We start from the raw sequence: 72,089 nt of genomic DNA on the forward strand, positions 1-72,089 counted from the left end.
CCCCCTTCACATGAGCCCTGTGTAGTGAAGGGGTTTTCCCGATTGGAAGTTGCTCTAATTGATAGCTGATGAACAGGATCAGCTTGCGCTCTAGCATGTGCAGTAGGTGTGGTGCCTCTCCGTCATGAACAGAATGTGAAGAAAGAGGCCATGTCTTCATTTTGTCCCGCCAGTGCGTCAGTGTCGAAAGGAAGACTACTTGACAGCTTGAAAACAAGAGGCTTTCCTCACGTGCGTGTGAAACAGATAATGTTTCGAGAAGTGCCGAGGATAGTACATAAGGAGGTCTCACACCTTATACTCGCGTATCTAGGTGACGCTGAGCTCGTTAAGCTAACTAAACTTTGAGTTGAATGATTTCGACCGACTGACCGGCTGACCATGGAAATGGCGATTATTAACGTTATTTGCAAGCTTGTTCCTGCCTCTAACACTGAGACATGTCAGATGATTTCAACGGAAAATCCACCTCAGGCTGATATCATAGACCGATTTGTAATCTGCAAAGTAGTCTGACACGATGCTGGTTACTCTGCTTCTAGCGCGCAGACGACACGACAACGGGGATCTTTCGATGGAGTCGAGCGAGCGCGGTTAATGAGACCACAAGCGATTGTTTTCTTACGATTGCGCGGAAAATGATGTCTATCTCAAAGAAACAATGTGAAGTTGGCTAGAACCAATAGTAGCTCACATTGGCTTAAATAATAGACGATCCACCGAGAACAAAGGTTATACGAAAGTTACAAAATCGGCTGACTTCATATAACAGCGGCTAATGGCAAAGCAGCGTGAAAAGCATGGACAGGAAGCTGTCCACAGCCGCGAGCAAAAGTCTGGAGAACGCAGATGCAACGAACTTATTTTCTTATTTTCAGCCTATGCATACAACCTCAAATCAAGCCGTGCCGCCTATACGTGCACCTGCTCCGCAAATATTCAGACAATTCCACTTTGCATGGCAGTGCTGAAAGAAAAATAAGGTTACATTTCCTGTTATGTTTTGCTGGTGCTGTGGTTTCTAGACCATTCCTCCCAACCATGCACGCTATGGCACTTCAGGCACAATTCAGGCACCCTAATGCACACATACAAACTCCCTGACTAGAAATCCGTCGCAGTGGCTTAGCGGCTATGGTGTTGCGCTGCTAAGCACCAGGTTGCGAGATCAAATCTCGGCCGCAGCAGCCGCATTTCGATGGGGAAAAAATGCAAATACGCCCGTGTCCCGTACATTCGGGGCCCATTAAAAATTAATCAGGAGGCCCCTACTACGGCGCGCCCCACGATCAAATCCTGGTTTTGGAATGTAAAACCCTGTAATTCATTCACCCTGAGTAGAAGCTTCACTTTATTTCCATCATCACTGTCATCCTATTTTTATCTCCACTGCAGGACGAAAGCCACTCTCAGCGTTCTCCAATGACCCCTTTCTTGCCCTAGCTGATTCCAACTTGCACCTGCAAATTTTCTAATTTCATCATCCCACTTCCCTTCTTTTGGCACCCAGTCTATAACTCTAATGGTCCACCGGTTATACATCCTACGCATTACAAGGCCTGCCCAGCTGCATTTTTTTTCTCTCAATCTCAATTAGAATACCGGCTATACCCGTTCACTCTCTGATCCACACCGCTCTGTTCCTGTCTCTTAGCGTTACGCCTAGCATTTTTCATTCCATCGCTCTTTGCGCAGTCTTTAATATGTTCTTGAGCTTCTTTGTTTACTTCCAAGTTTCTGCCCCATATGTTAGCACCGGTAAAGTGCAATGGGTTTCAATTTTCACGGACAGTAGTGCAATAGCTAGCTTGCTAACCATAGCTAAGGGACAAAGCTGCATTAAGGAGGATTAGCAGTTATTTTTATTTCTTTTATTTATTATTACCCTCAGGGCCAAATGCATTAAAGACGGGAGTGAGTTACAGCGAAGGAGAAAAGGAAACAAATATAAGCACTCAGAACGTTTAAGTGCAAAGGCTGCTGATAATACAGTTTTAGCTCGGTTTTTTGCAACGCATTATAAATTGGCAGCAAACTAAGATAGTAAAGTGGTAAATACAAATGCACTTAGGGGACAGCCATACAGCAAGCAAAAAAAAATGCTTCCATTACACACTGTTAGCTAAAGCTGCTCGAGATCTTTGGTTATCGTAACTGAACAAGCCTTTACCAGGAAGATTGTTCCATTCCGTGGATGACCGACGGAAAAATGACTGCAAAAAAGTCTTAGTGTGGCATGATTCCACACCAACCTTATAACGGTGGTTTATGCGAGGCAATACGTATTGTGGCTGAAAAATGAGATCGTTGCGGAGTGTTGAGTGACGGTATAATTTATGACAAAGAATTAAACGTGCAATTTTAAGACGAGAAGAAAGTGGGGCAACTGCAAGGTTGGTTTTCATTGCAGACACACTTGCAGTTTTGTTTTAATTACGTAAGATGAAACGAACTGAATTATTTTGCACGAGTTCTAGTGAACTAATTAGTTTGTCAATGGAAGGATCCCAAACAGCGCATGCATATTCTAGTTTCGGACGTATAAGGGTAGTACAAAGTAGCATTTCTAGGGTTGAAAGGGAGGTTGAAAAGTTACTGCATAGGTAGCCAAGCATGTGGTTAGCATTGCGGATTACGTAGTCAGTATGAACACTTCAAGATCAATTAGCAGAGATGTGCACACCTAGCTTTTCGTAAAAGTGAATTAATTCCAAGGGAACATTATTTAGGTAATATGTAGGCATGCTGTTAGTTATTCGGGATACGTGCATCACTTTACATTTGCCAAGGTTTAGTTCCATTAGCCAATGTTCGCACAAGTCAGCTACACTAATTAGATCAGACTGAAGGTGGTTAGGATTTTCTGCATTAGTTATTTCATGAAAGATGACACAATCATCAGCAAATAAGTGAATGCTAGATGATAGTGAGGAAGGGAGGTAGTTACTATAAATGAGAAACAAAAGAGGCCCGAGCACTACAGCTTGTGGTACACCGGAAGTTACGCTTGGAAGTGGCACCGGCAGTGTCGACCTCTCGGCATGGTTGTCGGCATGGGGTGACGCAATTTCGGCAGTGCGCCATCATTCTGACATTTGTGACACTAGGTATGCTCACGCCACTGGTGTTGACCTCTGCACCGTTCTCGCTAAAAATTCTTGCTTCGAGGGCTGCATTGTTGCTTACGCCAAGAATCACGCTTACCGAGACGGAAACCAATCATTCGGTTGAAAGAAGGGATGCCAAGTAATTATCTGGGCCAACCGAGATCTTGGTCCTTTGTTGTGCAAACCTTGGACGTTGTGGCCGATAGTTGAGCCGTGTGTCTTCAGGACCGACAGTAAGCGCTCTACCTGGCTTACCCTGTCTTCCTGCCGCTGAAACTACCTCTCCAACAGACGTCACTGGTGTGGCACTAATCCCTCGGCATCTGAGCTCAGGGAACTGTTTCTCCTTCCATGCCGACTCAAAGCGTTAAGGCTTGGATATCTCAGAAACTGACAGGGACTACGCTTATGCTACAAGCGGCGCGGAATGTACCACTTTGTCCGTCAACGCTTACATTTCTTGCACGGAATGGCCAAAGCTGAAAGACTACGCCCCATCACACTGCCACTTTGCTGCAAACATTGCTACGGCAAACTGTACTGTTGCACAGCGACGGCGAACACTTGCCGACTTCGTCGTCTCGCGAATTACTCAGTGACGGCATCCTTTCTGCTTAAGAAACGCTGCATCGTCTACCACTCAATACTGTCCGCGGAAAAATGCGGTGGTGACCATTTTATTACATATTTTGTGAGATGCAGCCAAAATAGATCGCTTTTGATCATTGAATTAATTTTTTGATGCCAAGACTTGTTTGCTACCCTTCAGATATGGCGATATGACGACGACGACACGATGACAACACGACAACAAAGGGATGACTACGCTGGAATGACGGCAACGGTATTTTTTTTCTAGAACTCTAAAGGCCCGGAAGCTTTACATCTATAGACGAGCGGTATCTTTTTCAGTTTACATGCAGAATGTTTCAAACGTGGGCTTCTTGAAGTGTCAGTACGCTCTTAGCATGGAAGCGTTTAATAAAGGAACATATTTTCACAATTTTGTGTACCTTTATAGGTAAGCTGTAGAACAGGTAGAGGCACCCTCCTTCGGCTTAGAGGCTACCGTAGCCTTCGCGCGGCGTAACCATTCATACAGGCGTGCAGTATCGCACGTCTTCGCTCACGCGTCCTTCTGCGCATGCCCATGAATTTTGAACGTTGTCCCTTTGGCCTCAAGCCGAACTTCACCGTAATGAACTGGTGTAACTTAATGAGCATCTCTTTCAAAAAAATAAAATTTCAAAAACACAGCCGAATTTAAGCAATTTTGAGTTCGCAACGTGGAGAGGGCACTGTCGGCTGATACCATTCAGATTGACGGCACTTAGTTGCAACTTCTCTGCTGCGTTATAGCGGCGTTTGACCAAAATGCTGCTATAACGCAGCAAAGAAGTTACCCTGCTGCCCACTGAGTTACGTTAGAGCATTGCGGTGAAGTTTGACCGGTGGTCGAAAGGAGCAATTTCCAAATTTCTTTGGTATGCGCAGAAGGAGGTGGCTCGTGAAGACGTGCAAAACTGCATGCATATACAAGGAAGGTTCAGAGGCTTAAGGAAGGCTTAAGAGGCTATGCATATGGAGAATTCCTGCATATGGACAAGCGTCTAAAATGAAAGAAATTAAGGGTTTAATAGAAAGTGAGATATTGCTGCTGTCAAAGCTTCATAGCAGCAAAAGACATCATAATTTCGCTATAGTCATTAATGTAATTACTAACGAACATTTAGTAATTAGGTTCTTATTTATTGATTTAGGGGACAGTTCATTGCAGATTAAGGCAGCCACTACTCAAAGCATACCAATTTGCTATCAGCTGACAGAAACAGCTTTGTCAAAGTACTATGATTAGTTTATTTGCTTATAAAAACAATCTAATTCAAAATGATCACTTCACACATCTACAACACACAAAAAATATTCACAAGCAAAGATACATCTTGGCTTGCTCTGTTTGACTCTGCTAGCACGTTTTAATTCTTCATGGCCATTAAGCACTAGTAAAAAGGCCTCTGAGCACAGCTCTGCTTAGCGAAACAAATCCATACAGCAGCACCAGGAATGGTCCAAATGGATAAGAGTATTGAGGGTTCTGGTACAGTAGGTTAAAATACAAATGAATATTAGCTGTATACTATCATAAGACACGAAGATCCGATTCCTGCTGCGAGCACAATCATGTCTATTTCCTGTCAGTATGTCAGTTGCTAATTTTTGATCTCCTTGCTGGGAAGTGAAGCACCAAGGCAAGATAGAAATGCTACAATCTCTTAGTTACTTGTTAATGCCACAATGGAAGCAACAGCTTTTAACATGCAATCAGAGGCATAAATAAAACGCAGACAGATAAGAAATCTACCCCACTACGAATAATTAAACACGTAATATTTCAGTATGCTCTTCTGTTCACTAAATGTTGGCGACAATAAAAATTCAATAAAGAACGTTCATTATTGCCTAAGTCGGATCACACTCCTCTCCAGTACATAACACAGCACTCCAAGAAAGGGATAACTGAACAGTAAGAACACATAAAAGTTAATTGCTGCAATTAATTTTCTCTAAATGAAGATAGTTTACGATTTACTGGGTTCTCAGGTATTTTTGCTGTGAACGTTTCTTTCCTCTAAAGTGGATATAAATGCTGTTTAGCAGTTCATACTAGCATCCAACATCAGACATCTGTGTCTGGTCAGAAGCCTCCCCAATAGGCCTGGCCTGTCTGCAGTGAACGGTTTGAACACAAGGCCTTGACAAGGCGAGCGCTTCCCAGCTTATGCTGCCCACGTATCTTTCGAAGATCCCGGCTGGAAAGCTTGCAAAAGCAGGTGTGCCAATCCATTTTCTCTCTCCATAGTGGCACGATTCATGCTCGCTAAAAGAAAACACAAAAAAAATTCATATTTTATGGCGAAAAAACGATCTATTAGAACGTCACACATCATACTACCCGTGCTCAGTGGCGTAGCAACAGGGGGGGCCGGGGGGCCGGGGGGCCGGGGGCCCCGGGTGCAAGGGGCCAGTGGAGGGGGGGGTGTCATATACGTCCGAAGACACCCCTCTTTCCGCCGGCTACACGGGGGGGGGGGGGGTGACAGAAGACCTATGGGCCCCGGGTGCCAGACGACCTAGCTACGCCACTGCCCGTGCTGCACCAATGGGCACCTACTTTGCCCAATGGCTGGTATTCATGTCCCACTGAGTAAACTTTAAGCCATAGCGTATGGTTTCTTACTTGGTGTACTATCCTCAGCAGCCTCGTTTCGTTCGTTCTGAGGCCAGATCTAATGGAATCTATGATAGAGGTAAATATATATGGCGTACGAATTGTCGATTAACAACCGCATTCAGTTCCTTGATATTAATATATCTTATTCTTTGGATGAGCATGTATATGCTAGGCATATCATCCCAGATCTAAGAAAACCTTCTTGCCCTATGACAGCGCACATTAAAAATTGATTTAGAGGGGCATAGCGATCACATGCATTAAGGTACCACTGAGTAAGTCGGAACAGTACGAGTGTGAACGAAGTTTATTGGATCAGGCACCAGGTTTACAGGGCGCAGGTTTCCCTCGTTCTGTCGTCACTTCAATATGCGAAGCCATATTGCAGAAAGAAAAGAATAAGTTTGGAATCACCAAGCCAACAAAAGAACAAAGACAAGAGATCAATGCACATGGTGCCGTGCCTGCACAAGTTGTCGCACAATTTCAAGAAATGTTACTGTAGACATAATGTTAATTTACTTTTCGGCGCCCCGTGTAAGCTTTCCTCGGTATGTAATCGTATGAAAACACTCGAAAGGCCCAGAGCACCACCAATAATAAAACTCGTTTCACTGAGTGCACACGCAACGTCATCTATCAGATACTGCTGAACTGTGGTAAAACACATATAGAACAAACGGGGCAGTGTTTCAATGACAGAGCTCGTCAGCACTGCAGTAACGTAAAGAATGGATATGGAAGTGATTTAGCGGTACAGTGTAACAAGTGCCCATGCACTCCGATGTTTGAAAAGACAAAGTTCATAGAGAAAGGAAAAAGTAAGAAGGACAGGGAAATAATAGAGGTATATCACATTCGAAAGGAAAGTGATAAATGTGTAAGCGCACCCTCTCTTCCTTCGTTGGAAAAAGAAATAGATTTTTTGCACGAAAGATTATAATTTTGTTGATGTAGTTGTGACTGGTGTACGCGTGCCTATACTGGGAAAGATATAAAATGGCTGGTGAACTTTAAATAAACTTACACTTCGTAGTCAGCGCTTGTCTGTGGTATTTGTTTCTTCGTGTTCTTGTTTTATTCGCGCTGTACAACCTCAGTACCAATTAGAGCTTTCATAACAATCAACAGAGTGACTGATCGAGATATGAACATTCCGCTTTGTGACGTAATAGTTCTGCGGAAACCCGGAAGTGGAGAGAAGTAATTAATAAAGGAAAAATCAGACATCCACCCGTTCGTAGCAATTGCTACAAAGGATTGCTACAAATTCGTCCCGGACTAAGACGAATTTTTTTTTCAACTGTGAGGCATTTCTGTCGAGGAGCCCGCGTGGGTTTCCTTTGTAGCAATTGCTACGAACGGGTGTATGTCTGATTTTCTCTTTATTAATTCCGTTTTGTGAGTAGCTTTAGAAAAAATTGATCATCAATTGTCGTAGAAGTACTACACATACACGCATACCAGCAAATACATTATTGAACAAGGAGTGTTGCTTACCTACACTCGGGGACAACTTTCTGTGCCAGAGAAGCGACAGTTACGTAACCGAAGCCCACATTTATTTTCTCCCGACTGGAAGGTACGTAGCGTAAATCAAACCGCACCACTTAATATTTTATTTTTTTGTTGAAGGTTCATTTCATAACAAGTAAAAAGCTTGCTTAGGAAAATGATTTCCGTTCCTTGCTGCAACTAGATTTCTGGATTTTTGGTATCCATATCTAGTGTTCCTAGTCCTCTAAACCATATACTTTGCAAGAATAATTAATAGAGGGAACTCTGGCGTTGCGATTGCTCAACCATCATAGGAATGATGGGTAGTACATGGACTTGTCTGACCTTCGTGCTTGTGGCTTACAACTTTCTTGTGGCTTACTTTACTACGCTTCATCTGCATTCATTGTCGTAAATTCCAGAGCAATCAATACTTTTCTAAGACTTTGCGAACACACACAATGGCTACTAATTGCAGCGGTTCAGCCTTTCGAGGTGGACAAGTGGAAACGTGCCAAGTGTCTCAACGTGGTGGCTTGCCCGTGTGAAATTCGTATGGGCCTTCTATGCCGCTTGTCAGTGCATTCGTTCGTGGCGCAATGCTTTCAATGTCGCGCTTCTGTGCTAGAGGTCTTTTGTTCAAATCCCTCCATCGGGCAATTTTAATATAAATACTTATTACAGACTAATTTCTTGCAAAGCCGTTCGAAGCCAGCAGGACAAAGGCAAATCTATGCATTTGCGATAATTCTCATGGTGGCACAACCACTCCCATTGCAGCTCCCGTAGACACCAGCGCCAGAGTTCCATCTGGTAATTATCGCGACGCTGTAAACCGGCGACACAAGAGGATAACCAACACCAGAGTAGAAGCTCTGCACGTGCGAGCGCGTGCGCGTAGCTTTGGCTGCACTAGCACAGAAAGTTGTTGTCGGGTACAGGTCGCATTTATTGCTGTTTTCGGTATTTCTGACGATAATCGCAACACAACCGATGCTCGCCACTCTCAGGCAGGCGAAGTACTTGCACCGCTGGCCATCGGCAATGCCGCTCGCTGCAGAGGCCGCACACCAAGCTAGAGCACTGCACGGGCCCGATCTCAAAAGTGGCCCGTACCCAGCGCGAGCCTGGAAGATTGAGATCCGGCTCCTGACCCGGCGGGGTTCGATTCGACCGACTAGCCTTTGCGCCCATACGAAGCTAGGTAGAGTTTTCGCTTATCGTGAAGATACTGTCATGAAAGCGTTCTTTTGCCCTGTGTCCCCTATTTCTCGCTATAGTCTGCAAGTGTGAAAGAAAAAATTTGGAGGACGCTTAAGCTTCGCCTTCAAGAGTGGAACGCGATAGCGTTATCGCACCCCGTTCGCACCGCCTACTCAAACGCGCTACGCCAGCCAAACGTCGCGATCGGCACAGATAGCCGGGCCCCGACGCGCCATGAAGGCGGACGCGATCATGGGGCGAGTGGCGCCCCACGTGTTGGGGCAGCGCCGTACATTGCGAGGAGGGGGTCTTCTGTGTTTGCCGCAAGATGGCTCTGCGTGTGCGCAGAACGCAGAAGAAATGTAGCGGAAACGTACTTCGCTACTTGTGAAACTGCGACTTCTGTAAGTTACATGGTCATAATTACCGATATATACCGCAGTATAACTTTCTACGGCACGTTTCTAAGGCAACACCGCATTCACTGGAGGCGATTTTGTCCCGTTTTTAAAGAGCGAACTCGTCATTGAGTGGTAGCGTCTCCGTTTCACACTCCGGAGACCCTGGTTCGATTCCCACCAGCCCATCTTGCAATATGTTTTTTATTTATGAAGTGCCTTCTGGTATTTATTGCTCACGGCCAACGCCGCCGACACCGACGCCAACGACACCGGCTTTTCTGCGACACGAGCTCCTTACGCTGTCGCGTTGAAACAGTTCGTTTCATTACGACCGAACACGCAGATTCGTGCATTTGATATGAAAACATTCATATACAATAGACACAGAGGAAAATATGGAGGGACAAGGCTGGCAACTGCGACCGAGAGTGGCACAACTCCTCCTTATTCTTTATGGAAGAGGTTATAGGGGGAAAAAGTCGATGATTATTTGTAAGAGGCAGGTATCACTGCGTTAAATTTACGCTAAACTTGCTGCTAAAAAAAAAGATAGAAAAAGAAAGCACGTTCTTGATCGCGCTGCTCATGCTTTAAAGTGCGATACGAACGGCGGTACTACGCTTTCTAAATACTAGTGTGGCAATGTGCCATAGCGAAGGCATAGGTGAACACTCCGGTACACACCGCCAGCCATTTCAACTTACTTTTGAATCTCATATAATCATTGCCATGTACAATGATGGAAATCGAGTCAATAAATGTGGCGCGAAGAAACATTTAATTACGCCGGTCTACTGGCTTTCAGGAGTACCATAATACACGGCCACTACAAACCTTTCCATCAAATAGGAATTGGTGATCCGGGAGAATTACACTCATGTGCAATCATATCGCTGAGTAGACCATAAATATGATCGCTTGGCGCAAGCAAGGAACGACGGAAGGGAACAAGGGGAGCGCCAACTTTCAACTGTTTATTCTACATTGTATAACGTCCAATATATACACGAAAGCGAAGGCGCAACATACAGAAAAGCTTCAACAGCGCAACACCTTAATTACAGCCGGCTATCAAAAAACCTTCTTTCTGCATGCAAAAGTAAAACTGATATGTCACTAATACATCAGTTTTCACAGGGAACGTGCCATATTTATTGTTCTATTCGACTTCATTACAATGTTGTCACTCGTTCAGTGTGCAAAGTAGGCATCCTTGCGTCACAGTAGAAGTAAATTTGGATGCTGTCTACCTTGTTGCATCGCGTAGAGTGTTAAGCACAGTGCATGCACAGCATAGACGACGTAGTTGTTTTTTTCTTCGTCATATTGGGTTATAATATGCTTGCTTGTTCGCGTAATTTTGCAGGGAACCTAGAAAAAACACATACAAGAAGGTTATGAACCCGAAGGTTCGGCCACTTAGCATGTGACAATAACATTGAAAAGAAAAATGCACTGATAGAACAAAATTCTCTGCGTTCTGTTTTCTTTTTGACATCCCTCTTACAAATGTTGCAAAATTTTGCTGCATACGCGTAGACCTAAAGTATTTATTTAAAGACAATGGAGACTCCAAAGCCTAAATTTAACTAGTTGGACTAATTGAACGTGCGATAAATTATCGCAGAATAGTCAACTTGCTCGAACAAATAGGGAAGAAAAATAATGGAAAGCAGTAGCGTGTTCCACTATACCTTAAACACAAAGTAATTTGTGGCTGAATATTCCGGAATTTATTCGCTACCACTTCGTTTCAATACGCTAAGAACCTGTGTAAATTTTATTTAATTTTTGTTTTTCCAATAAAATCATCACGCACAAGGTAATACAAAGCCGCACATCATTGAATCCTGCTTAAAACCTACTTATTTTTGTGTAGCAACAAAAATAACAACATAGAAACAAGCGATTCTTTCTTTAGGCACGTCTTCTGCTCTTGAAGAATATAAGGAGCTGTACTGAAAATCTTTTCATTAATTGCTACCATGGCTGCTATACGAAATTTATTTTGGGCAAATGAAATCAGTCTAGGGGACTTTTCTGCAGCGAGCATCCCACTATTGAAATAGTTTCCGATTTCTTCAACGTCACTGTAATGCCAATAGCTATCTATTTTTTCGTGATTTTGATCCGACTCTGTGATGACTCGACGCTCTTGAAATTTGCCCTTCGCCGCCACTGCCAACCACCCTTTCCCTCGTTGACAAGAGGGGCAGCTGTACCTCCATGCAAACGTCGGGTCTTCCATCTCTCGCGTGAGCACAATCACCTCTAGGCTTCAATAATGTAGGAATAATGCTGACCACAGGTTTTCAGTGTCTGCCAGCACCCACCTTAGGATGACTTAGTCAGGAAGGGGGAGGGGGGGGGGTTGCTTTCCGCGGAGGTAGCTTTTCGCGCCGCCTTCAGCAAATTAGCGCCTCGCCTTTGAACGCGCGCGCGCCATTCCACCGGACGCAGTCGCGATGCCTGCTGGCCTCCGGGCCGCTGCTTACGCTGCGCAGCAGCACCAACCACGCGTGCTTGCCACCGCTGCCATTGCTTCGCCCTTCGAGCGAAACTGTCATTGATTAATTGATACATTCTGCGGTCGTACTTGCGAAAACCTCGGCATGATTATGACACGCGTCGTAGTGGGGGACTCCGGATTCATTTTGACTACCTGATTTTCTCTAACGTGCACCCAATGCACGTTGCGCGGGTGTTTACCCACTTGGCCCAAAATGGGGGCTCCCGCGCTTAGCAGCGCAGCACCAAACCACGACGCCACCGCGGCGGGTGTAATTGATAAAAGACTATGCACATTTATGGACTTTCATTTGCGAATATGTAACAAAGCTGTCACTTCTTCTTAGTGTACACGTTCCACTTTCGTGTTATGACCGATTCCTCTGAAAGGGGGACCAACCAAATTTTTATTGCTAACTGTGTGACGCCTCACAAGCGACCCACACACAGAACACGGTTGGGACGCGCACACCGTCACGTTGCAAAGCGTAAAAAAAATCGCGCAGAAACACCTCTGGCATTTGTCCTAGTATACGTAACCATTGTGCCACTTGCTAAATTTCACGCAGCCCGGTGTCATTATCTATGTTATGAAACTTGATCCGAGCAGTATAACACCTTATCGGTCGTTATCAACCTTATCGAACTAGATCCCATCGTTATCGACCCTTATCGGTTGTTGTCAACCTTATTGGACTCGATGCGATACTTATCGACTTCATCGCACTTCATCCGACTTTTAAAAGCCCTTTTTGGAGCTCATTAACCTCATCAAAATTGCTCTGACCATTATAAGCCCTTACCACCCTTTGGTACGTTATCATTACGCGTCGAACCATTATCAACCGTGCCAAGACCCGTATAACCCCTCGTCGCTCCTTATCACCTTTATAAACTCATTGACTACTTATCTGTATGTGTTGTGCGACGTGAAGCGCATGAGCCCTCATAGATCGGTGGCATTTCGGTCGCCGAAGCAACGGAAGGCGCATCCCGCGACCACCGAAATTAGTTTGGGATCTGGCGTGTTTGGCATTAAATTTTCCCAAAATTGCAATTTTCATCCTCGTCTTTCATCCCCTCCTGGCTGGCCTCCACCTGGCAGCTGACCTCCTTGCCGAGCACCCACCGCAGGTCCCCGTGGCCATCTTCTCAGACTCCCGCATGGCTCTCCCGGGACTATTCTCGAACCCGATCGAGCAGGAGTCACTCTCACCCTGCTGCATGGCTAACTCTCTGCAATCCAGAGGAGTGGCACCCCCCTCTCACTCCACTGGCTGCCCTCACATTAGGAATAGCCGGAAATGAAGATGCAGCAGCCAGAGCAGCCCACCATGCTCCGGCTGCTGTAACCACCGTGGTAGCCGCGTCCGACTATACGCGGCACCGGCTGCTCAAAATGCTGACCGCAGCCCACCCGGACGCGCGAGTGGCTAGCGGAAAGCCATTTCGTCCACTACCCGAGAAGGGACTCACGAGAGGAGAGCAGGTACTCCTACTGCGCCTCATCACAGGCAGCGTATGGCCTACTGCCCGGAAATTCAGCGTAAGGAGCATCGCATCACCTGCCGGTAGGAGATGCGGCTCCCCGAAAACCCTGGAACACATCCTGTGCCACTGTGCAGGGCTAGCTTTGCAACGACAGATGACGACAGCCACATACCACTGCCTCGGCCTTCCAGTCAACACCCTTGAAGATCTCTTCCCCCGCCTATCCCCAGTCGCAGCACTGCAAGCCTTCCTCGAGTTTGCTGCTGCGGCCGGGCTTGCCGCGTTGAAGCCGATGCTCTCGGCCACCTACTCATTGTGGTGTCCTGTCATGGCATGAGAAAGAAAGACGTACACCGACCATGTTAAATTTATTCAAAGACAAGACGCTTCGGCTTCCATACGGAAGCCTTGTTCACAATCACATGTTGCTGCAGCTGAGCCTTCCCCAACTTCTTTCCCCTCGTTACCTCTCTTTTCTCTCCCTCTCTGCCCCTTCCCCAGATGCTGAGCCATGCTCCCTCACGGGTAGCAGAAAATAGCATCATCTCTCCTTCTTCCGAATCACTATATATCTTCCACTGCGCGCCACATTCGCTTTCATCCTTCACTGTGATCGTTCGCTCGGTTACGACAAAGAACGCCGACGCTCACCGCAGGAACGGGCGCCTAAAGAGCTGGGCTGTAAAAAAAGCAGGTAAGGGATTGATACGACAGGATCTGATTCAAGCATAGGCAGCGGTGCAAGGTAGATAGAGAATTTTTGAAGTGAAAAAAAAAAAGATTAAGGGGACGTATACAAAAATGTTATAATGAAAAGCACGTTAGCATACGTTGTTAACTCAAGCAGGCTAGGTGAGTGGGTATTTGTCACCGCCCCGTCTCAGAGGGGATGCCAATCAATCATCATCATCCTGAATTGGAGGGGCCCAGTCAATACCTTCGCATTTCGATAGCAAAAATTATCAACAACAACAACAAAAAAAAAAAAAAAACGAAATGTCAAACTAGAAGTAAGACGCAGAAAAAAGATACGGGTACATTTGCGCCTAAAGGGGGGAGGGGGAGTTACACACAACTGATTAAGGGGTAAAGGCCCAGCGCGGGGTGTGTTCGCACATCTGTTTCAATATACTAATCTGCGATCGCGAGGAGATGGTTGATTCAGCATTGCGGTGTGACATGCGTATTTTCTATAAACTATGCATTTCAACTGTATAAAAAAGAACGAAAAACAAAAAAGAAAAGGAAGCATTAAAATGTCCATCATCTTCCCAGGCCGAAATCAAATAACATGTTCCATACGGATACAAAAGAATGTCTATGTTTAAAGGCATATGTAAGGCTTTTGATTTAGCTCGTGATTAGACTCTCTCAACACGTACACATGACATGCGCAATTTAAGTGTACTGAGAAAGACGAGGTGAAGCAGATGGACACTTTTACAGCCCCAACGTTCAAATTGTTAACCCCCTTGTTTTTTATACACCTAATTTAATCACCCGATTCATGGACAATCTCCTGCTGTGGGTATACTGTAAGTAGCACTTAGGAGAACAACAAGAACAACAAGAGGAAGCGAAGCGCATTCTGTCGTGAGCTTGCCGCATTCGAGCGTTCCTCGGACTCGTCTGTGGCTCCTGTTACTTGGCCAGGTTTTGGGTGGCATTGGGCTTTTCTAGGCTTATTGGTTGATGTCCTAATTATTCTTGCGTCAGCTTCATCCTAGGCTGATGTCCAAAAACTCGCCCGGGAGGGGTTTTTCCCCTTAAACAGCATCTACTATGACAGACAAATTACCTCTGAATTTGTTTACCCGCAGTGGCGTGAGCAGCATGGTGGCTCTGGTTCCTTCCAACGGAGGCTCTATACGGCTGACCAAACCCCAGGCTATCCAGAAATCTCTACCTCTGCATATCAGACCATCCCAGAAGTGAGACAGTTGCTTAAGGGTTCATCATTCTCGTCACTGCCAGTGAGTGCCTTCATCCCTGCTCACCTCGCCTGCACTAAGGGAATAGTCAGAGGTGTCGATGCTGATCTATCTCCATCAGAAACACTAGAGATTGTCTGGGACTGTAGTAATTGCTGTTTATCGCTGCAATTGAGTGGTAGACAATAAGAGGGTCCCAACAGAATATATGATTGCAACATTCGCAGGAACCTCCTGTCCATCAGAACTAAAGGTGTGGCCCCTTGTGTTCAGAGTTGAAGCTCTGGCATCGCGTCTGCTACAATCTCGTAATTGCTGGCGATACGGCCATAGTAGTGCAGGGTGCAAGTCAAGTCATCGTTGTTGCAAATGTGGGTGAGAGCACAATCAAAGTGATTGTAGTGCCCAGGATGAGCGATGCTGCCTCTGTGGTGGAAGTCATCCAGCCAATTATTCTAACTGCCTTGTTAAGGCTGAAGAATTGCAGGTGGTAGAAATAATTGACACACGACGTTGTTCTAGGAAGGAGGTGATAAGCATTGTGAAAAAAAGGGCACTTGGTTATGGTGGGTGCTACTGGGAGATAAACTCTTACCTCGGACGTATCGCTAACAGCAACTGTAGAGGCCGCTGTAGAAAGGGCAGTTATACAAAATCTATGGAACGGCTGGCAATGAGCCTCGGCAATGTATATCGCAGGCCATCTCAAGTCACTTATCTAATTTGATGCAAGCTACCTGTCTAAATCCTGCAACGACGCAACCAGTTGATCCCAAGCCACAAACTAGTGATAGAAGCTGAGGTACCCATTCTTCTATTGATGGTATCGAACCTTCGGCTTCCTCTTCCGTGGGGCCTGGTACTGGTAATCTGGTTAACACAGATTTGGAAATGGCAGATGTGGAATAAAACGCTCGAGTGTATAAAATACCAATGCCATCACTCTATGATTCCTCCTCCGCTCCTCACTCAAAAGCTAAGAGAAGTCAGCCCAGTGCTGCAGCAAAAGAAAGCATTCTACAGAAGCCAGTTTCGGCTGCGGCACTTTCTAAACCATAGGGCCGCTGAAAGTGCTTCAGTTGAACTGTCGCTCTTCATACTCTGCTTGTGTAGATTTACCTTGTCTAACTGCACAATTTAACCGTGATTTAATTCCTTTACAAAAAGCTTCGTTAAATTCCACAGAACATTTTCAAATAAAATTTTACAAACCGTTTTGTCTAGACCGTCCTACTAGGGGTGGCGGAATAATTAAATTTATTTCGTCTCAAATCTGCCATTAGGCCAAAATTTCATTTCAACCTTCTATTCTTGAGTGCGAAATCATAGCGATACAGCTTAATCTCCCTGGATGTTGCCCCTTTACCAATATAACTGCATATTTTCCTTTTGTCGTACAGGACACACGCACACTGGGTAGGGTTCTTAGTTCTTGTGGACGGGACATCCTACTGTCAGGTGACTTCAATTCTCACCTCATATCATCGGGATTAAGAACAGATTTGTGAGATTATGGAACAACTCATTGGATAATGGGCTAACGTGTGTAAAGTCAGGATCTATTATGTTCATGCGGGGTAGATCTTACTTCCAGTAGTTTTTGAAGTAGCAGGCCCTGTAACGCTTATGAATGATTAGGTGCGAATTTTCATCAATTACAATATTTAAAAAATATGCTTACGAAATGCTCTTTGATGTCTGTCTGATGCGTGCACTGAGCAAAAAACCATGATTATCTGTTCCGCTTTAAAAAGTTCTCCCAAGAAGTCTCAATTTGAGATTCGTCTCAATAACAGAAATTCATACAGCCCTTGGTGAAATTAAGAATGCGCTCGTGATTACAGAAACCGAAAAGCCGCTTGGAAAAAGTTGCTACATTACCACAGTCCTAAAAATTGGAGCGATTATAAATTGTTTCGAACGGTCTTTAAACATACAGATTCAAAAGCCAAAAAGCCAAAGAAGAAAAGAATACGACTGCAAGCATAGGCGGAGAGTTGTCATTTTTCCGGGGGGGGGTGGGGCGCTCCATGGGGCCCGACCAGCTTTCTGAACCCCATATATATGTATATTTCTTGCACTTGAAGAAACTTCATGTGACCTCGGAGAATTGATCCCTGAATTTACGGCGTTATATGAGTATATACAAGACCTCATAGTAGGAGACAGTTCAATTTCACAGCCTGATTCCTCTCGGTGGTGCAAACTTCCTTCGAGTAATTGTCGCATACTTGGCTATCACTAATACTGCTTCGCCTTTCCGGCGAAAATGCAGCCTGTCTCTCTCTCTCGCTCTTGGTGAGTCCGAGTATAAGCGCTGCTGCGCATGACTGCTGTTGATTCTGATTTCGGGTGAATCCGGCTGGGCCTCATTTCGTTTACTGAGGGAATTATACATTTCTCCCCAACTACCATGCACCAAGACTTAAAAAAAAAAGAGCAGTTGCATTACTCGAAGAAAACCTAGTGCATATTGTTTCCAGTACAATGGAGTAGCCGCCAGTAATTCTTGCTTTACTGAGATTTAATTCGGTAATTGCAATTAATTATCTAACTTGAGAAGTATTGTCCCAATTTTCAAAGTGTCAGTGAGGCATTTGTAGGCACCCCGAAATGACATCTAACTGCGGCGTTTTCAGCGACGTACTAATTGCGCACAATTTTTTCCGACTGGCAAAGAAACCTCACGAAGTATGAAAAACGACAGGTGAGTTCGCTCCCACCCACATCATAAAGCCGAGCCCTCAAATAAGCTGATTGAAAGCAACTGCAGCGCCTGTCACAAACCCGAAGAGACAACGCATGACCTTGATAATGGTACGGAAGGAACACCAACAGCAGGTTTCACGGCTTCGCAGTTATTCCTTTCTCTCATTTCTACGCCACACTTATTACCTGTCTCTCAAGGTCGACTGTTGACATCGATAACAAGAGCCCCTTGATAACGCGGCCGAAGCGCCGCTCTGACCCCGCACGAAATGAGAAAAGCAATGTAATAGGCATAGAATGTTTCAAAATACCGGCTTTGCTAGCACCACATCGAAAGAGCGTGCGCGAAGCTATATTTCGCGCCAGAAACTTGCTTCGGACCAAAGCCAAATTAAAGCGACAGTCTTATTTTTCATGAAATCTATACGTGCTGCAAAATCAGGCTCGTGTCAAAAAATAAAAGCGAAATAAACCGACCGGGAAACGACCAACGTGTAGAGAAAAGGCAAAACCAATGCTTTCAAGAAAATGAATATACCACTTCCAAATGAGCCGAATTGGCAATGGGGATGTCTGCACAGAAAAGAAAAATACATCAGATTTCAGTGTGCCCTTATTATCTATGAATGCGTAAGCCCCATTGAACACCAGCTGCTGCCTAGAGGACGTGTTCGAATAGGTCTCCTTTTGCAGCTAGGGCGTTGAGTCCGCTTTATCACATCTTCAGTGGCTTTTCTGATCACCAACGCCGGAATTCTACGGCAGACATCCGTTATCCTTGCCTTGAACTAATCTGACATGCGATTGGGACGAAACAAAACGCACCTTTATACCTTCGCACTGACGGTTTCAATTCGCTTTTGTGGTTACAAGTTTTTTGGCAACAAGAAGAAAAAAGCGTCCCTGCACTTTATCTACACTAAGACAGCAGCTATCACAGCTTGTTTCCAACTAACACCAAACGCGACGTGTTGCTTCGGCCGGGGCGCGGCAGATAAGCTCGATCACGATGTTTTTCTTTATTTCTTTTATTTCGACCTGGATAACTCAGAGGGAGCCTGTTCAAGGGCGCTGCTTAATGATCTGGGTGGGAGCGCAATCATGTGGTATTCTCCATATTTCGCGGGGTGTATAAACCGGAGAAAAAAAGTTGTGCGCAATTAGTACGTCGCTGAAAATACCGCACTTAGATGTGCCTTGGCTGTGCCTTCAAATGCCTCATTGACACTTTGATAATTAGGATAGTACGTCTCGAGTTACATAATTCATTACCGAATTAATCAATTACCTATACAAATACCAGTAACGAAACAATTACTGCCAGCTATTGCACTGCACTGTAAACATTATGCACTAGGTTTTCTTCGAGTAACGCATTGCTCTTCTTTTAAATCTTGCTGCGTGATACTTAATTTGGGCACCCTTTATATATTTATGACATTTGCATACAACTGACGATGTTTTCATCCCTAATATATGTTGTAAATTATTAGAAATGTTCTTTTTCATGAGTCGTTAGCATTGCTTACTGGAAAGACAAGCAATACTGAGACACATAACATTCACGTGCATTTCACACGCCATTAATAAAAGTCTCTTCCGAAGAGGTCATTGAAGTCTATAGGTTTTTTTCATGGTAAGAAAAGCACGTAAATCAATTTGAAGCGTGGTGAACATACATAAACATATTCATTCTCTAGGCGTAGGGTATCCATACCTTTAGGAATATATTTTTTAATTGGCTACCTCCATCTCTTTCAAAAATATAATAAACTTTGTCCTGTGTGTATATTTAACTATATTGTGTGTATGCATGGTATTTATAGTGGAAACTTAAAACAATTTTGAAGTGCGAAAATACGGATGGGGCAGCCACCGCTAACGCTTCTAATGTGCGTGTCCTCCTATTCTCAGGATTTGCAGAAATAAAGCGAAAGTACGAATTAAACGACGTGAGCGTCCGCGCCAACAATGATAAAGTAAGCCATTAGCCCCATTAAAATTTCAAGTAAAGAGGTACGAGGAAAGTCAAAAGAAACCTCAAATGATGTGGGTGACAGTGCTCTGGTAATTACACTATAGGTGTGTGTGTGGTGGGGGGGGGGGGGGGGGGGCTCTGGAGGGTGCTTTGGCCCCGGAGCCCCGCCGTAGTCGGCGCCTATGACTGCAAGCATTTTGGTCTCTTCTCAAACAATAAAATTAAACGGAGCTTGTTCAGTTTTCTCCGCAGTAGGAAAGTTCTTCCGTGTCCAAATAATATTGACTCTATAGTCTTCAGTAACAATGAAACGAACCAATCACTAGAAGAAATTGCGAAGGGATTAGAAATTAGATTTTCTTCAGTTTTACCGAAAAAAAATTATGGGGTTCTACGTGCCAAAACCACTTTCTGATTATGAGGCACGCCGTAGTGGAGGACTCCGGAAATTTCGGCCACCTGGGGTTCTTTAACGTGCACTTAAATCTAAGTACACGGGTGTTTTCGCATTTCGCCCCCATCGAAATGCGGCCGCCGTGGCCGGGATTCGATCCCGCGACCTCGTACTCAGCAGCCCAACACCATAGCCACTGAGCAACCGCGGCGGGTCCGTTTTACCGAATTGGGTGTTCTAGCTTACGAAGTGCATCGGATGAGTTTGTAGAAATAGCATGTTAGAATTGGTTCAAATCAAGGAGCAACTGTCAGATTTAGCTCCGGGCGCAGATGGGGTAACCGCTGCTATGATCAAAATTTTATTTAAGGAAGGTCATGATGACTTTTAGCTATAATAAATCACTCAGTCAGATTTTAATGGATTCCGCTCTGCATGGAAAATTGCTAAAATAATTCTAGTTCTTAAAAATCATGGGGAAGGATATACAATGGATAAAATTAGTCCAATCGCGCTAACCTCAACTTTGGTGAAATTAATCGAGAGAATACTATATGTCCGTATGCTTAAATTTGTAGAGAATAAAGACTTGCTTAATCCCTGGCAAATTGGATTCCGGCCATCTTGTTCAATCTCGCATGCTTACGTGGACTTAGAAGAATATAATTAGCGTAGCGCCAAAGGCAGATAGGGGCTATTGTGACGCTACACATCTCCAAAGCCTACGATAGTGTAGAATACGTAATTTTATTAGATACGTTACGAAATCTAGAGTTTAAAAATTATCTTGTAAACTGGATATGTGAATTTTTAAATGGAAAGAACTTCTACTGCTCTCTAAGGGGCTTTTATGCGAAAACACCCGTGTACTTAGATTTAGGTGCACGTTAAAGAACCCCTGGTGGTCGAAATTTCCGGAGTCCTCCACTACGGCGTGCCTCATAATCAGAAAGTGGCTTTGGCACGTAAAACCCCATAATGAAATTTTTTTTTCTAAGGGGCTTTTCTTCGTGCATACATAATCAATCACGAGGTGTTCCTCAAGGAGCTGTCACTTCTCCTTTATTATTTAACGTTCTGATGAGCTCTATTCCTCGGCATCCAGATGTACAAACATATGTATAAGCAGACGATATTGCTTTCTTTGCATCAGACAGTGATATTGGCTCCTTATATCATCGACTACAGAATTAACTCTATACCATAGAAACCTGCTGAAACAAGATTCGCCTTTCACTTAACGTTAGAAAGTGCTCGGTATTGGTTTTTTCCTTTTAATGGTCCCGTTAACATATTGCTAACCTACCGTAAGTGGAGTCGGTGCAGTACTTAGGTGTAGTCTACGACAGTTCCCTGAGTTGGCTTGGCCATATTCACCGCATAGTTTAAAAAGGAGTGCGAGCAGTTGGCATGCTACATAAGCTATGCAACAGTCGGTCAGGGATGCGGAGAGACCCGTTACTTATGATATACAGAGCGTCCCAGCTAACTTTAGCCATAGTTTAAAAATATGTGAATGCCACATAGCTGGACAGAACCAAGGTAATGTTGTTTGCCGTCGCGTGGAGATACTCAAATTATTTTTTTTTCATTACGCCTATCAACTTCTCAAATATTATAATTATATGAAATGGGCCAATGAGAAAATTGTAGAGCAACATGAACAACTCCCGATACAGCTTTTCTGTTGCTCAACACGTGCTACATAAAAGTGTTTTTCTGAGCGTGAAAGCAGCCCGCGGATGCACGCAAAATTGTCGCGCGACTGGAAGCTCGAGGCGCTTGGTTACTTTTGTGCTTCAATGAATAAGCAGCGATTTCGTTAAAGAAAGTTACTGGGACGCTAATTCATTTCGTCGGACACCCTGGAAATCGTTATCACGAAAAAGGTGCAGTCCAGAGAATTCGTTCCAAGTGGATACGTCTTGCGAATTCAGCGGCTATAATCTTTAGATTGAAATGGTGGCCGTAATGATAATAATTACAGAATTAATGAACGTTATTATGTTATTTATTAAATAAAGTATTTTGATTTCTCATAGAAGTAATGGCCACCTGATCGAGTAATTTAGATCAAGGATTAGAATTGTGCAATTTGCCACAGGCATCTTTTAAAAATTTGGTGCAGGTAAAAAGAAAAACACACTGTACACTGCATAAACGCTGAATGCATGCCCTAGCACAGCATAGTCAGGAACCTGCAGTACATGAAATAAATTTCAAACCTAATAATAACAGTGCACTGAAGTCATAGAGGAAGGCCGCAGACACAACGTAATAAGCACTGGCTTTTAACTGAACATGATTTTAGGAAAACAAGCAAACATGAACTTTTTACCACGCATGTGTCTGCAAGACTAAAACAAAAGAAAAAAATCAGCTAAAAGAAAAGAAAAAAAGCGAGACGAATATACAAGGGACACAGGAAATGTGAAAACAGCACAATGAAACTATAGTGTTGCAGGTCGGCCATGAAGTAAGTTGCCCAATCTCCTGTGCTCTTCAGTAAAATACATTTGTTGTCAAAAAGGAGTCACGAGCCGGTGCGCCGCCGAATGTGGAAAAAGTGTTGCGAAACAGACGTGTAAGCGCCGGTGTATGTGTTTTCGTCAGCAATGTGTGCCTGCCTTGTACGAGTCTAAAGAAAATCAAAGGCCTCATTCCAGCCTAGAACGGAGCCAGCGTAAAAACATACAAGGAGAACTTCAGGGACAAATTTATCTCAAGAGCACAAGCTAGGTCAACGATGAGACTTTTTGGATGCTAGCTAGGTGTGCGCTGAAAAAAGAAAGGCTAGACGTACCATCGGCGTTAGCTAACAAATCTTGGTAGTACATTTCACCCGCCGCGATGTAGCTACGGCGTTTCGCTGCTGAGCACTAGGTCGCTGGTTCAATTTCCAGTTGGCGCAGCTGCTTTCCCAAGGCGGCGCAATGCACAACCGATCGTGTGCATAGATTTGAGTGGCCGCTTACGAAACCCGATTCGTCAAAATTCATCCGAAGCCCTGCGCTGTGGCATTCCTCGGAAGCCACCGGGCAGTTTGGGGGCGCGAAACCCAGCAATCTAAATAAATTTTTGCTGAAGGAAGTTTATACACAACGGCTACGAGAAAACGCTAGACAGAAGTGAGGACAACCTTGTTTCAGTGGACGCAGGCTCGGCACAATGACGCTTTAGAACAGTTACACTGTAGCACATGCGAATCATTTTATGAACTATCGAAGCAACTGTAACATAGCTTACAAATATCAACTAGAAGACACGGTAAACTCGGATCAAATGCCTTCGGTACATCAATCTCAAGTTGTGCCAAGTGGCGGTAGTGTAATGAACAGTACTGGAGAGCTGCGCGAAAAATGCGGAAATTAACTTTTATTGAATGCTCTTCAAAGCCACACATTTGCTGAGGTCCAATGAGAAAGAAATGACTCTATTGAGCAAGAGATTGGTACAACTTTTTTGAATTCACGTCTAACATATTTCGATGATGATCCATTGCCACCAACACTTCATGAATTTTCACATGATTAGAGTCATTGCCAACAGCTCTACACTGACGATTACCTGGCACATTTCACCTTCTTGTAAATGCATTACGAAAGGAACATTGTTTTGTGATGATCGGTTATGTTACCCATGCAGAAGTATAACTTGCCGTTCATCATAAAGCGTATTGAAGATCACCAGGCTAGTTTGCTCAAACGTCCCTGAGAAATATATTTTTTAATAGGTACAAATCGCCGAGTTCCTTAAAGAACTCGCGAGCGCTTCCCCAACTTGATCGCGCTCAGCGTGCTCCGCTTTTGTGGCAAAAGGAAGATTTTCAGTCGTGTACAGGGCGCGCTACCGTGTAACATGTTCCCTTTCTTGAACAGCTTGACTTGGCGGGCTTAGAGGTCAACATAGGCTTCGGTTCAAGTTGGCGAACCGAAAGCCGCTGAAGCACGGATCGCCGCGCCTTGTTGCACGTCTGCGACGTGTCACCCTCTGCTTTCCACGCGTTTTCGATCCGTAGGCGCGAAAGTTGGTCAGGTGCTGCCAGTGTGCCACGTGACCTAAGCGTGTTATGCACGCGCGCCGCTACTCGCCGGGCTCGTGCGTCGCGTGCGGAGTTTGCGGGTGACGCGCGGCGAGGAAGCGTGAGGGGCAGCGTCCTCGGGGGGCAAGCGAGGGGGCCCTGCGCTCGAGGGCGGGCCTGGGGCCCGCGTCGCCCCGGGAAGGAGCGACGGGAGGCTTGATTTGTGAGCGAGGAGTTGGCAGGCCCGCGGCTGCGCCCCCGGAGCCAATAAAAAGCGCCGAGAGGCGGAGTTGGCGCCACTGAGCTTGGCTCCACCCTTGGTGTGCACTTTGGTGCGCGCTTCTTCTTTTTCCTCCTCGCGGCTGCTTCTTGGACGGTTCGTCGAACCGCCGCTGTTGCTGTTCATCACCGGGTGCGGCAATTTCCATTGCCGCCGCTGACATTATTCATTATCAGGCCTACTGCACTCCCCCGCCACGCACGCACATACTGGCGAAAACTTTGCGCGGCGGGCAACCTGAATAAAAGATGTCCCGCGGGCGTCTCGGGAATCAATTGGGCACTTCTTTGTTTACGCGATGAGCTCTTTGACCTTCTAACCAGGATGGATTATGGCCGCCGCCGAGGAGACGTTGGGGACGAAGCGACATTCGCGCTATCCTTTTTCGAAGGGTGCGCTCGCCACCTCGCGTCCCATGTTTTCCTCGCCTGTCACGCGGCAGCAGAGGAGCGGCGCGTTTCGTCCTGCCCTATGCGCGGAACCAGTATGGATGGAGGCATCCATCGCAGATGCGCCCAAAGGAGCCTCTCTCTCCCGAGACGCAGTTGCCGCACACGCGCCTCCTGCCTTTCGCAGATTGTGCGCGCCAGAAGTGTGCGGCAGATCTTGGCTCCGGATTTGGCCCACACAGAGCTCGAGGATAAACGGCGCTGATCGGTGTGTTTCTCCGCATCTTTCGTGCCAATACCGCGAATGTATTGAAAGAGTAAAAGGAGTGAGACAGATGGGGAAACCGAGACTGTCTGCATGCTGAGCAGTAGCAAAGATCACCTAGAACTTAGCTACTTAAACTGCACTTGGAATTTGGGTTAACTTTTCAAGAATTGTGTGATGCGCCCTCTAGTACTCGCTGTCAAGTTGCCTCTGTTAGGTCGAAGGCGTGGCTCTATCGCATGTTGCTGATAACGACGTTGTCGGTTGAATGTCGGGCTTACTCGATCGTGCGAGAACCCGCAAACGGTACCGAATGTTGGAGCTCACCGACTTGGTGTTAAAAGAATTATCCAGTTTAATCCAAACGTATCTTTTTAGGTGCTCTGAACCAACGTTATGCGGGGCCTGTTCTATAAGTGTTATTTTCTTTTTGAGTTCTTAGAACGTGTAATAAATACAAAATTAGTATGTGATAGTCGTTGCAGCATCAAAAGTTACCACGGGGCTTAGGCTGGCCATCTGTATCGCACATAACTTGTGGTACCCCGGAGGAAGAATAATAAAAAAAAAAAACAACGTAGGAGAACGCTGGGATATATTAGTCCTGCATTGAGGATGCACATCACGTACGTATTATAAATGTCTCTTCCTTCGCACCGTGAGGACTCCTGAGGGAGCCCAGCTGCCGACAGCGGCCACCGAACTTGGCTTGCAAGCGACGCTGCATAGGCGGAGGGAACTTGAGACCCGCCACAGTAAATAGGCGTGCTGTAAAAAACCCGTAAAACCCTTGGCTCCAGCGAATGTAGGGGCACGTGCTGCCGTAATGCGGTACAAATTAGAAAGCCTTTGTTTTTGGCCGATTATGTGCTGAAGTATACCGGGTATTTCTACGAACATTTTAGGCAATAGTTAAAAGTAAGCATTTTGAGATAGAACGGGCAGCCATGCAATGCCCTGCGAAGCGAAGAGCACGGAGCCGCAACGCGCTAGCGCCCACTTGCTGGGACGCCTGCTCGAGGGGCTCGCGCTCGCTGCAGCCTTTCGCGCGCTCTGGTAGCCAGAATTCGTCGGGTCGAATTCGTCGGGTCACAGTTGCGCGGGTGATCGTATTTTTCCAGAGGCAAAAGTAGATATGGCTTATACGGAGAGCTCGCTTCAATCCACCTCTTATCACGGCCCGACGGCGCATGCACCCTGCCCTAGCGGGTTAGTGGCGAAACGTTTTGGAAGGGTGCGCAGGCCAATCTCGTAGAAAAGACCCCCCGACAAAGAAAAAAAAAAAGAAAGCAAGGAAAGCACTAGGACGCGCTCCTGCAGACACTCGTGCCGTGTACCGCGTTGAAACTCCACATGGTTGCTCGACGTCGGTGCGGCGCCGAAAAACGTGCGTATAGCGTAAGACTACAACTCTAATTTAAAACCGAAAGTGGCCCGGTCTTAGTCAGGACCACGGTCTGCACCGTGAGCCACGTAGTTGCAGCCTTTCATTGATAACTAGCAAATTTAACGAGAAGCCCGTGCTTTACACTCGGGCGAGACTTGAAAACATCACGTTGCTGACGAAGTATTCATACAGCGTCGGCCCTCACTTCCTGGTGGTGGCAGCGCGTGCCTGACTTCGCACGCTCTTTCAAGGCACAGTGACACGGGGTCTATACGAGACCGACAAGACACTCACGCCAACGATTGGCCGATTATTCAGCACAGGGCGTCGATGAGACCATTTTATCATACCAGGCCGACAACGACGCAAGCGACGAGCGCGAGTTGTCTTATACTGCGACGGGCCTTCTTGTCAACGGCACCGGTAAAGTTAACCTGCCGGCCATCCGTCGGCCGATACCTGCGTAATCGGCCGTCGAAGCAACAATTAACTTGATAGCAGCAGCGCCTTCGCTTCTATATAAAATTAATCGCGCTCAGAGTGAGTCAAAAACATGCCTACGTAGTTGAAATGGAGCAGCTTCAACCATCTCAAGCCATATACACATGAAGTTTGAGCCAAATGTTGACCCTGTTCAGCGAAGGTTAGGGCTACCCCGTGAGTTCGTGCACCCGCTGCCGGTGAACCTGAAGATTAAGCAAGTAAGGGCGAAGTGAACTGCTCTTATAGTTCAGTTCTGGCCTAAGCGAGTTGAAATCAACTCGCTTCGCGCGGCGCGCACCCAATAAGCGACAATAATATAAGCGGCGACAGAGCGCTGTGCCAACATCCGTGCACGTCACTGTTAATTCCCGTATACAGGCTGCCGGTCGCATTCGCTACGTAGATGGGCGAGTATGAACATGTCATGTTGACAATGCACTGTTTGCCTCTGCGTCTAACACGAAATAAGAGACGGTGCATTCGGTACAGCGGCATAAACTCGGTCAGTTACCAATGGTGTCATCGATGGCATCCGCGTTTTCACGAGAGAACACGGCATATAAATGAGCGCTAATGCGAGCACAGTTTTCTATAATGATGCTTTATCGCACGCGCAGAAAATATGTAAGATGAAGTTAAAGAAAAACGAGAATAAGTAATAAATTAACAGCCCGTAATATATGTATCTGGATCACAGTTGCCGTTGTTTAAGTGGTTCGGCCTCAAATATTGACTCGTCGCACGGTGCACCAACGCGACTCATAAGCGCAGATATGTGTGTTTCGCAACCTTTTGACATTATTTCGTATGTCACCTATGCGCCTTTCCCCCAATATTTGACGCTAACAACGCTCTGTGGCTGTAGATGTCGATGTAAACAAGTGCAGCGCTTTGATCAATCCGACGCGGTAGGCTGCACTCGAAGTCTTCTTGAATGTGCGAAAGGTCTAAACAAACTGTAAAAAGAATACAAAAAGCGCGGTACAACATAAGCGACAACAAACTCCAAGACAGCCACGTCGGCACCCAGAACTCAGCGTGCCTTTATCGGCCGCACTGTTAACACAGCAGCGCACTCAGGCCGGCTCACCCAGTAGTCAACGAGTGCTACATGGCTTCCAGGAACGGCATGCTGCCCGGGGTTAATTATTCGCAATTAACGAAACGCACAACCGTGGCGCACTCAACATGGGCACAGGTTCACAAATCGACGGCCGACAGCACTCGGCACCCTTTCAAAACTTTTCCAGCGGCGTACAGTCGAGGGCAACAGAGGAGATTGAAAAAGGCGAATTTTCCAATTGCTACAATGAGCCCACTGGAACTAAATGTTCAATAGTAAATTCAATTATTTTCGTTAATTAGCCACTAATTACTCAGTCAGTGGTGTATACGTAGTATACACCACTGACGTCTCTGAAGGGACCGTCCTTTTATTTCAAAACGGCTATTTTTAAGTATTACTTAAAATCTTGGTAGAAACACCCTGTATATATAAAGGCATTTGTTTTAAGTGCTGTCGCGTATAAAAAAAGTAGGACTCATGCTTTAAACGTATTCGTAGATCTGTAATGTATAGTATAGAAATGATCATAATATTAGCGTAGTTCCGCGATGCCTGCCTAATGTTTTCGAGAATTGTGAAGTTTGTGTGGGTTGCCGTCACCTGCAATGTGCGGCCCCAGCCGCGACCGTGGTTTCTGTGCCGAGCAGCGTGACTAACACTTGTTATATTCATGCCTCCGGTGTCGAAGCACCGCATTTGTGGATAAGCTGGCGGTGCGTTCTCCAGGCGCTGTTCTTTGCAGCAGCAACACTGGGGTGGCAGAACGGAGTCAGTGGGTCGGATTTGCTGGCATCGGGCGTTTATTTTTCTTTACAGACTTCTCGCAAAGCACTTTGGGAGACCTGCGAGAGTCGCCGGTGGACAAGAGAATTAGGCGAGTGAGTCCGTAGCAGATGTCGCTGTGATAATGACTGACTGACTCAATCAATCAATCAATCAATCAATCAATCAATCAATCAATCAATCAATCAATCAATCAATCAATCAATCAATCAATCAATCAATCAATCAATAAACGTGCCCAGGAAAGATCCTAAGGTCTGAGTGCTGGCACACGCATACAGTAATATAAAAAGAAGAACAACTATACGAGAATGTAAGTAAAAAAAAAAATCAGAGAGAACTTAAACAAAAAAGTTAGAACAACCGGGCATAATACGAGAGAAGAAGCGCAATAAATATAAAGACATAATTATGCAAGGAATAGTTTACATAAAACAAAAACGCAAGGTAAGTTCAATAGGAAAAGAAGAAACGACTTCAACAGCATTAGAATTCAAAACTGACCTATCTGGTAAACCTCCATCTTTCTGTTCCTGCAGCGCACACAAAAACGAGGAATAAGAGAATAAATGCTTAGTACATATGTTATATTGCGCGGCTTGTGTATATTGCCCACCATTTCCAGCATCTGCTGGTAAGTTATCACCAAAGCTGAAACGTGTCACGCGTGAGGCGTCTATTCAGCCGGCCTCCTTTCTCGAGCACCCTCATGGACACGCTGCGCCATCTAGCGCCGCCGCCACGATGTATGCACGGGGCGCGTACGTGAATATATATTTAGACAAGATTGTGTGATGTGTATGTGACGCAGGTTTGATTCCACCAAGCTCGGGATCAATTTAAAGCTCTTTCTTTTCTGTCATGGAAGAGCGTCAAATTCCCACTGTCACATGTCCAGTGATCCAAGTTTAAAAATTATGGGGTCTTACGTGCCAAAACCACGATCTGATTATGAGGCACGCCGTGGTGGTGGACTCCGGAAATTTGGAGGTTCTTTGAGGGGCACTTAAATCTAAGCACACGGATGTTTTCGCATTTCGCCCCCATATCCAGCTTTTCTGCACGCGAGGGTTTAGTTCACGTGAGTGCCACCACGTGGCGTACTGATCTTAAATTTTTCAAACTTCCCGCGCTGACGTGTGATGACGTCAACAAAAAAATAATAATTAAAAGCTATCCCTACGCATTGAACTTCGTCACACTGCTTGTGAACGCTGAATGAAACGCTGACGTCATCCTGAACAAGATCAACAAGCACCGCAGCGCTCGATCTCATGATGCCCCTATTCGCAAGCTTATTTTCGTTTTTTTTTTTGGGGGGGGGGGGTGTTATGTGCTCTTGTACCGCAGAAACATCCCTTGGACGTCTCTAATGTGCTCGTTCTTATTCTGAAACACCCAATGAAAACTGTCATCGCTGCAACTTCATGATGTCCTGGTGGCAGGCCACCATGGCGTGTCGCGCAAGTATGACCACGCTGATTCATTTTGGTTGGCATATACTATTTTGGTGCGTCATACTTCGCCACATTCACTTTTCAAACTATGCCAGAGCTCGAAAAGGGCGGCCAACTCACTAGGTCCCTTTCCTCTGTTCACTTCCGCAAAGAGTGTGTCTATCGGTGTGGTTACCAAATATGCCCAGTGGCATGCTCCTACTCAAGCTTTTCTGGCGACCTGAGCAAGTGAAGTCGCAGGCTTTCTTTAACCGGCGTCGACATTCAAATGGCTATCTTCAAGTACTTTTCGCGGACTTCGCTCGCCGCTTTCTCTCCAGTGTCATCTCTTACACTTCTGGCCTCCTGTTGGACACGACACAAACACGCAACGACCTTAATGAAGTATTAATTACACGCTAGTTGACATGCTGTCGATATACCGTTCCGCTGAGCACTGGGATTGGAGCGTGGTCCTGTCTATGGTGACATTATCGGTCTACAGCCTCGCTCAACAACACCGCTCGTTACTCACCACTTTTTTTGTTGACAGGAGCATATTTCCTCCGAATATATTTTCGGCTGTAGGTGTGACCTTGCACGCCCGCTTATTCTGTTACTTTGACGGCGACCGTAGTCGTCAGGATGCCGCCTCATTCTGAGCTTCGCCGTCACCAGACAGCACAGCAAGCTGCTTTCACAAACAAACCAACGGGATTCGAGCCCACGTATTCGCAGCATCCTCCATTTGGAAGCTGGGCTCGCTAACCATTACGCTACCACCTCCCCGCACCTCTTTCTGTTTATCTGCATTGCCACTTCTCGTTTTCGTCGCAGACGCAGGCAGAACGGACGCAGAAACGAAAAAAAAGTGAAGATTGCTTGAGCCGCCAGCTGAAACATGGTCTTAACTTTGGCAGGTCACTCCCATTGGAGCGCATGTTGTCAGGATTGGGGGCTCAATTCCATCGCTCGTAATCATTTGTCAAGATTGGAGTCGGGCATGAATTAGAATGTAGCTGGCCCATGCCGTCGCCCAACTTATCCACGCTGAGGACGTTGTTGAAGGGAAGGACTGCTTCTCATCGAGAACGAGGAATATGGGTTTATTTACAGTATCAACATCAGGACGTTGCAGTTCATCAGTCTAGCATGACTGCGAGAGAAAGTGCACTGAGCAGCCGCACAACAGCGGTTTATAAACACTCGGTCCTCCCTCGATCCCAAGGTGAGGGAAACGTTCGACCAGGAGACGAGCCACCTCTTTGTGCGAGAGATTACACACACAAACACACCCGCACAGGTTCACGGCACCCCCTCCCCCGAGGGGAGAGGGCCTTCGCAGAACTCGGAGCTGATCCCCGCAGCGCGGCCGCCGTGGTGTCCATTGTCTTGCGTCTTGCACGGCGCGTGGGAAGGGGCCTTCGTAGACGTTCCCGCGGCAACTCCCCCGCTCATAGCAGATCAGGTCTGCGGTGGGGGGTAAGTAACAATAGTTGGTCCGCCGATCGCGTTTAGTCACAACGGCGACGAGGCTAGAGCGTAACGGCGGTGTTCCAAGAAAAGTTGACGCCCGCTGTCGCAACTGGCCGGCAAAACTTGCACGTCAGCGGGCCGTTCTTAACAGCGCCTCCATGACCCAGAAAATCTCGACTGTCCAGCGCTGACAACCGCTGGGCAGGAAGAGTACGGCTTGTGGTCAGGGGGTGATGCCTTGGCTCGCAGCGACCACTTGTGTAATGATGTCACCGCCCCAAAACATCCAACCAGGACAGGCAACTGCAAAACGAACCACACAACACGGCTCTGCGCCGAGATGACGTGCCTTGGAACTCACTTTGTACCCGCTAGGCTTCAAGGAAGACATAAGTGCAGGAAAAAAAAATGCTGCATTTCGCTATGCCAATTTTTGAAGCAATTTCGTGCTGACAAATTCAGCAATCATGAAGGGAATCCTGCGAAATGAGAGAGGATCTTTTTGGCTTAACAAAATTAACAATAATAACTCCAAAATTTAGACGGGACCCTTAAACGCAGAATTCAAATTAGCCTGCTCAAACCATCCGTATTGCTATGCAACTTTCCCTTCTTATGTCTAACGGAGAAGTTGTACTCTTGGAGAGTGAGACTCCATCGGAGCAAGCGGCCATTTCTGTGTGACATTTGATTGAGCCACGTCAGAGGACAGTGGTCGGTCTCGAAGATGAACTTCGTTCCGTAGAAGTAATACGACAACTTATGGGCGGCCCAAACTAAACAAGCGCATTCCTTCTCTAAAGCGCTGTAGGCTTCCTCTCTTACAGTTAGTTTACGGCTGGCATAGAGGATAGGATGCTCCTCGTTATCGTCGCCGACATGACTAAGTACCACGCCTATACCTCTGTAGCTTGTGTCGCATTGAACTATGAATTCCTTTCTGCAGTCTGGCGCGCGAAGCACACGACGAGAAACCAATAGCGTTTTCAAACTTTGGAAAGCGTTCTCTTTGTCCTTATCCCAGTGTACGCTACTCGGTGCTCCCTTTCGGAGGGCGTCCGTTAATGGACTTGCCATTTGCGAGTAATTCGGAATGTACCGTTGATAGTACCCCACAAGTCCCAAAAATGAACGAAGGGCTGTTTTCGTGCGCGGCAGAGAAAATTCTCCAATCGTAGCTATTTTCAGCTCGGCCGGCAATCTCGTGCCCTGGCCGACAACATGGCCCAGATAAGTAACCTGCGAACAACCAAATCTACACTTTTCCGCTTTCATCGTTAAGCCGACTTTCCTCAACCGTAAGAACACCTGTTCGAGGTGCGATACGTGTTGTTCCCAGCTGTCCGAAAAAATTGCTACATCATCAAGATATGGCAAGCCGACCTCCTGCAAGTCTTTAGGACAATATCCATTAACTTAGAGAAGCTAAACGGCGCGTTCTTCAGCCCGAAGCTGAGTGCGAGAGGGCGAAAAGTGCCTACAGGTGAGATGAATGCGGCATAGCGGCTGGCACTTTCTGAAAGGGGAACTTGCCAGTACCCCCGCACGAGATCTATAGTTGAAATGTATTTAGCAGCGCTAACTCTTTCAATTCGTTCCTCAATGTTGGGTATCGAGTACAGCTGATCTCTAGTGATTGCATTTAACTTCCTGTAGTCAACACACGGACGAGGGTCCTTGTTAGGGGTTTCTACCAGTATTAGCGGTGACGTGTAGTCACTCTCAGCGGGCTCAATAACTCCCAACTCTAGCATACGCTGTATCTCTGCCTCCATAATCTCTCTCTGTCTTGGAGACACCCGGTAAGGCTTTGATCTTACGGGTTCGCTTGATGTCAGCTCTATTTCATGCGTTATTAGTTCGGTTCTATCTGGCCGATCGCTGAATCTGCCGAGATATTCCCCTTACACCCCTTTTAGATCATTTAGCTGCTCGGGTCTAAGAGCGCGCGAGCTTACCGAATGTTTTACTACTCCTAGGCCGATTTCAGACTTGGAGGTCGCCTTATACTCCTTAAACTTGGTACTAGTGTGTGTCATCCTGCTCTCTGATGATACAGTTAAGGACTCCGCTCCGCTCTACATACGGCTTCATCAACTTGCAGTGATATATCCTCACCTTCTTCCTGCGAAAGGGCATTTTCAGAGCATAGTTAGTATCTGAAAGTTTGTGCAACGCTTTAACGGGCCCGTCCCAATGAACTTCAAGCTTGTTCTTTCTTGAAGGTTTGAGGATCATTACCTGGTCTCCGGCGTTAAACTTACGAATCCTCGCATTCTTGTCGTAATAGAACTTGGCGTTCTTTTTAGCTACTCCCATGTTCTTTTCGACTAGTTCTTGGGTTGCGCTTAGCCGTTCCAGCAGATTTAGCACGTATTCAACCACTGTAGGACTCTCTCCTCTTTCCTCCCACATCTCTCTTAACATTCTTAGTGGAGAACGGAGTGTCCTCCCATACACTAATTCTGCTGGCGAGAACCCTGTCGCTTCATGTGGAACCGTTCGCAAAGCAAAAATAGTTGCCGGCAGACAATTCTCCCAGTCTTCCTTGTGCTCGTAACAGAGCGCACGCAAAAGTTGCTTAAGCACTGAATGCCACCTCTCTACACTGTTTGACTGAGGGTGATAGACGGAACTGCGCATTAACTTTACCCCGCACTTTTGCAAGAATGTGGAAGTCAGTGCGCTCGTGAATACTGACCCTCGATCCGCCTGAATTTCGGCTGGAAACCCAACTCGTGCAAACACTGTCAAAAGCGCGTCTACTACTTCGGTGGAGCTGACTCTTTCATAGGGATTCCTTCTGGAAACTTTGTAGCCGGACACAGCATGGTAAACAAGTACCTGTAACCCGATTTTGTTATTGGTAGAGGCCCTACCGTGTCTAGCACAAGTCGTCTGAAAGGTTCTGTTATTAAGGGCACTACCTTTAGTGGAGCTTTCCATGTCTCTCCTGGTTTACGCGAGCGCTGGCAGGCGTCGCATGATCTTACAAAATTTTCTACGTCTTTGAAACAGCCAGGCCAGTAGTATTCCATAAGCAATCTTTCCTCGGATTTGTTTTTTCCTGGGTGGCCGGACCACCCATTTCCATGACAGAGCTCAGAAGGTCCTCCCTGTACTTAGTAGGTACGAATAACTGATCTAAAATCCTACCCTTTCGATCTCTGTAGTGCCGATACAACAATCCGCCTCTCTCATGTATCGTCACGTTGCGCCTAGCAATGCCTTCTTTGGCTGTGTGATGTAATTTAGCTAAGCTCTCATCATTCTTTTGCTCGGCTGCCAATGACTCTCTACCCACCCGTAAGAGCTGTTCAATGTTCTTTGAGGCCGGTGGTAATAACGACCCTGTCTCGCTTGTGAGTGCGTCAGCTTGCTCTTCCTTCAGGCTTGAACTTGGACACTCTAGTGATACGCTCTCATTGAGCTGGTCAGCTAGCAGGCTCTCCTCAACTGTTTTTTTGTCCCTCGGGCCTAGCTCGGATTCGGGTATTGAAGTTATCCCTTTTTCTGCTTCCACTGGAGCAGCTTGTGCATTTTCAGCCGAAAGCGACGCGATTTTACGAGCTTGGCCTCGGGTCAATGCCAATACTACGCCCTCTCCCAGTTTAAGCCCTTTGTCACGCAGTAACTGATTCGAACGATTCGAAAAGATGTAAGGGTACTGCAGTGACAAAAATTTGGAAACTGCAGCCTCGTTCACTAGCTCCCCGAATGGTCCACTGATTTTGGCTTTGACCATGGGCGGACACACGCTGTGTTCTTCTACAACCTGTTTGATCCATGCTACTTCTCCGGTGAAATCATCTACCGTCACGTAGGAGGGATGGACAATGTGCATCGTGGCGGCACTGTCTTTTAGCACCCGGCATGGTTTGCCATTAACTTGCAGGTCGTGAAGATATGGGCTTAAAAGTTCCATAGTCTCGTCTTTTTCATCCACGTAGGAGAAAACTACGCTAGGCTTCCCGCAATTTATAGCTATATGTCCCAGTTTGTGGCATTTATAACAACGAATTGGTCTGAAAGATTCGAATTTTCTTTTCTGCTCTTTTGGTGGTACTGTTTCCTCGTTTGATTTCTCCTCGCTCTTTTCTGGGGGCTTTTCTTCCACGTCTACAGGCTCCGGTCGTCTATTCTGAGAACCCCTTTTGAAAGGAATTTGTTTCTGCGGTCCATTTCGACCGTCCCAATTTCCGTCCTCGGCGTTCAGCTTTCTACGCGTTGCGTACTCTTCGGCTAATTCCACCGCCCTTTCCACAGTGTTTACATTCCCTCTGTCTTGCACCCACAGTTTCACAGCTTGGGGGATGCTTTTGCAAAACTGCTCTAGACACATGCATTCAATGATCATGTCTCTGCTGTCGTACGCTTCCGCGCTTTTCCGCCACTCGACTAGGTTGGCCTTTAAGCCGTATGCAAACTCCGGATACCCCTCGCTATCTTTCTTCCCTGTGTTTTTAAACCTTTGCCGAAAAGCTTCGGCTGAAAGGCGATATTTCTTCAGAAGACTCGCCTTCACTTTCGCATAATCATATGGATCTTCCGCACTGAGTCTGGCGATTACTTCCGCCACCTCACACGGCAACATAGACAGCAACCGCTGTGGCCATGTACTCGGACCGAAGTTCATCTTCTCGCAAGTCCTTTCAAAATTGCATAGGAACAAACCTATGTCGGTCCTGACCTCGAATGGCTTTAATAGCCTGTCCATGCGGTATGATTCTGCCTCACTTGATCGTCCCAGAGCCCCTTCACTTCCTTGAGACAACTCCAAACGTTTGCTTTCAAGTTCAAGTTGCATTTTTCTTAACTCGCGTTCCCCTCTCTCTCTGTCCCGTTCTTCTCTCTCTCTGTCCCGTTTCTCTTTTTTTTCGGAAGTTCCAACCCCATTTCAATTTATTCCTCACTGGCCTGTTCGGAAATTAGCTGCAATAACTCCGATTTCAGCATTTCCTTGCGTACATCTAGGCCCAGTTCCTTACCAACAATCAACAATTCGTCTCTCAGAAGTCTCCTTAACTCCATGACTGCTGCTTTACTGCCTTTGTCCTGCTCGCTAAATCTACCTAGAAAAACACAACCTAGCTAACAATCAACAATCTAGCTTCCCTACAGTTCTAAACAGAACAACCACAAAATGAAGCCTAGAGAGTCAAAGCAAGAACCAAGCAAGAACCGGAGACACAGCACCACGTCGCAAAGTCCATCTCACCGCTGTCAGCCAGTTGTCAGGATTGGGGGCTCAATCCCACCGCTCGTAATCAGTTGTAAAGATTGGAGTCGGGCATGAATTAGAAGGTAGCTGGCCCATGTCGTCGTCCAACTTATCCACGCTGAGGACGTTTTGAAAGGGAAGGACTGCTTCTCATCGAGAACGAGGAATATAGGTTTATTTACAGTATCAACATCAGGACGTTGCAGTTCATCAGTCTAGCATGACTGCGAGAGAAAGTGCACTGAGCAGCCGCACAACAGCGGTTTATAAACACTCGGTCCTCCCTCGATCCCAAGGTGAGGGAAACGTTCGACCAGGAGACGAGCCGCCTCTTTGTGTGAGAGATTACACACACAAACACACCCGCACAGGTCCACGCACCCCCCCCCCCCCCCCCCCGAGGGGAGAGGGCCTTCGCAGAACTCGGAGCTGATCCCCGCAGCGCGGCCGCCGTGGTGTCCATTGTCTTGCGTCTTGCACGGCGCGTGGGAAGCGGCCTTCGTAGACGTTCCCGCTGCAACTCCCCCGCTCATAGCAGATCAGGTCTGTGGTGGCGGGTTCAGTAACAATAGTTGGTCCGCCGATCGCGTTTAGTCACAACGGCGGCGAGGCTAGAGCGTAACGGTGGCGTTCCAAGAAAAGTTGACGCCCGCTGTCGCAACTGGCTGGCAAAACTTGCACGTCCGCGGGCCGTTCTTAACAACGTGCTTGCGGCTAAGTGCAGATCGTGGGTCGCCTTAGCTTTACGTTAAATCTGCTTTCACCGGCTCCTTTCGGCCAGAAATGAAACGCCGGACAAAAATGAGACCTACCATTGTATTTTTTCTTGTTTTTTAGGCTCAAACCAAAAATGCTCATTCGCACAAATAGTGATTTTTTAAGAAATGGCATAAGGATGATATATTTCAAGGTCATGTCCATATCCAGCTTTTCTGGACACGTGCCAACTAGCGCCCCAAGCGGGCCCGGCACGAAGCTAGCGCGTTTTCAATGGAACGAGCGGATTTTTCGCGAATAACGAAAGCTGCAGGTTGATTATTGAAAAAGGCAGGTGACAGACGTGTTCTGGAAGACAATCCACACGAGTTAAATGCAGTGATCACGCTATGGCACGTAAGAATTTTGTTCCCACAGCGGTTGAAGATTTAGCAATGGAAGCCTATGGAAACGACGAAAATTTGTACTTGATTTTCGAGGCAAGAACGATGCCTGTGATAAAACAACGGCGTCTATTGTAATACCCAGTGCAGCGTATCAGTGCGGAGACTCAGCTTTGGAGTGATGCCTATCTTGACTCTCAACACATGGCGTAACACTGTTCCCAAAAGCGATTTTTGACACACGGTCGTGGAAGTTCACGTGGTATCTATAAATAACCGAGCGTATCACTGGAGGCAACGTCGGAAACCGTGGCCGAGTCCTTTAACCGCTAGCACCTGTCGTTCCCCCCGTCATGCTGGCAGCGGTTCGATGCCGTGATGCCAATTTTTTTGCGCCGCCTATGACTGAGTTCGGTAGTCTTCCACCAGATGGCCGAAACACAAGACTCACGATTTGGTTCCAGTTTTGGTTTCTTCAGGAGGGCTCTTCAAATACTACATTTTCTATTTTTACTTCCTAAAACGTGGGAATGCGTTGCGTATTTTTAAGTCATTGCTTTTATGCTCATATTTTATTCCTTGGACAACATAACAAGCATGCGCATGTCTTTGTGTTATGTTTAAAAAATATATACTATCGTGCACTGTAGCATGAACATACTCAGGAATTATGGACATTGCACCTTGACCATCATGTGTGCAATTCGCATGCGTAACTGAATAGGCAAAATTTTAAACAATTTAATTATAATAGCCGAGTATCAACAAGTTTCAACTGTCTGCTCCAAGAGGGTAGTCTTTTGTAACAACATATGCAGTTATGGCACTTAGTCGGAACATTGGGGGTTCGTTAAAGCAGTGTTTTGCTCGGGGATGGGCGGTTATGTCACACGACAGGAGCAAATGGTTTTGTACCCCATGGGCACAGGGCACATTGACTTGAAGTGCCAAATTTAAACCGTAAAGCCATTTATTACAGCTGAAGTTCGAACGGTGATTGCAGAACGAGTGCCATTCAGTCTACTTGCACGCGCATGTTTTTGCGAGGCAGCATGGAAGGAGAGAGAGTGTATATGCGTACACGCATTGATCGTGCGTGTTTGTGTCTCCGTATTTGAATCTGCGTGCGCACGAGTGCGTGTATGCGCGTGCGAGCATACGCGCGCTTGTGTTTGCGTGCAGTTTCGTTTGCCTGCGTGCGTACAGTTTTGTGCGTGTGTGCACGCGTGGACGCGTAATAATGTGAATACGGACAGATATGTGTCGTATCTGTCTCTTTGCGTGCGTGCGTGCGTGCGTGTGTGCGTGTGCGTGTGTGTGTGCGTGTGTGCGTGCGTGCGTGCGTGCGTGCGTGCGTGCGCGCGTGCGTGCGTGCGTGCGTGCGTGCGTGCGCGCGCGCGTGTGTGCGTGCGTGCGTGCGCGCGTGCGTGCTTGCGTGCGTGCGTGCGTGCGTGCGTGCGTGCGTGCGTGCGTGCGTGCGTGCGTGCGTGCGTGCGTGCGTGCGTGCGTGCGTGCGCGCGCGCGCACGCACGCACGCAGTGAATCAGTGAATTCGCTGAAGGGGCGAAGGGGCGAATTCACTGATTCACGCACGCACGCAGTGAATCAGTGAATTCGCCCCTCAAAAGGGAGTATGTGTGTAAAGTAAGCTACTTCGTTGCTGGTGCTGTTTGCCAAGAATTGGCAAGAAAACAGAATAACCAATTTAACTTGAAATAATAAACTATGCAAAGCATGCTGGTACAGTGGCGACAGCAGCATATGAGCATACAAACATTTTCTCGTGCAAACAAAACGAGGCTCATTGCCAATGATCTTGTCGTTTGTTCTAATAGCATTTGTTTATCTTGAACTTGAAGCGTCGTTTCTCGCAGGTCATGCATGTGACAGCAGCAGTTTACCAATGCCCAGCCTTGGTGCCCTCCATCAAGAGCGAACCACTTGCGTTTGCCTTCGGATAGATGGTTGATGTCTTGGACGCAGTTGTGAAGATAATATTGTAAGTAGATATAGGTGTGTAGTGTAATCTAATAAGTCTAGTTATAATTTAAAACTCTGAGGCTCCTTGGCGGCCAAAGCTTGAAATCATGTGCGGTTGTGTGTGGTTTTAAATATTACCGATGGTAAAGTGCATACTGCAGGTATGACTGGCTGATCCAAAGTACACGCTTGCATTTTATTGATGGCCTTTCATAAGGAGGATTTTCTTTATGCAAGAATATTCACGGAATGGGGACATTGCAGCATCATATTCTTCATTTTGCATTCAGTGCTAATTTCGCATAACCTTCCTGCTACCAATTTATTTGCAGAAATGGAATATTTGTTTACTGTCTGCAACGAGCTTGTTATTTGCTTATTGCATTACACTCTTCTACTTTTAATTTATTCCCATATAAATCTCAGAACCTTAAACGTTGAGCTGTTTTTATTTTGAATACGATATCAAAATCAAAATGCGCCGGATTGCTATAAAGAGTGTAAGGGATTTGAAAAAATTACAAGAAACCAGGACCTCTTGTGGGCGTTAAGAAGGTTTCAGCAGGCAATGCACCTATTTCTTGTGCTGAGCTAGCTGCTCATGAAAAGTGCAAGCGCATTTCATTTCACACAGTTTTGCAGTAAATAGCAGGCCTATCATTGTCTCTAAGCACAACCTTTCCTCATTTGCATCATGAAAATCTGTCTTGTGCTTAATTTGGTACAAGTCTTGAAAAATGAATGCTTCATAATTTTGAAACCACGAAGTATTGGTTGGCGCTAGACATTTTTCAGACAGCTTGACCATGTTGAACCTAGCCATTACTAGATGAGAAAAAAAAAAACATGCACAGGAGCACTCATTCAATAAAATGCAATGCTTCTGGTCATTTTCCACGTGGAAAATGTACTTTTAAGCGAGAGAGGGCGGGTAGCCAATTTACCACCATTGCGACTCACATGCATGTAGTGGCAACACAGGATGAGAAATGGTTGTGGCTCGGCGGTTTCATTGAATATGTGAACAGTAATATACGATCCCCCCCCCCCCCCCCCCCCCCCCCCTATGTGAAGGGTAGCTCTGGAATGTGTTTTGGGCGGAAAAGATGATTGTTTTAGGAGACAAGAAATTTCAGGCTATAATTGAGAGGCTACAGAAAGAAGGGCCATGTAAATAGTCTTAGACCAACATAAACTGCGTAGGAGGGACGTCGCAGGTTAGAGCGTGAAGTAGAAATTGGGACCATGGAGGATGGATTATAAGTTTAAATAAGGTAATACTACCTGTCAGCGTATTGCCGAGCTAACCCTTTGAAAGAAGGGGGGCATGCTCTAAGGAAAATAGTTGACAATACATGCTAAATTTTCCAGGAAGGTATGCCAAATTGCCAATTATTACTAAATTAGTAAATAGGACATACACAATAAATTTTAGGATACAGAAAGGGCCTAATAAACTGCATTGGAGATCGTTGGGCTGGATGCATGTATTGCATGGCAAATGAGAATGCCAGTGGGGGTTTCCTCATTTTCATTTTGTGTGCACTCTCTGTAAAACAGTACTCTTTGTCTCCTAGTGTAATAATGTTCTGTAAACATAATTATTTTTTCATGTCTTGTGTATCTCAGTCTCAATGCGCTATATCCCATAAGTTTGTCAGCTGCTGTGCTTATAAAGTGTAATGCACAGATATATTCTAGATTTCATAATGTCAATTTTTATACTAACGTCACATACACGCTCCTGGACAAATGTCTGCTGTGGAGAGATGTCGTTGGTAGTGTCTATAAATTTTATTCACTCTTATTTTCTATGGTGAAAAGGCTATGGTAAATTTATTTGCTTTTGCTGTTGTATGTGGCAGGTTGTATTCACAATGAAATAGTGGTTTAGTGTTCACGGCAACATGTAATTCATAAATTTGCAAAATAGAAATTTCCCCTACCTTTCACTTGTCTTGCTCAGTTACCTAAGTTGTGCAATGTGCCCGGTACCATAATTAAAATTGTTGCCTTATGAAAGTTTCCAAAGTGTACATGTGTAATTGCACAAACTGAACTCTCATGATTCCCTTCTTATTTTGCTAATGCAGGGTGCAAGATTGCAGCATAGCCATGTGCTGCATTTATTGGTCAAGATGCTCAAAGAATGGAGTCCCTGCACCTCGTGGTTAAACGTGAACAGCATTTTTTTTCTTCTTGAAAGCTAAATGCCACTTGTTGCATAAATTGCATTTTTGCAGCTGAAATGTGTACCATATCTTTTCTCATTTTCAATCAATGAATATACACTGTTCAGTATATTTATACTGTTTGATACAACCATTTCTTGCTGGCAAATGTTAACAGTGTGATATCTAACTTGAACTTATGCACGACTGCCTGTGCCTGTGTTTTTAGTAACCAGAGTATAGCTGATTTAATAAACCATATTGGCTCATTTGCATACTCATATCCTACAGCAAGCCCTAATCTTGCATCGCCACATCTAAGTGCAAATAATTTAGAAATTTACAATGTATTTTAAAACACTCCACCTTTTGTGCTCAGCAAAATAGTTTAATCAACAGTGGTTTGTTTTTATCAGACCTCCATTGATACTGCATTTTGCACCCAAACAGTAGTAAATGTGGCATATTCAGTCTTCGAGTACCTTCGGGTTACCAAACATAAATTGAAAGAAACCGGCTTTGTAATGAGAAATACTGCTACACAGCACTTTTAGCCCAGAGAACTCTCATTTCACTAAAGAAAGAAAACGATTTAGGCACTAAAATGTTCCACATATTTTTTGTGCTCAAGTAATCTTGTTGGAAAGAGAAAATGAGCAATAATGCTCTTGGCTTAAACCTTATTTAAAGCATGCCTATGCTTGGAAAATATTGTTTCACTCTGAAAAATGTTGGCCAGTTATGCCTTACATCGACTTTCCAAACTTTTCGTAATGCTTTGCCATGACATTGGTGTACAAAATAACAGGTGTGTTTCTTGTGTGTTTGCTCAGCATTTCATTCACTTCCCTAATTGACCTTTGCAATATCCTTTTTTAAGGCATCAAAACTTGAATTTTCGTTCATTGGAGCTTAATAGTGAAAATTTATGACTTTATGTGGACCAAAACACTGTGAGGTCAACTCAGGCTCTTTCAGGGCTTCTATGCATAGTTTCTTCTCTATAATAACAGATTTGATTCATACATATATTTTTAATTACGTTTGCGGGAAATGTACATGTTCTTGTACTTACCAATGTGTTTGGTGATTGAGCATGCTTAGATTTCATGTGATCTATGTATATCTTGTACTCTGTATTGTAGCATGCAATAAATACATTTATATTTTTCGTGAAAATGCAGCATGTCTTACAAGTCTGTGTTGCTATTATACGGATCTGGAAATCGTCATAACAGTTGGCGTTGATATACATGCTCAGAAGTGTCAAATTTGCTAGGCTGTATTTGTGTAGCGAAGACAGGTTCTGCAATATACACCCTGAATTACTATGTAATGTGATCCACACGTATAGGTGTTGTGTATGCCCCTCGAAGCTTCAAGGCCGGCTGTTGGACGGTGCGTTTGGTAGCCGAACTTGAACCTTCTGGCACACACGAGAGTTACGCGTGGATCGCAGTAAATAGTAATAATTGAAGGCATGTACTGCCGAACCTGCCTTTCATGCACACCAGGAATAAAAGGGTGTACACCCTTCCAACACCCACATAGATGGGTGGAAATGTGGGCTAGCACCCTTACACCCTAAATTTATTTTACTGGACACCGTTCCTCTAGGGTGCGATAATTGCACCCCAACTGTAGGGCGTAGACAACAGCACCCTAAGGGTGTTCATCATCATCATCACCATCAGCCTGGTTACGCCCACTGCAGGGCAAAGGCCTCTCCCATACTTCTCCAACTACTCCGGTCATGTACTAATTGTGGCCATGTTGACCCTCCAAACTTCCTAATCTGATCTGCCCACCTAACTTTCTGTCGCCCCCTGCTACGCTTCCCTTCCCTCGGAATCCAGTCCGTAACCCTTAATGACCATCGGTTATCTTCCCTCCTCATTACATGTCCTGCCCATGCCCATTTCCTTTTCTTGATTTCAACTAAGATGTCATTAACGCGCGTTTGTTCCCTCACCCAATCTGCTCTTTTCTTATCCCTTAACGTTACACCTATCATTCTTCTTACCATAGCTCGTTGCGTCGTCCTCAATTTATGTAGAACCCTTTTCGTAAGCCTCCAGGTTTCTGCCCCGTACGTGAGTACTGGTAAGACACAGCTGTTATACACTTTTCTCTTGAGGGATAATGGCAACCTGCTGTTCATGATCTGCGAATGCCTGCCAAACGCACCCCAGCCCATTCTTATTCTTCTGATTATTTCACTCTCATGATACGGATCAGCGGTCACTACCTGTCCTAAGTAGATGTATTCCCTTACCACTACCAGTGCCTCGCTACCTATCGTAAACTGCTGTTCCCTTCCGAGACTGCTAAACATTACTTTAGTTTTCTGCAGATTAATTTTCAGACCCACCCTTCTGCTCTGCCTCTCCAGGTCAGTGAGCATGCATTGCAGTTGGTCCCCTGAGTTACTAAGCAAGGCAATATCATCAGCGAAGCCCAAGTTACTAAGGTATTCTCCATTTACTCTTATCCCCAATTCTTCCAAATACAGGTCTCTGAATACCTCCTGTAAACGCGCTGTGAATAGCATTGGAGAGATCGTATCTCCCTGACTGACGCCTTTCTTTATAGGGATTTTGTTGCTTTCTTTATGGAGGACTACAGTGGCTCTGGAGCCGCTATAGATATCTTTCAGTATTTTTACATACGGCTCGTCTACACCCTGATTCCGCAATGCCTCCATGAGTGCTGAGGTTTCGACTGAATCAAACGCTTTCTCGAAATCAATGAAAGCAATATATAATGGTTGGTTATATTCCGCACATTTCTCTATCTCCTGATTGATAGTGTGAATATGATCTATTGTTGAGTAGCCTTTACGGAATCCTGCCTGGTCCTTTGGTTGACGGAAGTCTAAGGTGTTCCTGATTCTATTTGCAATTACCTTAGTAAATACTTTGGAGGCAACGGAGAGTAAGCTGATCGGTCTATAATTTTTCAAGTCTTTGGCGTCCGCTTTCTTATGAATTAGGATTATGTTAGCGTTCCTCCACGATTCCGGTACGCTCGAGGTCAGGAGACATTGTGAATACAGGGTGGCCAGTTTTTCTAGAACAATCTGCCCACCGTCCTTCAACAAATCTGGGTGTTCGTCTGGCGACAAACTGATTTACACCCTTAAGGGTGTTAAAATGTTTAGTGTGTACCTGCACTCTACGGGAAACTGACGGGTACAGCTTCGAGAGGTGACGCTGCTAGAACAACCGGGATTGCAATTGCTCTACTGGCCTTATCGACGGAAAGGAATTTGCTTGATGAGACGTAGATTGTGTCCCTGTCGCTGCTCTGCTTGTTACAGGCGCGCACATCTATGTGATGAGCGACCAGCTTCGTGGAAAGCTCACTTACGTTCTGACACCTGCGGCGTCCTGTCTTGTGCGAGTCGCTTGCGGAAGAACACTGGCCACAATAGGAATGTGTGGCGCTCGTGTTGGTGTCTCTGGGCGCCAAACATCTGTTTTGTTTCTGTTATTTAAGAGCGTCCCCATGACGTTATTCTAGGCCTTGATTTCCTATCCGATCACTCTGCCCTTATCTACTGGTCCACTGGACTTCTTCCGTTTGATTTACTTTGTCCTGACACTCCAGAGGAAGTTCTCAGCAGGCTCTGCTTCTCTGAGCACATTCCACTCGCCTCACCAGCCATGACCAGCGTCCTGCTTTATACAGCTCCGCCTGTGCCTGATGGTGACTGTTTTTTTTTATTGAGATGAAAATAAAAGAAAGAGACGTAGTCACCTTATAATGGTGATGGCTACTCCTTTTCTCATAGCAGAAACAACAATATAAAAAAATATGCAGGAAAATTTTAAAAATTTAAAAAGAATCACTTCATACGGTAAGAAAGCCACAGCACAGTCCTACACGCCTATGAACATAACAGTGTAAAATTCAAATGCAAGTTGCACCACAATGAGTTCGTAAACAAAGTCACGAACACACACAAACTGTCGTTATGTAGACTTCGATTAGCATATAAACATATGAGAAATTGCAGTGTTAAAATACCTCACGCACAAAAAAATGTATAGCACGTAATATAAAAGCACTAATAATTATAAATAATATAAGAATGTTTTAGTGACATCGTGTGATTATTCAATGAAATACCTACTATTTGTTGACGATGCCTGTGTATTCATAAAAATGTTCAGTTGCGTTCAATGCTTTTCGCTGTTCAATTTCCGATGGCCATGGGCCCAGAAATTTTGCGAGTGAGAAAGGCCGGTGAGGATCGATGGAGTGTAGCTCTTGTTCTAGCTGCTGGCTTTGTATCTCGTAAATGGGGCATTCGAGGTGTAGATAGCGAACATCCTCATCGTCGTGGCCACAGGACAGGAGCAAGCCGGGGAAGGATCCCGTATGATGCGATGCAGGAAATGTTTGGTGTATGCTGCCCAAGGCGCAGTCGGTGAATTAGTGTCTAGGTACTTTTAGAAAGTTGTACATCCAGCTGGTATTCGAGTTGAGGGTCTTCGCGCTGAGTATTGATTCCTTAGTGTTTTCATTAAACCATGTTGACATACACAAGTCTTTCTTTAGTACTGTCAATATCCGTTTTGTGTCCATTGGTGATAAAGGAATGAGTTCAATTTCTGCATCTTTATGGGCTGATTTTGCCAATGAGGCCGCTAGTTCGTTGCCTGCTATACCAGCATGGCCCGGGACCCACTGTAATATCACTTCATGTTTCCTTTCATTAGCCTGGGTTAAATTGTTCAGTATTGCGTATGTTATTCGTGCGTGTGGTTGGCTGTCATCAACATTTCCAAGACATGCTAAAGCCGATAAAGAGTCCGTGCAAATTACCCACTTTATTGATGTCTCATATCTTTTGATAAAATGAGTGGCTTGGAGAATTGCCACTAATTCCGCTATTGTTGGTGATGACGTGTCTCCTAGTCGACAAGCGTACCGCACCTTTAAGGATAGTATAACATAAGCTGCAGTCGCACTTTCTTTGACTACAGAACCGTCCGTGTAGACGTGAATAGATTCCTGGTACCTGTCAAATAGGTGATGTAACGCTAATTGTTTTGCTGCTATTGTGGAAACTTCGCTTTTATTTTTAAGTCCTTCGATTGACGTTTCTATTTTCGGTGCTTGCAGAAGCCATGGTGGGTAGCAGAGGTCGGAGTGCCAAAAAAGTGATCGTGGGAGTCGTGATTTATGCTCTTGAAACAAGGCGTGTATCTGTGCACCCGGACGGTTCTCTATCAGAGAGAGAAGGGGGGGGGGGGTGGGTTGCAGAATTCTGTGTTGTGCCTCCTCTCGCGGAAGTGCTCCTTGCTCATCACGTTGCTCTTCCGCAAACCATCGTCAGTATCACCAACTCTACCAGCCTTCAGCTCGTCAACTTCAGAATCGGTTACCACGTCCTACCACAAGGCATAACCTTATGTACGCTGTCTTCCTCCCAAGTTTGCCTGTTTTCAGCCTCGGCTGCTTATATTACGTCGTCTCCCGTTGACTGTTCTTCTTTGCCGGCTGTCCTTCCTCAGCTAACAAACATTATTGCTCCCGAACTTTCGCCTCACCCCGCCAACTAGCTGCTCTCCGTGTTCTGCGACATTTTTACCCTGGGCCACCCTTTAGGCCCGACCTCTCCCACGACACACCATACTGACATGGGCGACGCACACCCTATTCACAGGCGACCATGCCGTCGGTCCTTGCACGAAGGACAAGTCATTCAAACGGAGGTCGAGAAGATTCTCTCTCGGTGAGTCATTGAACCATCATCCAGTCCTTGGACGTTTCCTGTCATTCTAGTCAAAATGTACGCCAGCTGGTGCTTCTGCGTGCATTACCGGCACGTCAACAAGATCACCAATAAAGACGTTTATCCTCTACCACGCGTTGATGACGCCCTCGACTGCCTCCATGGTGCGAAGTACTTTTCTTCCATCGACCTTGGTTCCGGTTACTGGCAGACTGCGTCAACGACATGGACCGAGAGAAAACCATCTTTATAACACCCGATAGCATATACAAGTTCAAATTTATATAATTCGGCTAATGTAATGTGTCATCCTATTTTTGAATGCATGATGTACACACTCCTTCATAACCTCAAGTGGTTAATCTGTATTTCTTACTTAGATGACGCTGTCGTTATTGCTCCTACATTTGCCACGCACCCGGAGTGCCTCTCGCTCGTTCTTTCTGCTTTTCCCAATGCTGGCCTTCAACTTAATTCGTCTAAATGTCACTTCGTACGCCACTAAATTACTATCCTCGGTCATCTTGTTCATTCATCTGGTGTGCACCCAGACCCGGGAAAAGCTCGTGCGGTACAGAAGTCTCCCGTGCCAACATGTGCTGAAGATGTCCGGAGCTTTGTGGGCCTGTTCTCGTACTTCCGCCGCTTCATGCACAATTTTTCGGAGGCCACCTGTCCTCTGCTCTTCTGAAGGCAGATGCTTCATTTTCTTGGGGACCTGAACAAACAACGGCCTTCTCGAAGCTTATCTCTCTCCTTATATCTCCATTTCTTCTTGCACACTTCGACGAGACTGCTCCAAGAGAAGTCCGCACTGATGCCAGTGGTCATGGAATTGGTGCCATTTTTTTTCCAACGTCAACGACGCCACGACCGCGTCGTGAATTACTGTACATAATTACTGTACTTTGTGAATTACTGTAAATTACTGTACATTCTGTAAATTAAAAAAGAAAGTATGGGGTTTTACGTGCCAACCACGATCTGTTTATGAGGCACGGCGTAGTTGGATAATCTGGAAAATTTCGACCACCTGGGCATCTTTAACGTACACCTAAATTTAAGTATACGTGCGTCTTCGCATTTCGCCCCCATCGAACTACGGCCGCCATAATCTACATACGCTACCCGTCTTGCTTCTTCTTTCAGCAAAAATATTATTCTAAACGTAACTTAACGGGAAGCTTTAGCTCTTACATGGGAAATCAGCAATCATTTCTTCTTACAACCACTGCACCACAATTCATGAGTTATGTTGAACTTAAAAGTAACAGTTAAAATAAGATTTCAGATAGCGAATTTTCATTTAGCTTCCACTTTCTAAATTCTAAAGAAATTCGAAATTTCAAGAAACAATACTCGAAGTATACGTCTCTGTACCTCAGTAATTAGAAGCGATATCGGAATTCTGTAAGCTGCACCTAATATTTCATTTAATGCGGACAAAAATTATATATCATATGCCGCATTGAAATACACCACTAGCTCCTGAATATGGTATTCGCAATATCTTTACAGGCATTGTAACAACTTGACATAAGTTATAAATCCATACATCGAATTTGTCCGATTGAGATGGTCCAAGGGATGCAGTTTAGAGGGATGCGATATCAGTTTATATCTGAACTAACGAATTTGTAAACTTCGTACTTTTATGCTTTTTGCAGATTTGCCGATTTCCGATAATTCTTGTCAATAATGCCATGGCCTAAATCAAAATTATTATTGCAGCTATCACTGTGATCTAACGTTTTCTCTTGAATGCACCTATTCTCATTCAGATCGGTTGAGCGATTTTCTCATAAAATCATTTATGTGTTTTACATGTATTTGAGCAGCCGGCATCGAAGAAGGGCCCGAGCTAAAGCTTCCTCTTATTGAATCACACCGGTTCTTAGAAAACACAAGAAAAATAACGCTCACTATACGGAAGCCCGCGGCCGCAGTGGTGCACAAATATTAAGAAAAAACAATCAAGAAAGGAAACCCAACGGAAGCTTTGCGGGAGCCGTTATCTCGGCCAGACATCTTACCCGGAATACCGACGAGCTGTCTGGCAAGGTGTCTAGCAAAATCGTTGATTCATTGCAAGTCGAGCAAGTAGCAGGTTGTCTTCAAGATGAGGCTGATACATAAGCGCGCTCGTTTCCAAGTGCCTAGGTGAAGCAACGGTCTCAGGGTGTGCTTCTTTTTATTATGTTTTCTTTAGTTGCGCGTCATGGCATACGTCACGGCGCGAATTTCAATTCTTTAAGGTGGATACGCCACGTGGTGGCGAAAAAAGAAACTAAACGCATGTGCAGAATTCCTGGGTATGATTGATGGCGCGCACTCAGGTGAGATTTTAAGTTGTAGTGTTGTGCCACGAAACCCATAATGCTCTAACTTATCCAATAATATTGTATGGTTGACTCGATCGAAGGCTTTGGTAAAACCAAAGAGTATACCCAATGTCATTACCTTATTCTCAAAATTCTTTAATATCTCTTCCTTATGTGCTAGAAGTGCCGCCTCAGTGAAGCGTCCCTTTCTGAAACCAAATTGGTAATCTGTTAAGAGGTTATATTTTCTAGTCAATTTCTCAATACAAGAATTAATCACTTTCTCTAGTCCCTTAGAGAATACAGGCAAGATTGACACTGGGCGGTAATTATATAAACAATTTTTGTCACCATTCTTGTAGATTACTGAAACTCTTGCTACCTGCATGTTGTTTGGAAAAATCTCCGTCGAAAGAGAGACGTTATATATGTGTGTAAGCGCTGGCGCAATTAAATCTATAACGTATTTGATTGGTTTTATTTCTAGAACATCTACATCACGGCTACGGCTATCTTTAAGCTTCTGATACAATATTGTTACTGTAGGGATGGATTTTGGCAGTAAGTACATTGTGTGGAATAATCTCGGAATATGATTAGTAGCTTCATGACAGTATGTACTAGTGCAAATTTCAACAAAGAAATCGTTAAAAATGTTAGCTAGTTCGTTTCCACCAACCATTTTGTTATTTATAACTAGGTTGTCAATCGTGGCATCCTTAGTGCTCTTGTTTAATACCTCGTTAATTTTCCTCCACACTTTGCCGCTATCACGCAAGCAATTGTTTTCAATTACACGCTTGTACTATTCGTTTTCTGATCTTTTTATATCTTTATTCAACCTATTTCGAAACATTCTAAAATATTTAAATTTTTCCATGCTACGTGATTAAGAAAGTTGTCAAAAAGTTTGTTCTTATGCTTAATAAGCTTGATATGTTCATGTGTGATCTATGGTTTACGCAACCTTTTTTGTTTACGGTATGTGCGCAATGGGAAGGACTCAAAATAATGTTTCTTGAAGATTTTTCGAAATGAGTCATAGCACTTTTGCTGTTTTCAAAAGTAAATGTCTCCTTCCAGTCTGTCTGAGCGATCTTATCCCTAAAATTTTCTAACGTGATAGATGATATTTCCCGGTACGTGAGTTCAGGCCACTCTTGTTTCAACGCGCTGGTAGGCTGAAGCATACAAAAAGTAAGTAAGTAATCACTGATGTCCCTGTTTATAACACCAGAGAAAATGTTATTAGCATTTAAGTTAGTAATGAATAAATCTGGCACAGATGCAGTTTAAAGAGTAACGCGTGTTGGCGTTACTATAACATTCTGAAAACCATTACTGTGTAACACATACAAAAAAGTCATTCGCCCGGCTCGAGACCGTTTGAACATCAATATTCATATCACCGCCTATTGTCAGCAACCATCTGTTTTCATTGGCACAAGAAAGTAAAGAATCAAGGAAGTTTAAGAACGTGACCAGGTTGCCGCTTGGCGGTCTGTACAGCACAGTCAACACATTCTTATTTTTCTTAATACAAATTATTTCAATATCACTAATAACGGTGCTAAATTCGTGTAGCATTTCAAAACCTGGTACCGCAAACTGAATGGAGACTCCGCCGCCTCTGCAAACTTTCCGATTTATAAAGAAATGATTGTAACACGGTGAAATAAAGTGATACCATACCAAGTCTCAGTAAACATGAGTGCATCAAATCTAACACTGCATGATTCTAAAATGGTGATAATTTCGTCAAATTTATACTGAATGGATATTACGTTTAGATGAAAAAGCTTAAAAAGCTTGTCTGGATTCTCTGATGTGACACCACGTATGTCCTGAGGTAGCACACAATAGGTAGCCATGTTTGCACATGCTGGAAAATCGTAGTGCTCGCGCCAAGTATGGGCGCTCTTATCCTGTCGCCGTAATCTTGTCCAGATCGCTCTCGCCTTTTATTGCCACAACAGCTTACGCTTCATTGCGACGGGCAAAAATGCCACCTTTGTTGACCCAGACAAGCTTCCAGCCATGTTCGCGCTTTACAAAGACAGGCAAATTTGCCTCTGTTTCGGAAGCTTCCAGTGACAGACCGAGGTTTCTGTTCGTTTTATTTTCTTTGCCTTCTCTCAGACTTTGTCTCGCTTTTCGCGCTTTATGAACTGTACAACAATGTTCTTTGTTTTGTCTTTGGTAGCCACCCTGTGAATTACGCCTATATCGCTGGCGGAGACGGGTTCACTGATGACCGCACCAATTTTAGCGAGCATATCGGTTTAACATTCATTCGGAGTTTCCGCAACGCCCTTAATCTCAAGGTATCTGTTGCGCGAGTACTGCACTGATTTCACAAGATTGGTTTGACATTCAGCCAGATCCCTCTCCAATGATCGAACTTGTTGCCGGAGCACTTCATTTTCTTTCTTAAGAGAATTGTTCTCGGTCTAGGTAGCATCAAGTCGCTGGTTAGCATCGTCAAGGCTTTTACTTATGAAATTCATGCTTTGCTTCATGTCATTAATATCGGCCAGAGCCCTCTTTCTTCTGCACGCATGTTTCTTTCAAGAGATTCTTTCAAGTTTTTGAATTCATTCCTTAGCTCATCTTTGAATTCTGTTGTTTTCACTTTACCTCCCCCTCCCTCCCCCAGCGTAGGGTAGCGAACCGGATCTTCCCCTCTGGGTAACCTCCCTGCCTTTCCCCTTTCCTCTGTCTCTCTCTCTTGTTGTTTTGAAAGATCACTAGCCATTTCTAATGACTGCAGCAACGAACTAAAGTGTCACACTTTGTGGCAGCAGTGACAGCAAAACTATACTTATTAGACTTCTAGAAGTATTCGAAAAGTTCGCTAACCTGCAATGTGCAACAGTCAGGGATTATGCCTTCTGCTCCGCCGCTATCACCGCTGCCAAATGATGCGTCCGCGAAACAGCGGTAGCTTTATCGCCAGGGGATGGCCACGTGTTCCGTCGTCCAGTCTGCGCAGTCAGGACTCGATGAACGAAGCCTGTGCGCTGCCGCTCTATGTTGTAGACTTGCGCTGTCTTCTTGCGCAGTCCCACCTGCCCGTCGCATAAAGCTGTCGCAGTGACGCTTCGAAGTAGGTGCAAATCTGCAATGTGCAACAGTCAGGGATTATGCCTTCTGCTCCGCCGCTGTTACCGCTGCCAAAAAACTTGGTGCTTGTAGCTCTTGGCCGCAAATATGGGTTCAAATAAACTATATATCCCATTTGTCCCCAAGAGTAGGTGCAAGCAAGGAAATGCTCACTCGCTCACACAAACACACAAACACGAATGCACCACTCTCTCACTCTCACACACACAGACGCACAGATGACATGTTAGCCCCCATACACATTCACACACGCCCACGCATGTACACAAGCACAAAAATTTGCGCACGCACGTACACGCAAATGCACGCATACACAAACGCGCGTATGCTCGCAGACGCATACAAGCACTCGCACGCACGCATATGCAAGTGCACCTGCACGCACGCTCAAGATGTACACACGCATATACACTTTCTCTCCTCCCTGCTTCCTCTCAAAAACCTGCGCGTGCAAACAGTCTGAAGGACATTTGCTATGCCATTACCGTTCCAATGCCAGCTGTAATAAATCGCTTTATGGTTTAAGTTCGGCGCTTCTTGATGATGATGATGATTCATTGGCATCCCCTTTGAAACGGGGTGGTGAAAAGTAATCCCGTAGCCTGTTTGATGTAATCAGGTATGCAATACGTGTTTTTCATCCTAGCATTTTTGTATACATCTCTTACATTTTTTTTTTCTCCAAAACCTTTCTATCTACGTTGTGCCGCTGCCTATGCCTGTGATGGATCCCGTTGTGTCAGTATCTTCCCTGCTTTTTTTCCACCAATACTCAACGTCTAATCTCGAATGCCGACCGGTTTATGCTTCGGTCCACTTTAAATCCAAGTACGTCTGGAAAGTGTACGTTACCTACGGGTCTCACTGGCTGAATTCCTTCGCATTCCATAGGATGTGCTGAGTGGTCTCGCGATTTTTGCTCCTGCACACATACGCCTCATCTTGGTGGGAATATTTGCTCCGGTATGTTTTTGTCCTTAGGCAACCAGCTCGAGCCTCAAACAGCAAGGCATTGCCCTGTGTGTTATCGTACAAATTTTTCCTTCTAATTTCTTTCTGCCCATTTTTATAATCCTCCATGGTCTTTGTGTTTCCATTATTTGCATATAATTCGCTGGCTCTGTTTCTCTTACTTTCTTTCTGATGACTCCTGGTTGACTATATACACTTTCAATACCCTGTACTTGGTTGTCAACTTTCTTGATCTCTTTCTCCATCTGTGTGCACGCTTTTCATGTACAAATATTTGTGAACTTAAGTCTTTCTTCAGAAGAAACTAATTTTGCTCTACGCTTACTCTGACTTCAAAATAGGTCCAACCCCTGTCACCCTACACTGCCTGATTTGTCGTTTTACCGTGGGCCCCCAAAGTCAACCGGCCTGGCAATCTATGGTTAAAGGAGCCGAGAACCCCTGTTTATCGAAGTGGAGAAAGGCACTTGAAGTGAAAGTAGGCTATTTCAGAAATACTGTGCCGCAAAAAGTACTTCAATGCATTCAGCAAAAGCGTACGTTTTGGCAATCAAACACGGCCTCCGCTGTGCTCCCGTTCCTTTTCAGTGTCTTGCACTGCGAAGACTACGGTGGAGTGGGAAGTGCCCACCAACACTTCGCCTTCTAAATTTCACCATGGCGCGCAGTTCAAATTTAATTTTGGATGTTGACGTAGACACCACGACTTCTGATTTTGGTGCCTACGACGCGCTAAACGTAAGCCAAACACTCCGTTTGGCTTACGTTTCTCCTCGGCGAGCCGTACTGCACTCAGCCAGTGCGCTCGCTGCGGCACCCCGCAGCGGCCGTGGCGTCTACGACATGTAGCCGACCGCAGCTACTAATAGCAGCCGCGTATGAGAATCGGCTTTGTTACCAAGAGTACAGAACAGAATGAGGAGCCGGCCTCTGTTGAAAAGCGAGCGTTTGAGAGAAAGACGACTTCGAGCTCCGCTTGAGATCTCCACGCACCGCGTACGACATCAAAACTTGGCAGAGATGTTCACAGCAGCGTGTGCTACCCGAGGACTAGATGTTATTTCACCAAGCCCGGTGGCTGGTTCAGGGCCCCTTTAACTTCCAATCCCGACAAGGTATCTAATTTTAAGCAAGGAATGGCATTGGCGAATGTTAGCGTTGGCACCATTACTCTTTCTTTCCAGATTCCACGCATCGCTATACATATTTGGTGTGGCCCCAAAGTACTCTATGTTTCATTCGTGCTGAATTCCGCTTCCCCTTTATTTTCAGATTATCTTCGTGGGTGCTTGAGTATTTCGTTCGTTTATGCATACGCCGAGGTATGTATATTGCACGACTATACGTATGACTTGCTGTTCAATTGAGACCACGTAATTACTCGTTTAATGTGGCGAACTGGGCGTGTTGGTACATATCTGAAAGGCGGCAGCGCAAAAAAAAAAAAAAAGACACGCACAGTGACGTCAGCACTCGTCCTTGTCGTCTGCGTCCGTGCCTTCTTTTGCGGTGCCGCCTCTTCAATTACTCGTGTTTTCATTGAATGTCATAATTTTATTTTTCTCTGTGCGATACTTAAGGCTTAGATTTGTCGCTGCATTCCCACCTCTATTCGCAAGTGTCTATAACTATCTTGCATTGTCCTCTGGTAGCACTATGTTGTCTGCATATATCAGTCTAGGGACCTTCTGTTGCACCATTTGTCCATAACGCATGTAAGATAAATCAAACCCACATTTACTGTTTTCCAGTCGCCCAGCGCCCCCGACGATATTTTGAAAATATTTTGCAAATGAACGCTTTGAAAGCATAACTGACGCAGGAAAAGAACGTCTGTAAGGTCGACCTGACCGTGCCCAAATCTTGGTGACATTGAGTGCGAGGACTTACGCAGCCACCATCTCTCGGAAGCGCCTCCCTTGCGTAGTATGAGGGATAAAGCTGCGCGCTCCTCATAGGTTTGGCTGTCGGCGCTCAATAACAACACCACGCGCCAGCCCTCCTGGACATTTATTTAGGTACTCTCAAAAGGAGGGAAGTTTTTTACTGTCGAAATAATAATCTTGGGCAAACTGAAAGCACAGAATCGTTTACAGACGCTATCTCTTTACCGAATATGTACAGTGAACGCCACTGCGCGCGGTCGCCGCGATGGAGCTTCAGAACCGGCTTCTTGCGTCAAAGTTAGGCAAACGCTTAGAGCAAAGTATGTAAAATATGTTCTTATAGTGGGCTGTCTGTATAACTGAATGGAGCATAACAGAATGAAGCCTCAATGTTGCGATCGCACGGTTCGCCGCGACCGACTGCGTGTCTGCAGGCATGTCCACGCACAATGTTTCGCTTTCGCTGCGTGCGCATTTTCGCACCGTGCCGTGAGCTTTGGGCAGCAGAGTATGAGCATTTGACAGTACACAAGCGATCATTGTTTCGTGGACGCTATCATAGCTCTTAAAGACTAATTTCATTTTAGAGACTTCGACGCTACGGCGACTGATATGCCGTCGCGACCATTCAATCTTTTTTATTTCTTCTAAATTCTTGGACCTTTCAATATTATTTGTCAAGGATCGTCACAGTGCTTATCGGTCTTCTCCGCGTGCGATTTTCCGCTGCTTCTTTTTCGTAATCCAGTAGATTCATTCATAAGACAAACATGACCATATGCCAAGCTTTTTTTTTAATGTACTCCTTACCACTCCGTTTCCAGGCCAGGGAACTTGCCAGTGTCTACCATCAACAAATTTATAGGCCAAAGCCTCATGACAGGGCTGTAAGGCCCCTCGGCGGAGGCAACACACCTCTTTGGCCTCGGCTTCACGTAGGCGGCACCCCAGGACTGACCCACCCGGAGGAAATCGGTAGTCTCCGTTTCCTGTCCTCCTCTCCGATCTTCGTCTTTCTCTTTCGCCTTTTTCATCTTTCCTGTCTTCTATTCATTTCTTTTAATTTCCTATTTTCTGGGCGGCAAGGGTTAACCTTGTGTAATATATCCAGTCTTGGGTATATATATATTAGGGTATAGTAGGAATGTACTGCTGGCGTATGCAGAATAGAATATTTCTAATCCTGTGACGTCCCCAGGTTGGGCTCCGAGGTGGGTGCCTGGCATTCCTGCCGAATAATGTAATCATATATATGGCTTCTAGTTTCCCCCCACTCCCTGATCGCTCCTTGAAGAGGGGGCGCACCGATGAAACTTTCAACTTTCTCTTGAAACCGAAATAAATTTTTCCCAAATACCATGTAATACATAGTCAGCATGACACCAAGACAGTCCGCACAATATCGCCATTTGTTGTCGCAAACTGTTTGACAGAATCAATCGGCCCTGGTTACAAAGTAACTAAAATGGGAAGCGGCGACCTTCTTCTCGAAGTCCGTGACAAGCTTCAATACAGGAAATTGACTAAACTTGTTGCGTTTGGTGACGTTCCTGTCTCTGTGGGCCCCCACCGGTCTATGAACACTGTGCGTGGTGTCATTTCTGATGACGACCTCCTTGAACTTAGTGAGAACGACAAGGAAATTCCAACAAAGCATCTAATAATAACATTTGGAACAAGTGAACTACCTGATTCATTAGAGACGGGATATTGTAAACTACGCGTACGACCGTACATTCTCAATCCGCGCCGATGCTTCAAGTGTCAGCGTTTTGGGCATGGGTCTTAGAGCTGCCGAGGGCGTGCTACTTGTGCAAAATGTGCATCTAAAGACCACACTTCAGACAACTGTTCTTCCACAACCCACTGCGCTAACTCTGACGGAGACCATCCCGCCTACTCGCGATCGTGCCCGTCATGGAAGAAAGAAAACCAAATAATCGAACTAAAGGTCAAACTAAACATCTTTTTTCCAGAAGCGCGCAAGCGTTTTAGTGTCCACAACCAATCGAATCCGTCCTACAGTGATGTGACGCGCCGGGGAGCAGCGCCAAATCTTCTGGCGGCCGCGCAAGTCACATGTAGTGTGATGCTGGTTGCGCCATCAGCTCCCCTGACGGGAGCAGCCACTGCTCTTCCGCCCCCTACCAGGAAGGGCCAGCAGACCTCCGAGCTTGCCGGTCCCAGGGCCACTGCTCGTGCAGACAGGCCCGAAAAACTCCCGCGCGTGCCCGCTGAGCGGGCGTCATCCAGCGCCTCTGACGAGGCGATGGATGTAACAAAAGCTTCTCCGGCGTCTCAGACGCCGAAGGAACGGCGTTGCTCCCGGGAGCGCGCCAACAAAAAAGAAATACCCGTCATCAAGGGGCCTGGAAAGGTCCCTTGAGCCAACCAAATTGATATCTCTTGACACACACCATAAAACACTTCCAATATGGCCACACAAGTAATGCATCGGAATGTGAGAGGTCTAATACACAATCTTGATGACATTAAGGAACTCCTTCGCAAGTTTAATCCAAAGGTGTTGTGTGTGCAAGAGACACACCTCAATCCTTCACATATTAACTTCCTCAAAGAATATGGCATATGCTGGGTACCCGGTCACAAAGGTATAAAAGGGAACGAAGCAGCTGATGAAAGCGCTACGTCAGTAACTTTTAGCGACAGAGGTGGAAATATTCCCATCCCTGCCACAGACCTAAAGCCTTTTCTACGCTGTAAATTAAGGAATCATTGGCAAGGCGAGTGGGATACACAAGTAATGAATAAGCTTCACATAATAAAACCAAAACTGGGGAACTGGATAAGTGGGAAAACAGCACGTTACAAAGAAGTAATTCTTTGCCGATTAAGGATAGGCCACACATACGGTACTCACTCTTATCTCTTGACTAGAGGCGATCCCCCAATTTGTGGTAAGTGTGGCAATAGTCTGACAGTACTCCATGTTCTTATTCAGGGCCCTGCAATAGAAAGAGAAAGGAAAAAGTATTTTCCTTCTGCATATCGTGAAAGTACACCTCTTCACCCTGCATTTTTTCTTAGTGATGAACCGCTTTTTAACCTGACATTAGTCTGACAGTTTTTATCGGAAACAGATACTCTCAAAATCATTTGGACAGGTAATGTTTAGCATACGACAAACAGCCCTTCTATTAAAAGGGCTCTCTTGAGGTTCTACTGTCACTGTTATGTGTTGTCTTGTTCCATCATGTTTTTAACGAAACCCAATTGCCATCGTCCATGCCCTAATCAGTGTCATCATTTTAGTACCTATTTATTTTACGCCATTTACAGCGACAGTTATTAAGGCCTTTTTACAGCCATGTCACATTTACCATGATGAATCCACTGTCCACTGCATTTACAATACATTGTTAATTACCTTTTGGCATGGCGCTCTTTGGCCATACTTGGCCCTTGCGCCATTAAACACCACATATCATCATCATCAAATGCATCAAGAAAAGCAAGCATGTGCACCTGATCATTGTGCTTGTGTCTTTAAAAAATACCAAGACTAAAGCTGCTGAATTACACGGCTCATGAAATGCTCGTATGATGGCACACAAAGCACAGATTTAACAGACGTGATAGCTGAGTGTACAACCGTGAGTATACGGACCACAGGGTTTGCCAAAAAGCTAAATTTCTTTGTAATTAACATGCACAAACTGAAATTTACGAGTACATTGGAATGTTCGCAATGCCAAATCTGGACTGCAGTCCTCAATTTCAAGTTGCATTCACAGGCAGAGGGAAAAAAATCGTCTTTATCGCGCAATCACAGGTCCGTATACTTTTGCTCACAGGTGTACAATATTTGCAGTCAGGAACGCGCAAAGTACGCAGAGACACTTTGCTTATTTCACTACCAGGCGGAAGACGCCTCGCGCATCTTTTACAGCGAAGCTGTGTATGGCCAGCCTATCCGTCCGTCCATGTGTCGCCTGCACGCCAAAAACTCTTCCGGTGCAACCGCATGCGCATGAGCGAAAAAAAAAAAAACCAAGTCGCGGCGATCGCTCTGAATGTTATCATCTTCCGTCTATGTATAAAGTGCATTACCATTTCCTCGTGATGTTATCAGTCATGGCGGTCGCTCCGAACGTTATCATTTTATCGACCATGTTATGAAGCATGACCTTCATGGCCGTATATATAGAACCTGGGATGGCGGCGCTTCTTCACACCCATTGCGGGGTCGAAAAGCATAATAAAACGCAATAGTGTGCCCACCAGTCGGTGACCTTAACGTCGACCTAGCGCGCCCCGGTGGCAAGCGGATTGCATACTTTCTGTTGGAACGGTTTGGAATTGACTGCTACACGGGCGTCAATGTGCCGGGCACGCGTCACCGGTCGAGCATAGATTTAACCTTTGGCAAGAACGCGTCCAGCGCGGCAGCACAACTGATCGCAGTGTAAAATCTAAATAAATTATGGGGTTTTACGAGCCAAAACCACTTTCTGATTATGAGGCACGCCGTAGTGGAGGACTCCGAAAATTTTGACCACCTGGGGTTCTTTAACGTGCACCTAAATCTAAGTATACTGGTGTTTTCGCATTTCGCCCCCACCGAAATGCGGCCGCCGTGGCCGGCATTCGATCCCGCGACCTCGTGCTCAGCCACTCAACACCAGATTGCAGTGTACCACAGCGGCGACAAAGCTATGGTCACTGTGGTAACGGATGAGAGAAAATGAATACGATAAAAACCACGAAGTTACGCGTATGTGTCTTTATTCAGTCAATATAGCAATAACCGTATAAATCAATATAGTTATTAATATGGTCATCCCACTACAGCCTCGCTGGTTATCCCTCTTCACAGAGTGGAAGGGCAATAAATTTTTTCTGAAAGCCTTCATCTGCGAGCTGCTTGCGCTTATCCAAGTGAAATTCTGTTGACAGCTCCGACAGTCCGCGGGCATTGCGAAACTTCCGGTTCGTAAAAAAAAGAAGAAAAAAAAAACGAACGCGCTTCTGACAACTCTCGGACTAGTGGGCGGAGCATCCCAAGCCGTCTGTCAGGGACTGATAGTTGAAGAGGCCCACTGTGGTTCGTCACCGCCACGACAACGTGACAATATTAACGTATGTACAAAAGACAGATTGCAATAGCTTCACATTATTAACGCCCTAGATTTTCTTTTCGTACTTGTACTTCAAGATCCAGTTTGACTGTACTTCAGTTGCTTCTCACTGAGAGGAACCTGGCCGCATCCACATCGCAGGTGAATGACCTTGGCAACACTTGTAGTTCCCCCTTGTTGGCATCAAGGTCAGAGGATCGCTCGAAACATTTCACGTGCATAATCGCCGAGTATTGTTGTCGCTAATCGGGAAGTAAAGGCCGTTTTAGCTTTCGCACTAATTATTGAACAACAGCACAAATGTTCCCCCGTTTGATGTTGCAGCTGCTTTTCAAAAACTCAAGTTTTGACCGCAAGCTTTTGATTACGGTGCATTGGTCATGTATAAGCTACGTTTGCCTCTTCTTGAAACTTGAGCTTGAGCTCATTTATCTGATCCACTAGGCCGACGCAAAAGGAGAATTTCCAAAGCCACGCGTAACTGGACTGTTGTGGCTGAGGGCAATAAGGCACAGAAGGATCAGGGCTACCCGCCATGATTGCTTAGTGGCTATGGTGTTGGGCTGCTAAGTACGAGGTCGCGGGATCGAATCCCGGCCACGGCGGCCGCATCTCTATGGGGGCGAAATGCGAAAACACCCGTCTGCTTATATTTAGATGCACAATAAAGTACCCCAGGTGGTCCAAGTTATTCCGGGGTACTCCGCTACCGCGTGCCTTATAACCAGATCGTGGTTTTGGCACGTAAAACCCCATAATTCAATTTAATTATTTATTAATAATCAGGACGATCCTTCTATGCTAGGAACTCTATATTTGTTCCCTAAGGTTAAAGAAACGGGCCGGACCTTTTATGCAGCTCAGCTATCGTATTATACGCCCCGTCTACGAAAACGGATTCCGTCGCCTTTAGAAATATGCGAAACTGCTGGTGATTGAGTCAGTGCGACCTCATAACATTAGCAGATGAAAAAATAAATATATGAGGTTTCCCAGGACACGCTTATGTATTTCCCACAAAGGGCATGCTCGTGCATCATACAGTGCAAAAGCACTGGCCTTCAGAATCCACCAGCTTGTGTAGGTTTTATTATTAGCCCTCGGAGTTGCTTCTTTACTCCCGGCATATCATTTATTCCCAGGAAGAAGCGAGGTTTCGGGGAGAAGCCACACTCGCCGGCGGAAGCGCAGCGTCCGCTAGCGAGGGAACATGGCCCGCCTGCGAACCGGCCTCGCCACCGGGTGCGCGGCCACGGCGGGCCGGTTGGGAGGCGTCCGCGGGCTGCATCGAGCCAAGGTGTCGGACAGTTACATAGACAGCCCGCAGAAAGTGGATCAAGTATCCTAAGAATGCTAATCGCATTACAAGGCCGCCACCTACTGCTAATGACCACGGGCTGCGAGCCAAATCCGCCATCGGCGCCAGTATCCGAGCACGCTGCGCTCCGCTCAACCGACATAATTGAGATGTGACAACAAAATATTCACATGTGACATCGTTTTAAAAAAATCTGGCTTCCTTTCCACTGTAATATTTTCATTCACTCGCCAATTTTGTTCACTCGCCAATTACGAAGGCATCTTAATGCTATTCTGTAAAGAGTAATAACGAAGACGGCTAGAAAGAATATGATCATAGAAAAGAATGAATTTTCAACAAGTCATTATTACAACTTACCTACTTCTCGCTAATACTGCAATGTTTCAAGGCCCTGCCTCACAAACTTTAAAAAAAAATAAAGAAAATATCCGAGGACACCGAAGTGCTTCTGACGAGTTTTGAATGCGAGAGCATTAATGTCCAGCCCAGCGGTCGTTCGAGTTACGAAAGCCTCGCGGGCAAGCGGGCGCTTGGCCGACGCTTCCCGTAGATAGCACAAGGCCGGTGCACTTCGATCCGCGACGTCATGCTACCTCCCCCGGCTGCCATAGAATCTGACGGGGACGCTCCCGAGTAAGCCGCGGTGATTTTGACGGCACCGCTTTCGTCACGCAGGTCTTGACAATGGAAATCTCAGTCCAAGTAACATGACGTCATAAAGCAGAGTGCACAGGCCTGTTAACACGCATCTAGGAGGCCCTCTCCCTTCACGCAACACCTGGCGCGGCAGCAGCGCACCCTTTCGCCCGCTCTGCTCCGTCGAGGCGCGCACGTGACGTGGCGTCGCAGCCAATGAGAATTTATGTGCCGTTTCGCAGCTACAGACGCCGGCTTTCTCACCCAATTGGTCAGTTCATGCTTTCCCATCAACAAAATGACAAGACTGGTGAGAACCCGTGCAGCAAATCATGGGGAATTGATGCCAATGGTTTATGAAAACACTTAAAGCAATGAACCCCCATGTGGATCGTCAGTGGGCTCCATGCTACAGTTATATCGAGCACTGTTCATCGGAATCCTACGCTATAGCTCCCACGTGCTTGCTAAAACATGCAAGTCAAATCTTCGAGAACTTCAGAGCGTACAGGCGCAGGCACTACGTGTTTGCCTAGACCTTCCGCGCAGCGCCTCAACAGCTGGAACCATTATAATGGCTCAAGACCATCCAATCACGACTTACATTAGCACCGAAACGCTTAGGGCCCATGTTCGTCATGTTCCACGGATGCAGTCAAGCTCTCTTGCGTGCCTGCCTGAACGACGACCACAGGCGTCCTTCTCCAACAAGGGATAAGAAAGAAGACCGACCTGCCTACCTTGGCCTTGAAGCAAGCAGCTCTGGATTGTTTGCACACTTTCTACTTTGATCGAGTATACATATATACGGATGGCTCTTCCACTCAGACCAGCTCCACCAGCGCAGTGGTTATACCATCCCGTTCACTAGGCATCCAATACAAGATTTCTCACTTGACAACATCGACTAGTTCGGAGCTTGTTGCCCTCCGAGGTGCCGTTGATTATATTAATAACCAACCGGCTAATCGGTGGGCTATATTCTGCGATTCGAAGGCGGCCTTACAATGTCTTCTGGCATCTCTTCGTCGCGGATCATGTGAACAACTCGTGTCGGAGATACGAGAAATGCACCATCACATGATCGCGAAAGGACACGACGTCGTGTTTCAGTGGCTGCCTGGTCATTGCGGTATCTCCGGCAACAACCTCGCTGACGAAGCTGCTAGAAAAGCACACGAAGGAGCAACCCTTGTTTCAATACCTTTATCGCGGACCGACGCAGCCCAACACTTAGGCAAGCTAGCGCACTCTTTGACATTGGAGAAGTGGCACACACATGAATTCACTCACCATCGCTTGCATTCCCTCGATCCCTCTATGCAACTGCGGCTGTTACCAGGTCTTCCGCGAAATGAGGAAACAGTGCTGTGCCGCTTACGTTTGGGCATCGCATTCACAAATGCTTATGCATTTCTGATTGGAATGGCTGATAGCGCCGAGTGCAATGACTGCAGTGTCGAGGAAACCATAGAACACCTACTGTGCTACTGCCCATCTTATGAAAATGAAAGGCAAGACCTCTGCACAGCTCTCAGTCAGCTAGATGGAAAGCCGTTCACCTTGAACAAGATCTTGTGATCATATCCTCGCATATCACAGCTACAAAAGGCCACAAAAGCGCTGCTGCGATATTTGAAAGCGACCGGATTGAGTCAGCGTCTGTGATCCGGACTGAGTGACCGACTGACATCTCCAGTGGACTTTCTCTTCTTTTTTTAATCTTTCCGTCCCCCTTTTCCTTTCCCCAATGTAGGGTAGCCAACCGGGCTCAGTCCTGGTTAACCTCCCTACCTTTCATTTATCATTTTCTCTCTCTCTCTTTTTTAAAGCAATGAAAATGAGCCCCTTGAAGTATGCGCCTTCCGTGCTGGGTTAAACTGGATCTTACACGTTTACAGTTGTTTCTGCGCCAGACCTGGAACCGGCCACTCCCGCCTTGCTCACTCGAATTTTTCATCAAAGTTGGGCAACTACACATATATCGGACGCAGCTGTCACCGCGATAATCATTGGGCGCGTCAAGTTACCGCGCTCCGAACTTCAACGCCATGACTCAGAGAAATTCAGCAAGAGGGGACACTCGGCGAAAACTGGCAACAGGAAACACATCACGGCTAGTGTTAATCCCATCCGTTAGCTGACGCGAGCATCGAAAAAAAAAAGAATGGGAAATGAACTTACAGACAACGCTTTATTTTTTTTTATTCTTTCCCGCTAAAACTAAAAAGTTTTGCGTTTATATGAACCTATACATTGCGACTTATTTGTCTTGTGTTACCCAGTAACAAGTTTACGGCAGGCTAGGCGCGGCAGATGCATGCGTCATGCACCAGACAGGCCACCAAATCCAGCGAGGCCGGGTGCACATGTGAAGTTCGCCTGTTTGGCGACCCGTCTATTTTGAATGTAGCGTGTATGTTTGGCTCCCGGCGTATTCTTGCTTTCCTTCTGCACTTCGATACGGCACCACTGCACTATTGGACTACGGCAAGGTGAGAATTTTAGTTTGATAGTCTGCGACGCATTTCGAGCTTATACGGCACGGAACAAAGATTTGTGACGCAGTTAGCGAAAAACAGCTTGGCCTCCCTGGCGCAGTTAATTTGAGTTAATGACTCGTACTGGCAGATGTTTGCGACGCCTTCGGTGAGCCCCAACATTATTATAACTTATTTCGATAGCTTTTGAACATGCTCGCCGCACCCGGCTCTGTGACGCAGTTTCGCGTGTACTGAATCTTACTGGGACAAATTCGTGACGCATTCTCAGACCCCCAAAAATATTGAATGAATTTTGTTACTTTTTGGGATACTTCTGAGGCACGCTCGCGACTCCTGGGGTTGTGACGCAGTCAGCAAAAAAGCAAGCCGGGCATGATGACAGTTTGGTGTGTACTAAATCTTAGTGAGACAAGTTTGTGACGCTTTCTATGGCCCCGCAACATGTACCTTCTTTCGGTACTCACGCTTGTAGAAGTCGCGACGAGCAATGCCAAGAGTGATAGCAATGGAGTGTGTTGCTTGCGCCGGCAGAACGTGCAAAAGATAACGTCGAGCAACTCAAAAAGCAAGAACACGAAAATTCTGTCTTATGAACGACCGAAAAGAGGCTTTGTACCCATGAATTTCTCTTGAGTGCGAGTAGAAGGCATTCTGCGAGCGTCTAGCATGGTCTGTCCGAGAGCCTGTGTTGTGGCCACCTCTGTGTTTGTAGCGTACCATCGCGTCGGCTGAGGCCAAGTTGTTTTGGAAACGCGCAGTCGCCCGTGCATTTGTGCTCTTAAAGGGCAGGAAATAATGCCCGGGAATGAGGGAATGCTTGGAAACCACATGTTTTCTTCATAATTTATAGTGCGACTTGGAATGAGTCTAGTATTTTTGACGCAATGTATGTAAGAGTGAATCGCTTTTGTTTGTAATGTCGTCCATTCACCACTTTCGCACGTTTTCCCTCTACACGCAGTATTCCTATAAGGGCTATACCGAAATGACACATGCTTCTAATTTACTTTATTCAGCTGATGCCATCCGGTGGAGCTTCATACGAGAACTACTACTGATTACCTTGTGCCACAAGCTTGAATGAACGCACAAAAAGCCCGGAACGAGCATTTATATAGAGCGAAATAAACACTTCCTCATTTACAAGGCGTTTTGCGTCTACTTTATGAAACTGCATGTGGCACATATTCAATGCAGGCATCTAAAGATCGTTCCCAATCATTCTAATTAAACGATTCCGCAATAAGACCGCGCGCTATTGAGTAGCAGAAGCGCGCGCGCACGCGTTAATCCCTTCCGCTTGGAGCGCTACAGTCAATTCGGGCAGTGGGCTCCATGGGAGTGTCCGCTCTTGTTGGAGGTCTTTCTCTATGGCCACGCACTCCAGTGCGCTCGGGCACGATGCCCTTGTAGCTTAACGGCAATTTTAGGCGATGCGCCCCTGGATCGCGAACGCGTCATCCCGCATCCACCATCGTATTTCGCGCGGTTTATGAACATGGCACCGCTGACAGGCTGCTGCAGTTCTTGATCGACGATGACGAGTTCGAGGAACTCGGCGACCAAAGCAGCAGCAGCGGTTTACGTTTGTGATGCGCGCTGTTCGCGCTGCTATCGGATGTATCGCACCACGTGAATTCATTGTGATCCGCAGTATGTCACCTGCAGTAATGCATTGAAAATATAGCAGGAGGACGGAGTGAATCGAGGCATTCAAAATCATGTGGTCAACGAAGCATGTGGCTAACGAAATAGTCACCGAAGAACAACTATTTGATTACGTACCAGTGCGTCTGACAAGCAGAGATTGCGCTTTCATGTGGCCGCTAAACACGAGCGCGAAACCAAAGAGTGCCTGCACGCGCCCGCCTTGAAAGGAATTAAGGTGCAAGGAGGGCGGAAATACGTCACCATGCCGGAAGTCATAGCATCCCGTGAACCATCTCCCTCATCACGCACCGGAAGTTTACTTAGAGCGCACTCGAGGTGCTTAACGCACCCGTTATTTGGCATGCCCCACCGAACCTTATTTCACCGGCGGCGATGACACTTGGCGCCCCTGCCACTACAAAAGAAGCTGTGCTGACGCCACATCGGACATTTGGAAGCAGTGGCAGCGAGGCAAACTCGTCGCCATGAACACGTCTCAATATTGATCAAAGATTTACTTGATCGAAACATTTAAAGTTAGTTTAAATTATATAACCTCGCGTCGTCCGCATTATCTGAAAGTTACACCTCGTGATCGATGCTGCTGCTACCACTGTTTTCTTACAGCATTTGGTGATTCTTAGTTGCGCTGTTGCTCAAGTTAGATCTGCTTAGCAAACATTCGTATCTCAACTCTTGTCACATGGCACAACTGTCAGTAAACTGCCAAATGCAGAAATGATTTTCACGTAAACGAGTGCTCAGTGCATTTTGCCGAGTGCTCCAGCATATACCACCTGAACTCATGCTCTACAATTTCAGAAACTGCGATTATATCAAAGGGTGAAGAATACAAGAGAACTTGGAGATGTCTCAAACGCCACAAGGCAGCATCAGGGGCGTCAAGTGCAAAAGAAGCTCAAGAGTCGCGTATTGCTGCCCTGTAGCTTGACATGAGTCGAAAACTCGATGACTCGTTGTCACTGAAGAAGACAGTTTGTGACATCGAAGCATCTCTGGGCCAGATGTCAGTCAAGTGTGATCAGATTTTGAAGAGGCCACAAAACAATGCAATGAACATTAAAATATAAAATGTAAGGTGTCCAAACTTGAAGAAATCAGAGCACAGAGGCTGAACTCCAGAAGGTATCTGCTGCAGTTAATGGCCTTGAATACCAAACTAGGAAGCTAAACATTGAAATACATGGTTTGCAGCCATCAAGGAATGAGTGCCTGGTGACTGATTTGAACACAATTGCTTCTAAGCTGTAGCTTCCACTTTTGTCTGAGAGTAATGTTTCCGCGATTGTTGCCGTCAAAGGCCGGCAGGATACCTGGAGTGATTGTCCGTTTCACACGTCGTTCGGTAAAGGAGCAGTGGCTCCAAGCACGCAAGGCCCTATCCTCAGTTCAACCTGGCCTGTTCATAATTGAAAACATGACCGTGCACAGAATATAGTGTCGCTAAAGGCAGCAAAAGAGTGGGGTCATGAAAACCATTTAGGTTTTGCGTAGCATCGAAATGGAAGGGTTTTCGCAAGAGGAAGACGCGCGTACGCTACTGATTAAATCAGCAACTGACCTTGGGTAGCTGACATAATGACAGCAAAAATAAAAAAGAACAAGGAGGCAGCGCACGATACTTCTATGCGCCGACTGGATAAACCCTGCTCAATTTCTTTGTTTCATCGGCCAGGAGCACAGCTGATCTACTAGGTGTATCCACTTAAACTGTCAACCAGCAAAAAACAAATAAATATATAAATTATGGAGTTTTACGTGGCAAACCCACTTTCTGATTATGAGGCACGCCGTAGTGGAGTACTCCGGAAATGTTGACCACCTGGGGTTCTTTAACGGACACCTAAATCTAAGTACCAGAGTGTGTTCGCCCCCCCCCCCCCCCCCCGAAATGCGGCCGCCGTGGCCGGGATAATCGGCAAAAAAAACTGATGAACTCGATCTTGTTATTGTCGTTGTTGCCTTCAACATATGGCACGTACCCATGAGGGGGATTGGCCATGGTTCACAAGTCCTTGCTTCCCCTTAACTTAGTGGTCTGTACTACTTATATTTAAATATTAATGATTATATATTTGTTGGAAAGTTACCATGCATATGGTCACACTTCCTTTGCGGCTTGACCAAGGGTGCGTGCACCAAAATATAAAATAATAATTGCTGAGAGGGGAAGAGCGATACGCGCTAGGGGTTGCTCTCTAGTAGGCCTAAGTAGACCTTCCTTCCGGAGCTATGTTTTGGGCATTAGAGGAGGAAATGGTGCCGTAATTATATATCCCCACACGACGCACAAAGGTTCGCTGGTGCGAACTCACACCTACTTATGTACACATTTAATTGCGGTATCCGACATCGCAATACGGTAATCAAAACCTCGCGTTGCCGAGAGGGACACGACGGGCCATTCTAGGGCAATGCTAAATGTCCCTAATTTGGTGCCGCAAGAAGGGGCATATTTTTGCGACCGAGGAACAGTCTTCAGCCTTTTGTCACCACCAGCCGGGTAAGGCTAGGTACAAAGAAACGTACTGGCCGACCAAGCGCTGCCTTTGACAAGCTGTCTGAAACGTCATTAAGTGCTGGTTTACAATCTTCAGATATCCACACACAAAAAACGAATTTCTTCAACATGAGGCGGAATGAAAACATGCAGCGACTGGTGCAGTAGTGAATTATTTGTGCTTTCTAATGCGACATAAGAACTGACAGACAGTCAGCGATCAATAGTATGTGTGACACATTGTTTGGAATTTCGCATAGGGCCAAGCAAATGGCCATGAATCTGGCCACAAAGATTAAAGTATAATCCGGAAGGCGGATAGCAAAGCTCTATGATAGTGGTTCTGAGCAAATGCCTATCACAGATTTCTCATCTTTCTGTGAGGCGTTCGTGGACAATAACTGGTATGAAGGGAAATCTTCCAGCTACTCCTTCAAGAGCCCGACTAGGGACTGTTTGGCTGTGTGCTTAGCATTTCTTGAAAATACGTAATCCAACTTACAAATATTACATCCTTTTATTGAAGTGAAACGTTGGATTGATCGCACGTTACCGTTTTCTTTGCTGAAAAATAGTTCTGATTGTGTGACAAACACCGTTTAACTGGTCCTGGGAACATGTTCGCATGCTCTAAGAAAAACTTGTTAGTAGTTGAAATCTCGACGCTAAATCTGGTATATTTGCTTCTATATTTGGAAGATAATTCGCCATATACTTAGGGACACCAAGACACTTAGGTAGGGCCCGTCTCTCTATGATAAATAAAGGTTGCAACTTCAAGAACGGGTCTTACACAAGTGCGATAAATATAAAGTGTCCCTACGCATACCAAACTTCCTTTTGCATTCCCTCGTCAACCGGCCCAGAGCGATTTCACCTTTTCTCAGTGGTTTTCTTATCCGGACGCCATTCTAGGCCAGAGTCGTAAGTGACTCCCAGATGCCTTGTAGTGTCTACCTCCGGAATCAGTTGACTCTGATACACAAGGGATAGGGAAACCGATTGATGCGAACGGAATACAAGAAGTGCACTTTTGTTAATGTTAAGGACCAAACGCATTTTATGCAGCTAGACCACAAGAAGGTTTAAATATGCTTGTAACTTTTGGTAAAGCATGTGGGTATCTTTAGCGGAAGCAACAAATGCTGTGTCATCTCCATACACAAACAGCGTGAAATCTTACATAATTGTATGATCGTGTAGCAGTATAATTAACAACGGTAAGGAAAGCGCTGAACCATGAGGTACGCCTCTTTTATGGGTGAACCACTCAGAATGATGCTTTCCATCTGTGCAGAAAAACTTTCTTCCATGCAAGAAGTCCTTGATCCAAGCAGTGATGTACAATGGAGGGTTTAAGGCGGCCAGTTTATTCAGCAGAATGCTGTACCGTATGCTGCCATAAGCTTTTGCAATATCTAGGGTTACGAGGGCCGAAACCTCCAAGTTTCTCTTAGCGAACCACACTTTGCTTTCTAAATCGAGATGCGTTGACCAAATGAAAGAACCACTGTGAAATCCAATCTGAGCGGTGCTTAATGCATTAGTTTTAGAAATGTGCTCTCATAGGTGATTATAAACGCTGTGCTTGCGTCCGATTATGAACGATGCGTGCGCTCTGTCCTTTTCTACTTCTGTTGACCGTGTATTTTAGCGCAGTAACCCCAGTATTACAAGATGAACTTCCACCAACTAGCCCAACTTGCCGCTCTACCGCTCTATTATAAACGGCTCTTTCAATTAATTTTACCATGTTAGAATTTACAGGGATTGGCCGAATGTTATCCAAATCAAGCCCTTTTCC

The 72,089-nt window shown here is 45.7% G+C and overlaps 1 long non-coding RNA gene across 2 annotated transcripts; it reads right to left on the reverse strand.

Annotated features, from left to right (window-relative positions):
- Positions 1-10,583: 10,583 nt before the first annotated feature.
- On the reverse strand, positions 10,584-59,548 carry LOC140215556 (uncharacterized). Of its 2 annotated transcripts, XR_011892438.1 has the most exons (4): positions 59,436-59,548; positions 53,433-53,691; positions 13,612-13,762; positions 10,584-10,811 (listed from the first exon to the last, which is right to left on the reverse strand). It is a non-coding gene; the product is annotated as an uncharacterized lncRNA (long non-coding RNA). The 2 variants fall into 2 exon arrangements; XR_011892439.1 differs by lacking the exon at positions 13,612-13,762.
- Positions 59,549-72,089: the final 12,541 nt, after the last annotated feature.

This window comes from Dermacentor andersoni, chromosome 1, assembly GCF_023375885.2.
Source record: "Dermacentor andersoni chromosome 1, qqDerAnde1_hic_scaffold, whole genome shotgun sequence".
NCBI classification, from domain to species: domain Eukaryota; kingdom Metazoa; phylum Arthropoda; class Arachnida; order Ixodida; family Ixodidae; genus Dermacentor; species Dermacentor andersoni.